At 56.2% G+C, this 58,405-nt stretch overlaps 8 protein-coding genes across 12 annotated transcripts; 4 read left to right on the top strand and 4 right to left on the bottom strand.

The window, feature by feature from the left end:
- Positions 1–2,454: 2,454 nt before the first annotated feature.
- On the top strand, positions 2,455–5,848 carry PLPP5 (phospholipid phosphatase 5). 3 transcript variants are annotated; one of them, XM_061349650.1, is made up of 7 exons: positions 2,455–2,534; positions 2,630–2,738; positions 3,181–3,271; positions 3,647–3,710; positions 4,047–4,171; positions 4,630–4,800; positions 5,626–5,848. In XM_061349650.1, the coding sequence occupies exons 1-7, from the start codon at positions 2,461–2,463 to the stop codon at positions 5,778–5,780; spliced, it is 789 nt and encodes a 262-aa protein (XP_061205634.1). In that variant the 5' UTR covers positions 2,455–2,460; the 3' UTR covers positions 5,781–5,848. The 3 variants fall into 3 exon arrangements, with proteins under 3 accessions (XP_061205634.1, XP_061205636.1, XP_061205635.1); XM_061349652.1 differs by having other exon boundaries at positions 2,463–2,505; XM_061349651.1 differs by having other exon boundaries at positions 2,469–2,538.
- Positions 5,281–16,945, bottom strand: DDHD2 (DDHD domain containing 2). Its single transcript, XM_061349649.1, has 18 exons — positions 16,721–16,945; positions 15,446–15,636; positions 13,701–13,790; positions 13,139–13,259; positions 12,313–12,402; positions 11,410–11,545; positions 10,706–10,914; positions 10,565–10,632; positions 10,353–10,472; positions 10,109–10,204; positions 9,701–9,814; positions 9,460–9,615; positions 9,285–9,387; positions 9,044–9,208; positions 8,123–8,285; positions 7,727–7,845; positions 7,580–7,641; positions 5,281–5,290 (listed from the first exon to the last, which is right to left on the bottom strand). The coding sequence occupies exons 1-16, from the start codon at positions 16,899–16,901 to the stop codon at positions 7,755–7,757; spliced, it is 2,094 nt and encodes a 697-aa protein (XP_061205633.1). The 5' UTR covers positions 16,902–16,945; the 3' UTR covers positions 5,281–5,290; positions 7,580–7,641; positions 7,727–7,754.
- Positions 16,946–21,228: 4,283 nt separating this feature from the next.
- Positions 21,229–24,625, bottom strand: BAG4 (BAG cochaperone 4). Its single transcript, XM_061349647.1, has 4 exons — positions 24,491–24,625; positions 22,987–23,229; positions 22,489–22,722; positions 21,229–21,695 (listed from the first exon to the last, which is right to left on the bottom strand). Exons 1-4 carry the CDS (start codon positions 24,566–24,568, stop codon positions 21,231–21,233), a joined length of 1,020 nt encoding a protein of 339 aa, XP_061205631.1. The 5' UTR covers positions 24,569–24,625; the 3' UTR covers positions 21,229–21,230.
- A 35-nt stretch (positions 24,626–24,660) lies between these two features.
- LSM1 (LSM1 homolog, mRNA degradation associated) lies at positions 24,661–26,665 on the top strand. Its single transcript, XM_061349648.1, has 4 exons — positions 24,661–24,816; positions 25,024–25,092; positions 25,760–25,875; positions 26,216–26,665. The coding sequence occupies exons 1-4, from the start codon at positions 24,771–24,773 to the stop codon at positions 26,384–26,386; spliced, it is 402 nt and encodes a 133-aa protein (XP_061205632.1). The 5' UTR covers positions 24,661–24,770; the 3' UTR covers positions 26,387–26,665.
- A 3,371-nt stretch (positions 26,666–30,036) lies between these two features.
- STAR (steroidogenic acute regulatory protein) lies at positions 30,037–33,253 on the top strand. 2 transcript variants are annotated; one of them, XM_061349645.1, is made up of 7 exons: positions 30,037–30,166; positions 30,437–30,550; positions 31,594–31,721; positions 31,801–31,956; positions 32,356–32,540; positions 32,958–33,051; positions 33,140–33,253. In XM_061349645.1, the coding sequence occupies exons 1-7, from the start codon at positions 30,103–30,105 to the stop codon at positions 33,245–33,247; spliced, it is 849 nt and encodes a 282-aa protein (XP_061205629.1). In that variant the 5' UTR covers positions 30,037–30,102; the 3' UTR covers positions 33,248–33,253. The 2 variants fall into 2 exon arrangements, with proteins under 2 accessions (XP_061205629.1, XP_061205628.1); XM_061349644.1 differs by having other exon boundaries at positions 30,040–30,166; positions 31,798–31,956.
- Positions 33,254–34,011: 758 nt separating this feature from the next.
- On the bottom strand, positions 34,012–42,716 carry ASH2L (ASH2 like, histone lysine methyltransferase complex subunit). Its single transcript, XM_061349643.1, has 17 exons — positions 42,700–42,716; positions 42,550–42,619; positions 41,202–41,347; positions 40,458–40,546; positions 40,199–40,293; positions 39,984–40,079; positions 39,712–39,807; positions 39,438–39,513; positions 38,858–38,875; positions 37,514–37,607; positions 36,813–37,030; positions 36,463–36,630; positions 35,971–36,164; positions 35,598–35,690; positions 35,185–35,283; positions 34,850–34,909; positions 34,012–34,427 (listed from the first exon to the last, which is right to left on the bottom strand). The coding sequence occupies exons 4-17, from the start codon at positions 40,528–40,530 to the stop codon at positions 34,320–34,322; spliced, it is 1,488 nt and encodes a 495-aa protein (XP_061205627.1). The 5' UTR covers positions 40,531–40,546; positions 41,202–41,347; positions 42,550–42,619; positions 42,700–42,716; the 3' UTR covers positions 34,012–34,319.
- Positions 42,717–43,894: 1,178 nt separating this feature from the next.
- Positions 43,895–46,265, top strand: NODAL (nodal growth differentiation factor). Its single transcript, XM_061349613.1, has 3 exons — positions 43,895–44,188; positions 44,919–45,676; positions 45,777–46,265. The coding sequence occupies exons 1-3, from the start codon at positions 43,984–43,986 to the stop codon at positions 45,927–45,929; spliced, it is 1,116 nt and encodes a 371-aa protein (XP_061205597.1). The 5' UTR covers positions 43,895–43,983; the 3' UTR covers positions 45,930–46,265.
- Positions 46,266–52,309: 6,044 nt separating this feature from the next.
- On the bottom strand, positions 52,310–57,070 carry EIF4EBP1 (eukaryotic translation initiation factor 4E binding protein 1). Of its 2 annotated transcripts, none has more exons than XM_061349641.1 (3): positions 56,901–57,070; positions 53,764–53,934; positions 52,310–52,709 (listed from the first exon to the last, which is right to left on the bottom strand). In XM_061349641.1, the coding sequence occupies exons 1-3, from the start codon at positions 57,046–57,048 to the stop codon at positions 52,675–52,677; spliced, it is 354 nt and encodes a 117-aa protein (XP_061205625.1). In that variant the 5' UTR covers positions 57,049–57,070; the 3' UTR covers positions 52,310–52,674. The 2 variants fall into 2 exon arrangements, with proteins under 2 accessions (XP_061205625.1, XP_061205626.1); XM_061349642.1 differs by having other exon boundaries at positions 52,310–52,706.
- Positions 57,071–58,405: the final 1,335 nt, after the last annotated feature.

The raw sequence follows: 58,405 nt of genomic DNA, 5'->3' as shown, positions 1-58,405 counted from the left end.
CATCCCATGTGTATATATTGAACCTCGACGGAACTGTGTGGGTTGGGTGGGGAGGGGGGTGTCCAGCGCTGGTACGAAGTAGTCACTTTAACATTGAAACCTCTGCCTCATTGAATTCAGGGTTTAATGTACTTGAAGCTCTGCGGTTCCTTCTCCAGCTTTTGGTTGGGTTTGGTTTATTTATGCATTCTTTATGTATCCTCCATTGAAAAACGTCTTTTGCCTTCCCTCAGCTCCCTCCCTGCTCCCACTGGGGCCGTAGCCCATGGAAAAGGGGGCGGTTTCCAGGCTGGAGAGGCGGCACCGTGGGGTGATGCCATTCAGCTTTTGGGTTTCCCTTGGCTTTCCCTTTGTGTAGCCAGAACCCCTTTGCACTCACAGCACCCTGCTCCGCTTTGGATGGGTTCACAGTGACCCGAGTGTAAAGGCAAAGGTAAAAATGCCCTAACAAAATAAGGTGTTTCCTGTTATGTTCTATTCCTGAGCATCGAGCTCAGGTTGTATTACCCCATGTGGGGCTGTGCTGTGGGGAGAGGGATGCGGAGCCTCTGTGCTCTGCACAGCAGCCTTCCTGTGCTTCATATGAACCCCAAAAAGGGAACTCATGGTTGACTTTGCCAAAGCCATTCACTCCATCACCGCTGTTACCAACAGGAACCATTCCCCATCCTGTCTCATTCCCGGTGTCCTCTATCCGCGGGGCTGCCGTTGGGATCCGACCCCCGTTTGCACAAGGCAGGTACGTGCAGATCCCATTTCCATCCCCATGTGCTCCGAGGATACCCTTTGTAGTCCTTCTCCATAGCCTTTATCTGTACCAAACCTTGTGGGTCCTGTGAAACGTTCTGTTAAGGCAATCCCTCATAGCAAAAAGCATCCATAGTCACCGAAGCCGGTATCCTAAAGAAGTCCTTGGGAGTCGCCTAGAAGCTCTTTGACACTAAAGGGAGTTAGTGTTCACTTTCCCTGGCCATGTTCCATTGGGGCATTAACTGTATTATGACTTGATGTTGCCGCATAGACTTTGAGATAGCCGATATTGGGGGGTTTTGTTGTCCGGCCTCTGTTCTGCATAGTGTGAAACCTGTAAAGCTTGGTTAACCCTGTACATAGGTAGCTGACCGTCACCTAGTTATAGCGTACCTAGACTTGCCTGTAATATTCTAGCTTCTTCCTTGAATGTGTGTGATGGTAGGAACCATATAATTTTTGTACATTCTATTTCTGGAAATGTTGCCTTTTTTTTTCTTTTATTTTTCCCCTTTTTTTTTTAATTTTCCAACTCCTTTGGAATTCGGATGTGGTTTTTTATTTTTTGCTTCCGTGAGGATTCATTTGGGGGAAGGTTTTTAAATGACATTCCACTGATCTGAACTTTTGCTTGAGGTTGACTTCAATAAATCGTTCTGAATGTTCCAACGACCAGCAAGGCTTTTCCCTCCCTCTTGGACTTGGGGTGGGCAGGGAGAACAGGGGTTCACCCTGCTCCCGAGGGAGCTCCCGGTGTGGGTCCTATGGGAGCTGGTCCCTTCGGGGCTCCCTCTTGGTTGCTATGGGAACCGGTCCCTTCGGGGCTCCCTCTTGGTTGCTATGGGAACCGGTCCCTTCGGGGCTCCCTCTTGGTTCCTATGGGAACCAGTCCCTTTGGGGCTCCCTCTTGGTTCCTGTGGGAGCTGGTCCCTTTGGGGCTCCCTCTTGGTTGCTATGGGAACTGGTCCCTTCGGGGCTCCCTCTTGGTTGCTATGGGAACCGGTCCCCTTCGGGGCTCCCTTTTGGTTCCTATGGGAACTGGTCCCTTCGGGGCTCCCTCTTGGTTGCTATGGGAACTGCTCCCCTTAGGGCTCCCTGCTCCCTTCCTATGGGAACTGCTCCCTTCGGGATTCCCCCTTGGTTGCTATGGGAAGCGGGTCCGCTCTGTTCCTATGGGATCTGCTCCCCACCGTGCTCCCTGCTCAGTTCCTATGGGATCTGGTCTCCCCTTGGGGCTCCCTCTTGGTCCCTATGGGAACTGCTCCCCTTGGGGCTCCCTCTTGGTTCTTATGGGAACTGGTCCCCTCGGGACTCCCTCTTGGTTCCTATGGGATCTGCACCTCCTCGGGCTCCCTCATGGTTCCTATGGGATCTGTTCCCCTCGGTGCTTCCTGCCCTGTTCCTATGGGATCCGATCCCCTTAGGGCTCCTCTTTGGCTCCTATGGGATCCGCTACCCCCGGTGCTCCCTGCTCGGTCCCTGTGGGATCCGCTCCCATCGGGGATCCCCCTTGGCTCCTATGGGATCCGCTCCCCTCGGGTCTCCCCCTTGGTCCCTATGGGATCCCCTCCCATCGGTTCTCCCCCTTGATCCCTATGGGACCCGATCTCCCCAATGGGCCAAGCGAGTTCCCCGCCCCTGAGCCAGGAGGGGCCGAGCCCGGGCTCCTCCCCGGGCGGGGCGGTGCGGGCCGGGGCGGGCGCTGGGGCCATGCGGCGGGGGGGCTGCGGTGCGGAGCTGGCGGCCGAGGCTGCGGTGCGGGCCCTGCTGCTGGCAGCGTTCGTGTGAGTGAGAGCGGGGGGGGCTCAGCCCCAGCCCCAGCCCCAGCCCCAGCCCCGCAGCCTGAGCCCCGCTCCCGTTCCCTCTCTCCCTCCCGCAGCACCATGGAGTTCCTGCCGCCCTTCCAGCGCCTGGTGCAGCCCGAGGAGATGTGGCTCTATCGGAACCCCTACACGGAGGCGGACCGAGTGCCCGCGCTGCCCATGGCCGTGAGTTCCGCCTCTTCCTGCGGGGTTGCTCTGGGCGTCCTCATCGAGGCACGGCCTGGTTGGGGCAGGGGAGGATGCTCCAGCCTGGCCTTGAGCGCTGCTAGGGATGGGGCAGCCGCATCCTCTCCGTTCAACCCATCCCAGTGCCCCAGCGTGCCTAAGAGCCCGTTTCAGTCTCCCCCATGCCTAAGACCTGTGCTGTCAATACCCGTAGTTCTTCGGGGCGCCATGGGTGTCCCTGGGGGGGGGATGCTGGGTGATAACCGCGTTTCCCTGCATCAGCATCTCCCGTTTGTTTCCCCGCTGACGAGCAGTGTGGGTGCTGCAGCCGCAGAGCTGGGTTTGTGTTCTGATGGATGCGGGAGGGCAGGATGCTGCCGTTGTGTCCTAACGGGAGGGCTTCATCCCGTGTCGCACTGACAGCCCTCTCCTCCCGTGCCAGCTCATCGCCTTCCTGTCCCCGCTGCTCCTCATCCTCCTCGCAAGGCTCTTCCTGGGCGCCGACCGGGAGGACACACGGGAAGCCTGCCTCGGTGAGCTGCTCCTGACCCTGCTGCTGTGCTGCTGGGGGGCTCAGATCTGAGCTGCGTGGCTCTGCCTGAAGCTCCAGGGCTGAGCGTGCTAAGAGCATCCCGGTCCAACCCGTTGCCATGGGGAGGGATGCCTTGAGCTAGACCCTATCACCCAAAGCTCTGTATTGCCAGGGATGGAGCATTCACCTCTATGGGCACCCTCACAGTAAAGAACTTCCTTATCTCCAACCTGAACTCCCCGTTTCACTCTGACCCCATCACCCCTTGTCCCATCCAGCCCCTGATGAAGAGCCCCTCTCCAGCATCCCTATAGCCCCCTTCAGACGCAGGAAGCCATGGGGATGGTGCTGATGGGACCTCTCTGCTCTCTCCCAGCTGCCAGCCTCGCTCTTGCCCTGAATGGGGTCCTTACGAATGCCCTGAAGCTCGTGGTGGGGAGGTGAGAAACTGGCTCCTTGCACCGTGCAGGGAGGGGATGCGGGTCCAGGCCATGGCAGAGCTGCAATAGGAGCAGCAAGGGCCAGAACCTGGAGCTGGCCACACTCAGCATGGACAGAATGGGTTCTGTCTGGCTGGAGAGACCATTAAACATCAGAGCAGACACTGGTGGGGATGTGAGCATCACACGGATGGGCTCCTTCACACAGGGAGCGGGTGGCCTGGCTTCATCCCCCCACCTCGCTTGCCTGAGTGGCTGTGTTCGGATGTGGGTGCTCGTTGGAGGGCTCGAGGGTCTCCTGAGCACCGGGCACCCATGAGCCCTGCTCTGCCCTAGGCCACGGCCGGACTTCTTCTATCGCTGCTTCCCGGATGGACGAGCCAACGCGGAGCTGCGGTGCACGGGAGACGCCAGCACAGTGAGCGAGGGGCGCAAGAGCTTCCCCAGCGGGCACGCTTCCTGTGGGTATCCATAGGATCATGGAATGGAACCATAGAATGGCTGGGGTTGGAAAGGACCTTGAGATCGCCCAGTTCCAACCCCTGCCATGGGCAGGGACACCTCACACTAAACCATCTCACCCAAGGCCTCGTCCAACCTGGCCTTGAACACTGCCAGGGATGGAGCATTCACAACCTCCCTGCACAACCCATTCCAGTGCCTCACCGCCCTAACAGGGACCCACAGCCTGTGGGAGGGGGCAGCTTGGCTTTGGGTGCATTGTGGGGGGGGCTCAGCTTTCCCTCTGCAAAGCAATGGGGTGAAAACCATCATGGGAAGCTGTGACCCCTGAGATGAGGGATGCGCATCAAGGACCAGCTTCCGCATCTCCATCCCTCACAAGCCAATGCTCCCCATGGGCAGCACAGCCCCTCCATGGCCGCAGGGCAGAGGGTGAAGCAATGCATTTCCCTTGCAGTTGCCTTCGCTGGTCTCGCCTTCTCTGCCTTCTACATCGGGGGGAAGCTGCGCTGCTTCAGGCCGGGCCGGGCAGGCAGAGCCCTGCGCCTCTGCGCCTTCCTCCTCCCGCTCTTCCTCGCCACCCTCATCGCCGTGTCCCGCACCTGCGACTACAAACACCACTGGCAAGGTGGGTCTGAGAGCACAGTGGGGTGGGGTGGAAAGGAGCTCAAACCTCATCCAGTTCCAACCCCCTGCCATGGGCAGGGATGCCTCACACTGAACTGTGGCACCCAAGGCCTCGTCCAACCTGGCCTTGAACACTGCCAGGGATGGAGCATTCACAACCTCCCTGGGCAACCCATTCCAGTGCCTCAGCACCCTAACATAGAGCTTCTCCCTTATCTCCGACCTGAACCTCCCCTGTTTCAGTCTGAACCCATCACCCCTTGTCCTATCCCTACAGTCCCTGATGAAGAGCCCCTCTCCAGCATCCTTGTAGCCCCCTTCATACACTGGAAGCTGCTCTGAGCCCCAGTGTTTTCACCCTGGCTCCATTCAGAACCTGCTCCAGCCCCTGAGCATCCTCATGGCCTCCTCTGCACTTGCTCCACCAGCTCCATGTCCTCATGGGGTTGAGGACACCATCACTGCACACAGTGCTGCCAGTGGGGTCTTCTCCAAGACGCTTCCAGGAGCTGAACCCCAGCTGGGTTTTAAACACTCTCCCAACCCAAAGCCCCGCAGCCCTCAGCACCTTTCCCACCGGGAATGGGATTCCTTTCCATTTAATTACCCATCCTGTGCTTCCTATAGCTCGCCAGGCCTCAGTGGGGTCTCACGATGTCTGCCCAGGGGCACAACTGGGTGCCCTCAGTGCAAGGGGAGTCCATGGTGGGCTCTGAACCTGAGGAGCCATCGAAACCCATTGGGTTTTGGGGTTTTCCTGCCGGAGAGCTCATCCATGAAGCTTGGGAGGGTGAAGGGAAGTTCTCTCCTCTGCTCTTGCCCACAGACGTGTTGGTTGGCTCAGCCATTGGCTTCGTGCTTGCCTACCTGTGCTACAGGCAGTATTACCCTCCCCTGACGGACTCCATGTGCCACAAACCCACCCAGCTGCCAGCACACCAAGAGAGGCCTCCAGCTTCCAGCTTCCACCTGGATATATAGGGCTGGGCTCTGTCCTGCTGCTCCCTCAGTGCCAGGCCAGGGGAAGGCTGATGGTGAGAAGCGGCCCCATCAGGTGCGGATGGACCTGATGCTAGTGCAACCACATCTCATAGGCAGCCCCTATGAGCCTGCAGCCACAAAGGGTCCTGAAGCAAGAAGCAGGATGGAGCCAGCTGGTGTGCCCCATCCCATGGGGGTTCCTGTCCCCATCAGTCCCATCCCTCCCCATGGGAAGGGAAGCGCAGGACCAGCTCTTGGTGTCTTTCCAACGCCAGCTGAGCTCATAGGCAGGGATGAGCATGAGGTTGTGGCTTCCCTACCCATGGGTTGAATGGGGGGAGAAGGAAGATGGATCTGGCTTGTGTTACATGCGTTATTGTGCTGGCCCTGTCCTTTCCCAATGTGCCAATAAAGGAGTTTAGTTTTTACATGGGCTGCAGTGCTAAAAGCATCCTTCCAATGGCTGGGCTCATTGCTGTGCCCTCGGTGCTGGTTTCCCACCTCTTCCCTCCCAGCTTTGCTATGGTTGTAAAGAGAGGCAGCAGAGGTGTCTGCAAGCAGCCCCTGCACCACTGCTCAGGCAGTGCAAGGGGTCAGGGTGCTGCAGAGCCCCAAGCAGTGACCTGGCACTGGGCTCCATAGCGGCTCGGGATGGGAGTGATGGAAACGCCACCCCTTTAGAACAAGGCTTATTGAAAACAGCTTGAATGCACCGATGTGGGTCCCCCAACCCCTTCCTTCCACCCCTGGCCATGCACACTGCAGTCAGCTCCCAGTTTAGTTTGGCTTTTACTGGAAAAGACATGAAATAACGTTTAAAACGCACGTAACTTCCCTGTTAACAAAGTGCATTAACTCCAAAAGCCCATCATTAAGTGGCTTAACTCTTCCTGCCCCTCTTCTCGTCAGGCACCCGACTGAGCTCGTCTGCAAAGCACGGCCCCTGTTCCTTTGGGAGGGGAGAAGGCTGCAAACAACCCCTTTCCAATAGTGCAAATAACGGGGTACAGGGGGCGATGGGCAACAAACAGGCGGCGGGTGAAGGCTCCGGCCCCCATGCAGGGCAAGCATCAGTGGGAGGGGAAGTGGTTTGGTTCTTCCAAAGGCCCTGACACATCGGTGCAAGCTGGGTCCAGGGCTGCTGTGATCATAGGGGGGATCACCTCGTCCCCCTTAGAGCAGAGCCAGCGCATCCCAACCTGTGCTGGTGCCATTGGGACCATGCGGTTCAAGGGGGTGCCAATGGCTGGGGTGGCCACGGTCCTGCTGGCTCCCTATGGCAGCTCAGGCCAGGGGGGGGGTCAGTGCTGCCCACTGTTAAGGCTTTGATTCCTCGAGGGCTCTGAGGGTCCTCACTCGGCCCTGAGCCCTGCTCTGCTTTGGTGCTGGGGTTAATGGGGTAACGCAGGCGGCGCAGGGGTCACGTCCCAGTTCAGGTGCTGGGGGAGAGCAGCAGTGGTTTCCTTGGATGCTTTTACCCCTCTGCCCTTACCCTAAACGGGGGAAACCCATCCTTAATGTCCAGGGAGCAGCAAGCCCTTGGGGAGCAGCATGCAGGACACAGCAGAGCAGCAGAATCCGGACTTCCCTGGTGGGTGAATTGCATCTATGAAGGCAAAAGGAGAACACAGGAATGGCTGCACCAGGGCAGGCCGATGCACCCAGTGCCTACCAGCAAGAGAACATGGGAGGTGAGGAGTATTCAATATCCACAGGTCGCTTCCTCATGGATTGCACCCATGGGGATGCGGGTGCTGCTGCCCTTATCCTCCGCAGCAGTGATTTATGGGGTCTCCTTCTGTCTGATAGTGCTTATGGGCAGGGGAAGAGGAGCCAAAGGTGCTGATACCCAATCTCCTGCCTGTAAATAAGGAACAGCATTCCCTCCACCACCAATGTCCCCCCTAGGAAATCCCTGATGCAGGGATGGAGAGGGGGTGACTTACATCAAGTGGCCACAACATCACGGGGTGCTCACTGGCTCCCTGGCAAAGGCTGATCCAATGTAATGCCTTGGGTCTGGTAGATCTCCTTCAGGACCAGCAGAACGGTGTCCTCTGATTCCCTGGATGAGGAGGAGGAGGTGGGAATTAGAAGGGGCATGGATGTGCACTGGGAATTGCCCTCTGGGACTGGACATGCTCTGCTGGCAGGATGCCTGTGCTGGTGATGGGGTAGGTATGCAAGGAGAACCGGTCTCCCTCTACCCCTCTGCACTCTCTGTCTGCATTAGAGGCAGGAGAGCATCTTAATGACTAAGTTAAGGCTTTCCTTACAACGTTGGCTTTAAAAGGGAGGGCACTCTGCTTCCATGAGCCGGGAATGTGACCCTTGAGCCTTACCAATAGCAGAGGTGCCCTTGCAGTGCAAACAGGTACTCATTGAAGCTCTCTATCGGCTTCTCCTGCAGCACGTAGTCGATGCGGTTCCCCCCGTTCAGCCTCCCCACGTTAATGGGGGAGGCCTCTTCCTTCACTGCTGGGGGGGGCTCCTCTGCCTTTGGGTCTGAAGGAAACAAAGAGCAACGTGGTTCAACCACGGGGCCCCAGCAGCCTGCTCCATGGGCAGGTCCCAGCCCCGCATCCCTCCACTGCACTGCATCCCCCTATGGGCAGGTCCCAGCCCTGCATCCCTCCATGGGCAGGTCCCAGCCCCGCATCCCTCCACTGCACTGCATCCCCCTATGGGCAGGTCCCAGCCCTGCATCCCTCCATGGGCAGGTCCCAGCCCTGCATCCCTCCATGGGCAGGTCCCAGCCCTACATCCCTCCATGGGCAGGTCCCAGCCCTGCATCCCTCCACTGCACTGCATCCCTCTATGGGCAGGTCCCAGCCCTGCATCCCTCCATGGGCAGGTCCCAGCCCTGCATCCCTCCATGGGCAGGTCCCAGCCCTGCATCCATCCATGGGCAGGTCCCAGCCCTACATCCCTCCATGGGCAGGTCCCAGCCCTGCATCCCTCCACTGCACTGCATCCCTCCATGGCCAGGTCCCAGCCCTGCATCCCTCCATGGGCAAGTCCCAGCTCCACATCCCTCCATGGCTGGGTCCCAGCCCTGCATCCCTCCATGGGCAGATCACAGCCCTGCATCCCTCCACTGCACTGCATCCCTCCATGGCCAGGTCCCAGCCCTGCATCCCTCCATGGGCAGATCACAGCCCTGCATCCCTCCACTGCACTGCATCCCTCCATGGGCAGGTCCCAGCCCTGCATCCCTCCATGGGCAGGTCCCAGCCCTGCACTCCCATCACCCCAGTACCCACCTGGCTGTTTCTCCGTGCTGGCCTCTGCCTCTGTTTCCCCTTCAGCACTGGCTGCCTCCAGTGCAGGCAGCGGGGCGCGGGTGAAGGACTGCCAGGCCACACGCAGGGACCCCAGGAGGTTGTTCTTCAGGTCCACGCTCATGCGAGTGAGCCCTTCCTTCAGCTCTGCAAGGCAGGAGGGGATGGGGTCAGGCTGGGGCCGTTACCAGGGGATGGGGAGCAGGGGTTCTCCTTCCCCTACCCAAGTGCATCCTCTTCCTGCCCTTGTGGTGGGGCAGCAGCATGGGCTCGAACTCCACATCGGGGACGATCATGGGCTCTATCCTGTACGCCACCGGGTCGAACTGCATGAGAAGGAGCACAGTGAGGGGTGCTGCATGCACCTCCCGCTGCCAAGCCCTGCTTCTGCTACCTACAGGGTGGAAGATGTTGAAGAAGCCTTTGCAGGTGGGCAGGCTGTAGTTGGGGTTGATCCGCTTCACCCCTCGCACCGTGAGGAACATCCCGATGGGCGAGCCGAAGGCAAAGAAGATGCTGGGTTTGTAGTTCAGCTGGGGATAGTTTGCTGACACCTAAGGAGAGATGGGGATCCGGGGGTGTTTAAGGAGACGAGCTCCATGCTGGGGTGACAAGCATCTCCTTGTGGCTGGTAGGTACCTGGCCTAAGCCGATATCCCGGTACTGGCAATCCCTGCCTTCATCTGTGTGATCTGGGCTGGGCCGAGCTGGGGACCTGCGCTCCTTGTGCTGGGGAGCTGCTGAGCTCTGGTCCTGCAGCAACACAAATGAGAGAGCCACAAGTGCAGCTCCTGCAGCGAGCCCATGGGCAGGAACACGAGGCAGCATCGCAGGGCAGCATCCTGCTCCGGCTCCATCCCTACCCCACCATTCCCAAGTCCTCCTGCTCTGTTATCACCCTTAGGATAAGGTGATCCCGCAGCAGTAACACACAGCAGCAGCAATGGCACCGCAGCCAAACACGAGCCCATGAGAGCAAGGATGGGCAGGGATGGGGCAGCTGGGATGCTTGGACCCGGATGAACGCAAGCCATGCAGAGCACAAACCTGCGTCTCCCTCTTGGAGCTGATGTAATGAAGTATCTTCATTCTTGGTCCTAAGGGGATTCCCATTTCTTTCAGGTTTGCCTCTGTGCACAAGGACTGGGAAACAAGGAACCCAGGTATGAGGACAGGAGCAGGGCCTGCTGCACTCCCTGTGTACTTGGTACCAGGAAGATGCGCAAGGGGTGAGAGTGGGAAGGAAAGCAAAGAGGAAACCCAAGAGGCATCAAAGGGGACTGCTCCTTACCAGTGCTTGCCCGTCCATCTTCTCCTTCTCAAAGACCTCACAGTATTCCCACAGCTCCAGCTCCTTCAGCATCTCTTTTACATCCTCCATCCCCCTGCTGCTTGCTGCTGTCCTGGCCCCCTGTGTACGGAGCCATCAGAGATCAGGCTTGACCAAGCAGAGATCAAGCAGCAGGAGCTTGGTTGGGTGATGCTGCACGGGGGCCTTCGTACCTCTTGGTGCTCATCCTCCTCAGGAGCAGCCTTCTGGTTCGTCAGGAGATCAAACAAAATGAGGGACCCTGGAAACCCAGGGCAGAGCATCAGCATCTGGGCAGGGAGAAGCCCCCATGCACATCCTTGGGTTCCCCTTACCCAAGCTGTGCCCCGCGATGGAGACCCCCCCTTTGAAGAGGGGGTTCCTCTGCAGGAAGAGCTGGTAGAGGCGGTTCATTTCGGACGCCACCGTGTCCACGATGGTCTGGCAATAGGTGGAGCTGTTGTAGAAGAAAACGTCCAGGATGGTGTCGTTGACGAAGTGACGCAGGCGGTTGATGCTGGGCAGCGTGATCCGCTCCAGGTCCCTGTGGGGAGGAAGAGGGAGGCCACCGCGGTCCTAAAGGGAAGTGTAAGCTCAGAAAGGGGCTGTCACCACCCCAAAGGGCAGGGCCTGGGGAACGGGGTTGATGGGGAACGGCTGAGGAGAAGAGAAGGCTTGGGGGGACCTCATTGCTCCCTGCTGGGAGGATGGAGGCAGGATGGGGTGGGCTCTGCTCCCAAGGGATGGGGCAAGAGGAACCGGCCTCAAGCTGCACCAGGGCAGGTTTAGATGGAGCTGAGGAACAATTCCTTGCCCAGAGGGTGCTCAGGCATTGGAACAGGCTGCAGCCACCATCCCTGCAGGTGTTCACACACCCTCAGTGCCACGGGTGACAACAGGACTCAATGCGCTCTTTCCCAACCTGCTCCATCCCATGCCTCTACCAAGCATCCTCACAGCTTCTCCCTTTAGGGGACCACAACGAGCCGAGGAGGAGGCTCCATGCCCGGGATGCAGGAGGCGGTGCTGGGACACTCACACATCCACGCCGGTGGAGTGCAGGGAGCTGTGCCAGTTGACGGGCAGGAACTCCACGCGCCCGATGTGCTGCTGCTCCTGGGCTCGCTTGAAGTGAGCCTGCAGCATGCTCAGGGAAACGCTCCTGAAGTCGTTCACTGCAAAAAGAGAAGCAATTCCTCACCTAGGGAAGGCTCCGGGATGAGCTGCATCCATAGGGCTTAATGCAACGGAAGGAAACATCATTCCCAAGGGAAATAACCCCCTTCAGGGTCTTTAATCTGCTGCCCTAAGACCTGCAGTCTTTAACAGAAGGAAGGCCCCATGTTCTTCCATGTGGGGTTACCGGATTGCACCGTCCCATCTGGAGCAAGGCTCCCTTCCCCATAGGCAAGGCTCTGGGGCAGCAGCAGGATAAGGAAGGTTGAACCCCAAGGAAGCTGTTGTGAGGATGCGTGTGTTGGAAAGGGGAGGGCGGGAATGAACTGGGAATGGCTCAGTTCTGAGAGAGAAACACTGATTTCCTTCCTTTCACATGGGCTTGAGAGCGGGTTTGGGGATGAACACATGGAACACATGGCGTTAGAGCAGGAATGTGTTTTACAGGAACCAGAGACTGAGCATCTCAGCTCCTTTGATCCTCACAAGTCAAACCCCATTCCTGCAGGACTGAAGCGCTCTGACACTGAACAGGTCAGACCAGAGTGCCCTGGTTTAGCACCCAGCTCCAGGACTGAGCAGCAGAGGATGCTCAGAGCCGGATGCGAGCCCAGGGACCCTTCTTGGTGCTCCCCGCTGCATCCAGCTGGTTCAGCCGAGCATCAGGGCGCTGTGAATGCGTTCTGCATTGTCCACACAGATGAGGGCTCAGCGCCTGCACCCAGAGCAGTGCATGGGACATGCACCCATCCCAACCTGCACCTACCGCACTGGACGATGCTCCTGAAGCGGATGTCGCAGGCGGGCCCGATCCCATGCACCACGAACACCAAGTGATCGATCTGCAGCGGCTCCCCTGCGGACAGAAGAGCAATGCCCCTTGTCCTGTCCCTGCATCCCTCATCCAAAGCCCCTATCCCCGTTTCCTATCCCGGCTCCCTGGAGCGCGTTTGCTCCCTATTCCTGCTCCATTCACCCTGGGACAAGAGGGGAGCAGAGGAAGGCGAGGCAGCTCATCCCATCTGTCACCATCCTCACTCCTCATTCCCACCCAGTGCAAGGAGAGGGCTGGGACCATCCTCCCTGTGCCACCCATCCCGGCCCAGCAGCGATGCAGGTGGAGTTCTGTGTGGTTGTATCTCCCACATGCTTTAGGTTGCAAACCTGCTTCCCCGATGGAAATGAAGGGGTTAGACTGGAAGAACTGCTTGTTCTCCCCTTGGGAACACACTGGGAGCTCAGGGAATCCCGATGGGACAGAGCTGACACAGCTCCCAAGACACGGAGAGCACAGAATGTAGGAGATAACCCCCGTGTCCCTCCATGGGAGCAACCTCCCCTCCTTTACAAACACACTCCAAGGCCTCAGGCAATTCCAGGCATTGCTCTGCTTCCCAAAGCCTGTTCTCCGTGCCAGAGCTGGGATCCCAACCCCTTCTCCCTGTGTGCCTGCTGCCTCTGCCCATCAGTTCCACTGCAGGCCCTGGTGCTAGGGAGGCTCCTGATCCATGGATCATGGGAGCTTGTGCCAGGCTTTTTGAGCATTGGGGTTGGGAAAGGCTTTGGATGGGAGGGAGGAGAAGGGAGCTCACCATTGGGGATCTCAGCAGCGATGTTTTCCACCCCTCTCTTCACAGTCCGAGGTCGACCTTGCTCTGTAGGAGTGGAGCCCCAGTCATCGGAGGGGGCAGCGGGGTGGTAGTGCACCATGAGCTGGGAAACAAGAGCCCATCATTGAGCAGAGGGGATGCTCTGGGAGGTGACACGGGCAGGGGAAGGGAATGATGGGGCAGAGATGGGGAAAAGAAGCAGCTTAAAAGCCACAGCACAAAGCCAGCATGGGCCAACAACAGGGATGGCCCTGCTGGTCCACACAGGGAGGTTGTGAATGCTCCATCCCTGGCAGTGCTCAAGGCCAGGATGGATGAAGCCTTGGGTGATATGGTTTAGTGTGAGGTGCCCCTGCCCATGGCAGGGGGTTGGAAGTGGATGATGTTAAGGTCCTTTCCATCCCATTCTGTTCTATGATTCTATGAAGACCACGAGCCAAGGGCAGCTTGGAGCAACCTGGCCCAGCGGAAGGTTTGGAATTGGAGGAGCTTTAAGGTACCCTTCCAACCCAAACCATGCAGTGCAAACCATGCCCATCCTCACCTTTGGGTTGTGCAGGATAATGATTTCCCTGCTAGGGGACTCCAGTTTCTTCTTCCACTCATCCTGGGTCACAGCAGTCATGTAAGCTTCCTATGGAAAACACACCTGTGAGTCAGCTGAGAGCATTCCCATCAATAGTCCAGCACTCGGGATACTCCCCACCCATTTTATGGCGTTTCTTATCAACACACATTGCGAAAGAGGCAGGGGAATCAGCAGCAGGGTCACCTGCAATCCCCTGCTAGGCAGCTTCCAAGAAGCCAACAGCAGCAGCAGCCTTCCAGAGCCATTTAGATTTGCATTGTTTGGTCCATCACAACAGACATTATTGCAAAGATGCATATTTTTATACCTATACATATGTAGAGAGGTATATATATATATGATGTGTGTGTATATATATGAGATGGGCATATATATATGAGATGTATATACATCATATATATCAGACTTCCAGATCCATTTAGATTTGCACTGCTTGGTCTATCACAATAGACATCATTGCAAAGATGTGTATTTTTATACCTACACATATATAGAGATGTCTCTATATATATGAGATGTATATACATATGATGCATATATATATGTGTATATATATATGAGATGTATATATACCATATATATCAGCCTTCCAGATCCATTTAGATTTGCATTGTTTGGCCCATCAGAATAGACATTATTGCAAAGATGTGTATTTTTATACCTATACATATGTAGAGATGTCTATGAGATGTATATACATCATATATATCAGACTTTCAGATCCATTTAGATTTGCATTGTTTGGCCCATCAGAACAGACATTATTGCAAAGATGTGTATTTTTATACCTATACATATGTAGAGATGTCTATATATATATGAGATGTGTATATATATATGAGATGTATATATATACATGTATATATATGTGTGTATATATGTGTGTATATATACGAGATGTATATACACATGATGTGTGTATATATATGAGATGTGTGTATATATATGAGATGTATATATGTATATATATGTGTATATATGAGATGTATATACATATGATGTATATATAAATGTGTATCTATATCTGAGATGTATATACATATATAGCTCTATCTTCCCAGCGCCTCCAAAGCCACACTGTGCTCGATGGGTTTCTCCTCCCCACATCCCCAACTCCTTTGGCTTGGCTGTGATTGCAGCGAGCACGATCCTCCCAACCAGGGTCAATGTGGAGCCGGGGCAGGAGAACCCGGAGCAAAGCTGGAAGCTTGGAACGTGCAGCAGGGTAGGGGAGCAGCAGCCTGGCAGGGAGCTGGTGGCAGTAATCGGCTGCGGGAAGGCTGTGCCAAAGCCTCTTTCAAGTTCATGTCCTCAGGCATGGCTGTGGTGCCAGTCACCCCGTGGGGAGTTTGGGACATCAGGGCCAGCACTGGGACAGCTTCCAGTGTCTGAAGGGGGGTATAAGGATGCTGGGGAGGGGGTCATCATCAGCGGCTGGATGGGACAAGGGGTGATGGGTTCAGACTGAAACAAGGGGAGTTCAGCTTGGAGATAAGGGAGTTCTTTATGTGAGGGTGCTGAGGCACTGGCACAGGGTGCCCAGAGAAGGGGTGAATGCTCCATCCCTCGGGTGACACGCTCTAGTGCGCAGCATCCCTACCCATGGCAGGGCATTGGAATCGGATGCTCATCAGCTCCTTTTCCCCCCCAAACCCATCCCGATTCAACACCAAGACGGATCCAGGAAGAGGCTTTGTTACCTCCAGTTCTTGGCTGAAGGCCTCCGAGTAGGGGATGTATTTGTTGTCCTTGTCTCCCTTGTAAAACCAGGTGCAGCGGCGCACCTCGGCCGCCTCCTCGTCCCAGTACACCGCGACGCGCTGCCGCGGCTTGAGGTGCACGTCGTACCTCCCGCCTGACGTCGCGACAACCACGTCTTCCTTGTCTTTCCCTGCGGGAACCGAGGCCTGGGGTTAGGTACAGGAGGACCAGAAAGGGAGCTATTGGACTGTGTGTCATCTATACACAGGTACATATATATATACACCTATGTGTGCCATAGTACAGCACAGGGACCAAACTGGGACACTGTGGGCAGCACACATGAGCATGCAGGAGCAATGGCTGTAGACACTAAGGTTCTCTGTACCCATCACAGAGAACAGCATCAGTGTCACACTTCTCCCCCAGAAGGTAAGGAGAAGGCATTAAGCTGCATCCATCTTCCTATGGGAACACATGGAACTGTGGCCCTGGGCAGGGTGATGCTTCACAATGGAGGTGCAGGGCTCCAGCCTCAAGCCTTTTTCCCCTCTAAAACTCCACACAGATCCCAGCACAGACTCCCAGTCCCTTGATTTCTGCTGCCTGCGGGCCCGTGCCAGGCTGTGCCCGGCTCAGCCTCTAACCCAGAGCATCCCCAGGGAGGGAGGACGGGAGCAGGGGATGCAGCGACGCTTTGAGGTGGGTGATGCTTGGTGGCATAGAAGGCCTCACAGCAAGTGATGCTGCTTGGAGCAGACCCCGGTGCTGGGGCAGACCCATCCAGGAGCAGGCAGAGCATCCATCACACGAGGAAAATCCCCCCCATGGACCCACCCCGCAGTGATCTCCCATCGCAGCTTTGCAGCGATTTGATGTATAATTCAGAGCATCACTCGAGTGAATGAGGTCAGCCCATTCAGTGCGGCCACAGCGTCGTTATTCACGCGTTTTCAGCAATACGAGTAGGCACGCTGCCAGAAAACAAGTCCCAGTTTAAAATCCCCCAAGGGAACAACGCAGCATCCCGCTTGGAAAGCATGGAATTGTGCTGGGAATCTCTGGACAGCACACACCACCCCCCCCCCCCGCATCACCACCGACCAGGCCAGCTCCATGCAATGGTTTTTAAGCGCAAGCACTGTGGCTGCAGACCCAACGGGCAGCGCAAACCCAGCAGCGATGGGAGCCGGTCGGGAGCCCCCGGCCGCCGATGGAGCCGTGCCCGCTGTGTCCGTCCCGTCCCATCCCGTCCCGTCCCGTCCCCCCCGTACCTGCTCCGTGCGCCTCCTCCAGGCGCGCCGAGTCCTGGGCGCTGAACGGGACCCAGCGCTCCCTCCCGTCCGTGACCTTGCAATAGAACCAGTGCGGAGCCACCGCCTCGTACCCGCCCGCCCCGTCCGGCTCCGCGCTGCCCGCCGGGGGCTGCGCCTCCTGCGGCTCCCTCCCGGCCATGGCTCGGGGATGGGCACCGGGCTCCGCTCGCAGCCCGCACCCGGCACCGCTGGGACCCGGCGCTGCTCGGTCCCCCCCTGCCCCTGCCCCGACGCGGCTCCGGGCGGCGCTGCCCGCACCGCGCCCGCCGGTACCGAGGCGCCGGCTCCGCACGGCCCCGCCGCCAGCGCAGGCCCCGCTCCGGGCACCGAGACCGCCCAGGCCGGGGCGGTGCTGCCGGTACTGCCCGCCCCGTACGGCGCCGTCAGCAGCGGGGCGGGCGGGGCAAGCGGAGGGACCCTGCCTGCAAACCTGCCTGCTGACTGCAACCACTGCCTGCTGCCTGCAACCCTGCCTGCAGCCCCTGCCTGCAGCCCCTGCCTGCAGCCCTGCATGCTAACTGCAACCCTGCCTGCAGCCCCTATCCACAACCCTGCCTGTTGCCTGCAGCCCCTGCCTGCAACCACTGCCTGTTGCCTGCAACCCTGCCTGCAACCCCTGCCTGCAGTCCCTGCCTGCAACCACTGCCTGTTGCCTGCAACCCCTGCCTGCAACCCTGCCTGCTGCCCCTGTCCACAACCCTGCCTGCTAACTGCAGCCCCTGCCTGCAACCCTGCCTGCTGACTGCAACCCGTCTGCAGCCCATCCACAACCCTGCCTGCAGCCCTGCCTGCAACCCCTGCTGTTCCCTGCAGCCCCTGCCTGCAATTCCCATCCAGAACTCCTGCCTACAACCCCTCCCTGCTGCCTGCAGACTCTGCCTGCAATTCCCACCCCCAACCCTGCCTGCAACCCTACTTGCAGCCCCTGCCTGCAATTCCCACCTGTAACCCCTGCCTGCTGCCTGCACCCCTGCCCACACCCGCAGCTCTGGCAGCAGCCCCAGCAGGTCCATGCCCGAACACGGTGCCAGGCAGGCGATGCTGGCTCTCATCAGGACTCCCTGGCCTGAGCCTTGACTTGGTGCTGATGGTTCCACCCCCAGGCCATTGCCTCCTGTGCACGCTGTGGGCAAGCCCTGCGGCTGCAACCACAAGGCTCTGAGCTCACATTCCCTTCCCGATCCATCCGTGCCCTTTTGGTCCTCATGGGGATTGAGAAACCCTCTCCCATGACGTGCGCTGCTCATAGGAGCAAGAGGCGGAAGAGCTCGGTTCCTGCAGAGAGGAGCTGGTGATGGGGGGGATGCTGCAAGGCCAACCAGGAATCGCCATCCCAGCGCTCACCTCTGCCACAGCCACCCCTGAAGTGCCCAAGCCCTCAGGTCTGCAGCTGATCCCTGCTCTTTGGCTCAGCTCTACCTGCCCAAGGACCAGAGCCAGGCCTGTCTCCTTGCAGAGCAATGCTGGTTGTAGGGATGGGAACTGCCATTTCAGGTTAGAGAGATGCTAACCACTATTTCAGGTTATAGAGATGGGAACTGCTATTTCAGGTTATAGAGATGCTAACCACTATTTCAGGTTATAGAGATGGGAACTGCTATTTCAGGTTATAGAGATGCTAACCACTATTTCAGGTTATAGAGATGGGAACTGCTATTTCAGGTTATAGAGATGCTAACCATTATTTCAGGTTATAGAGATGCTAACCACTATTTCAGGTTATTGGTAACTGCTATTTAAAGTTCTAGATATGGTAACTGCCATTTCAGCATCTAGAAATGGTAACTGCCATATCAGGTTATTGGTAACTGCTATTTCAGGTTCTAGAGATGGTAACTGCCCTTTCAGGTTCTAGAGATGGTAACTGCCATTTCAACATCTAGAGATGGTAACTGCCATTTCAGGTTATTGGTAACTGCTATCTCAGCTCATAGAGATGGTAACAGCTATTTCAGGTTCTAGAGATGCTAACTGCTATTTCAGGTTATTGGTAACTGCTATTTCAGGTTACAGAGATGGTAACTGCCATTTCAGCATCTAGAAATGGTAACTGCCATATCAGGTTATTGGTAACTGCCATTTCAGGTTAGAGAGATGGTAACTGCACTTTCAGGTTCTAGAGATGGTAACTGCCATTTCAGCATCTAGAGATGGTAATTTCCATTTCAGGTTATTGGTAACAGCTATTTCAGGTTCTAGAGATGGTAACTGCCCTTTCAGGTTATTGGTAACTGCTATTTCAGCATCTACAGATGGTAACTGCCATTTCAGGTTATTGGTAACTGCCATTTCAGCATCTGCAGATGGTAACTGCCATTTCAGGTTACTGGTAACTGCTATTTCAGGTTATTGGTAATGGCTATCTCAGGTTATAGAGATGGTAACTGCCATTTCAGGTTACTGGTAACTGCTATTCCAGCACCTAGAGATGGTGATCTCCATTTCAACCCACTCTTCAATGTGCTTTTAACTCGACGTTTACACAACCCTGTGCCAACCCCTTCCCACTCAGCTCCAGCAGAGGGAAGCTCCACAGGAACCTGTTACCTCCATAGGCTCAGCACTGGAAGAGCAGGAAGGAACCCTCCTCCTCCTCCTCCCATCCTCTGCCTTGCTGCAGTGCCACGCTCATCCTCCCAGCTCTCCTGGGGATAAAGGCATCATCGCTCCTGCCACGTCTCCACAGCAGGAAACCTTTGTCCCCGTCCACAGGGCATGGGTGATGCAGCAGCTGAGCACGGGGTTTGGAACCTCTCCTAACTGGCTGCATTGCAGGGACCATGCTCCCTATGGAGCTGAGCCTCCCTGCTCCTTTCCCTGGCAGCTGATAGGGGAGGGAAACGAATCCTGGAGCAAAGAGGATGCAATAATCAATGCAGGTTTGCTCCTGATGGGATTCCCCCTCCTGAAACATAGAAAGGGAAGGGGCAGCCGGCTCCTTGCACCCCAGGCTGCAGGCAGTGATTTGATGCTAACGCCACATCCTCAAGGAAGCTGCAGGGCTGTCCCGGAGGAGTCACCCTGCACTGATGGGTTTCGCTCTCCCTGTTGAAACAGGCCTTGCACCACCTCTTGCCACAGCACATCCCAGGCTTTCTTGGCTGATCCTGCCCAAAGGGAACCCAAAGCCTTGATTTCAGCAGCTCCACCAACCAAATATAACACTATATGTGGTAACAGGGGGGGAGAGAGCTCCCCAGAGCACGGGTGCTCCATCGCTACCACCCAAAACAAACCCAAAGCACAGATCCATTCCTGGCTGCTGCCTTTAGCAGCGCCATTCCCTGGATGGGGATGGACCATTGCCTTCCATGAGCTCTGTGGACCAGGGCAGTGATTTGCACCTCCAGTATAGCCACTCTGATGTCCTATTCTCAGCCTGACAAGAGGATGGCATCAAATCACATCCCAGGACACTGCTCTCCTCCTTGGCTCCGCTCATCCCTGCAGGCTGACAGCCACATGTGCTCACAGACACATCCAACGAGCTGCAAAGGTCAGCCCCGTGCCCTCAGGGAATGACGTGGGATCTAGCAGGGTGCCTTGAGGACACGGGCTGGCCATCAGAACCAAAGGGTGATGGCTCCTGGAGCATCCATGGACCCCAAAGCAGGCACTCTGAGAGGTAACGCGGCCACAGAGACAGCCTGGCTGGTGCTCGGTCTGAGTTACACAACCTCCCCATAGGGTCCTATTAAAGAGAAGAGACCTTGAGACATCCTCATTACAAAACAACATTCAAAAGGTGTCAGGGTTTATTATCTCGTCACACACAGCAATGATTCACTTCACGTGTGCTGTACCCAGAAGGTTAACAGGAGGATGGGCTGCTCCCTTCCCCGATGGCCTCTGCAATGGGATACCCACAGTAGGCAGGAGGATGCTACCATTCAAAAGTGGCTCTTCACCCAAGCGACCTGGAAAACACTTCCCAGCATCCCATAGCTTGAGGATGCCCTTCTCCAACGCCTTTCTTCTGCTCACATCTCTCCTTTCCAATGGCAGAACAACACAAGGGGCACCACGCACTGGCTCACCAGGACAGAGGAGGCACGGCAAGACACGGCATCAGCTCTCAGCCAAGAGCTGCCAACCTGGTCCCTTTCTGCACCACTTCAGTGCCAAAGGATACCCCAGGAGGACACAGGAGGGGAGGAAGCTGAAGATGCACCCAGCGAAGGACGGGCCTCGGGTACCTGTGTACAGTGATGGAGATGGAGAGGATGCAGAGCCCTGCGGCTCTCCCCACGGAGACCTTTCCATCGTGGGTACCTCGGTGGTTCAACTATACAGTCTATGGCTTCAAACCTCTTTTAGTTCATCTATTGCCAAGTTGGGGCTGAGCTCCTGGGGTTGGGTTTCGGTGGCTTTGTGAGGGTTTATTGCTATTCCATTGCCAGCAGTGCGCAGCAGAGGTTTACCAGAGCTGGGACTCTGTGGAGCCTCCGCACCAGGCTTCCATGTGCTTTCACAATCCCTTTCTTTCCAGTTTTTCCAGTATGGCCTGGATTCTGTGGACGGATTCCTTCCTGGCCTGCCGAACACTGTCCTGGCCCCCCGTCTCCACGGAATCCAGCTCCAGCAGCACCTTGGTGAGCATCTCCTCCAGCAGCCGGTAGGATTTATCCGTCTTTTTCCCTACAAACTCATCCACCTCCTCCTCCAGCTGCTCCGCCTCCCCCATCACATGGAGGATCCTCTGGATTCCCGGCTGGATGCCTGTGGGTTGGTGCTCACCGGGTGGGAGCTCCCTGTTGCCAACCCAAGGCTTCCGAGGAGCGCTGTCATAGAGCTGGGGCTGGGCGCTGTACTGCACCTTGGGGTGCAAGGGGGCTGCTGCGTGGTCATTCACTGGCCCATAGGGCTGGTGGTTGCCATCGGGGTAGTAGCTGGGGTGGTTTGTGCCGTGCTCGGGTTTATCATAAGCAGCGTCCTAAAGCAGGAGGAGAAAAAGCCTTTTTAAGCACATTTACCTAAAAACCAAGGGTTTCTCTGGTACCCGACACTTGCTCTGAGCTGTGCTCATGGGGGGACAGGGCAGTGATACAGGCAGCATCTACGCCGCCACACGCAGTGATGCTGTAACACAGCGGGACTCAAGCCCTGCCAAGACATCCCAAAGAGGCACCGGACCCACACACCAGTCCTGGACCACTAAAGAGAGATGCCAACGAGGGTCCTGTTTGGGCATCCCAAAGACACTTCTCTGCAGGTGGCTGTTCCCAAGGGATAGCAGCGCCCATCCCTAAATCCCTGCTGCACCGATCTCCCCATCAAACCCAGACGTGAACAGACCACTCCAAACGCATCGTTTCCATCTGGTTTTGGCTTAAACCATCCCTCAGTAAGGGATGGCTGTGCCCAAAACAAGCACTTGAAGAGGAATTCCAGAGGGTGCAGCCTGGCCCTCGGGGAGTCCCATGCTCTTCACTGCTTATGAGAGGTGTTGGACAAGGTCTGACCCATTTCCCTGCCCTGGGATGCCCGATATCTCCAGTGCCTTTCTATAGCTCCAGCCCTGCCTTTTGGCCTCGGGTATGCAAAGAGGTGGGTTTGCTGCAGTACCCGGATCCCTGCTGCTTTGTTTCTACCTAAACTAAATGTGCTCAGGGAAAGGGGCATTCCCAGGAGGCAGAGGCAGGGTTTGGGGAGGTCTGCCCACAACCAGGACCCCGCATCACCTTGCACTGCATCACTGCATCATCACTGCATCATCAGCACCATACCTTTGAGTCCCACGCGGTGGGGTGGGAAGTTGCTCCACTGCTGGTCCAGGATGGGTGCGAATCGGCCATGAAGGGGTTCCCATGCACTGAAGTGGATGCCCATGGGTACCGTGGCTGCACCCCATAGACAGGGTGAGGAGCCCAAGCGTCCTCCGGGGCTCTGGGCTGTGATGGGGGGGTGACCCCTGAGCTGTTGTCTCCATAGGGATACTGCGGGATGGGCATTCCCGGTGTCTGCAAGAGGAAGGGAGGAAGAGGAGGGGAGGAACAGGGGTTACCCCTGGAGTCACTGCTCCCTCCAGGCAGCCCCACCAACAGCCTTGCTGCCGGTTCCTGCTCTCCTTGCCCTCAACCTTGGAGATCCTAAGGAGATATCGGATGTTTCCCTATCTCCAACCTAAATCTCCCCTGTTTCATCCTGAACCCATCACCCCTTGTCCCACCCCTGATGAAGAGCATCCTTATAGCCCCCTTCAGACACTGCAATTGGGCTCTTACCTGCGGTGGGGAGTAGCTGGGACCCTGCTGCTGCCTCCGGAGCGAGGAGCCCTCGTTGGGACCATCCGGTGCCACGTAGCTCCAGGGGGGAGCCGGTGATGGGCACCGGTACCTGCCGGTGGGCTCGGAGGAGTAGGGGGGCCCGGAGCAGTGGTACCCCCGTGGCAGCCCCGTGTAGTGCGAGACAGCACCAGGAGGGTAGGAGGGGCTGTAAGCTCCATTGGCATAGGGAGAATCCATGGCCTGGGAAGGAGGGAAGAGCAGAGGAGAGGTCATGGGCTGTGGCTATGAGGCAATGGGAGCCTTCCTGCAGCCTTTATATCATCCCCAGGCTGCGTTGCATGCTCTGACGTTGGCCACCGTCAATGAACGCGTTTGATTCAGGCTTTGGTCAGAGCACAGGGGGTGTTGCAGCAGGTTGGTGTGGCCAGGGGGGGCTCAATGGCTCAGCAATAGCCCTCCCATTGCCCCCCCCCTCCGGCAAACAGCTCCGAGGAGCTTCAACCGCGTCACTGGTGGATGAAAACCGCCCCAGGAACGCTCGTTTCCCCTTTCAGGCTGCGAAGGGAAATGAGGCAAGAGGACGGGATCCACCAGTTCTGGGGCCTGAGGGCGCTGCGATCCCCCGAGCTGCGGGATCATGGAATGGGCTGGGTTGGAAGGGACCTTAAAGCTCATCCATAAAGCAAAGCCACCTTCCACTAGGGCAGGGTGCTCCCAACCTCTGTCCAACCTGGCCTTGAGCACTGCACAGCTTCTCCATTCAACCCATCCCAGCATCCCATCACCCTCATAGAGAAGAACTCAAGAGCTCATCCCCATCTCCCCTCTGGCAGGTTAAAGCCATTCCCCTTGTCCCGTCCCTGCAGGCCCTTGTCAACGGGTGGAGCCCATGGAGCCTCCCCATAGCTTTGGGCACAGCAGTCTTTCCCCATGAGCTGTTTGAGGGATCGGCATCAACCCTGCGCATCCCATGGGATTAGGACAAACCCCGGCTGTGCCCGCACAGCAGGAACAGGACGAGCAAAGCCTTTCTCACCGCGCAGCGTTTGTGCAACAGCCCCTAAAAACCGCTATTGCCGCAATAAACCCAAACGGGCCCCAAAGAGCAAGCGGCAGGAGCGGAAAACAACGGGAACGGGGATGCTTCCTCCCTGCGGGAAGCGGGGGTCCGGTTGGATGCGCGGCTCTCCCCGCTCATCCCGGCAGCATCCCCCCGGTGATCCCTGCGTTGGGACGCGGGTCCCAGCGATGTCACCTTGGACACAGCTCCTCCGCGCCCGTTTAAACGCGTTTGCACCCGCGCCAGCACCTGCCCGAGGTTCCCACCTCGGGGATGCTCTCAACGCAAACGGATCCGTTTGGAAACCGGGGGATGCGCGGCGGCCCCCGCCTGGCCAAGGCCCCGCGGCTGCCCCAGGGCACGGAGACCGCGGCTGCCCCGCCGGGAGGGGCGGGATCGCGGCGGCCGCTTCCCCCCCATCTCCGGCCCGGTCCCCGTTACCTGCGCCGCTGCCGGCGGGCGGGAGGACCCAGGGGCCCACAGCGGGCCCGGCTCGGCCGCGCGATCACAGCGCTCCATGGCCGCCGCGCCACCGCCCCGCCTCACCGCCAATCAGCGGCCCGGCCCCTACCGCTGCTGACCAATCAGCGGCCGCCCTGCGCGCACGGCTGGCGCGTCTTAAAGGGGCAGCGCCACACCGGGCTCCTCCCGGTTACGAGGTGGTTCCGGGGCGGCAGCGGCGGCACCGGCGCATGGCGGCGCTTCCGCCGGGGGCAGCACCATGAACTACATGCCCGGCACGGCCAGCCTCATCCAGGACATCGACAGTGAGTGCGCCGGGCTCCATGCAGCGGGTCCCTATGGATGCTGCATCCCATGGGGCTGCTGGACCCCCCCCCCCGGCACCGTGGGCAACGCTCCGGTGCGGGGCTCCTCGCTGGTTGCAGTCCCCCGCGCTGTGGGTTGGGGTCCGGGGTGTCCATCCCCACGCGTGGTCCCGTCTGAACCCCGCTTTTCTCCTCCTGTCCCCGCAGAGAAGCACCTGGTCCTGCTGCGGGACGGGCGGACGCTCATCGGGTACCTGCGCAGCATCGACCAGTTCGGTACGGGGGGCACCCTGAACTGGGGGGGGGGGGGTTGGATGTGCCCCGGTGCCAGGCGTGGGCTGGGGAGGGCAGCGAGGAGGAGGATGAGGAGGAAGAGGAGAGCCCCATAGGTACCCGTTTGTAGGAGCTGGGTGATGCTCCCGGGCTCACTGGAGGAGCTCCGTTCCCAAACAATAAAGAGAGAGCTTGGATTGAGTGGGAGCTCCCCATTTTGGGGTCCTTGTTTAATGCAGGGGCTGTATTGACCCCACTGCGTGCTGGTCCTGAGCAGGAATATGCGTTTCTTTAGTTAAAAACATGAGTTTTTAAAGAAATCAAGTTAATGGTGAGTGGAGTGATGAGATTGCAGGGTTAGGGTGTGTTTGTGCTGTGCCTTAAACACCCATCTGTGTTTAATTTCCCTAATCCCAATTACATCCAGTACTGATGCTCCAGCATCACAAATGGATGGAGACACCCATGGGCTTGGAACCTGATAGCGCTGCCATGGGTGCATGGTGCTGTGGCTTGTCCTGCCTGCCCAGGCTGTGGGTGCTGCATCCATCCATGGGAGATGGTTGGTGCCATCAGTGGTGGGACCGCTGCTGCTGCCCTGGTGGGTGGTGGGAGATGCTCTTTAATAGCTACAAAACACAGCATAATCTGGGTTCTTCTCTCTCTGCAGCAAACCTGGTGCTGCACCAGACTGTGGAGCGCATCCACGTGGGCAAGAAGTATGGGGACATCCCTCGAGGCATCTTTGTTGTGAGAGGAGAGAACGTTGTTCTGCTGGGGGAAATAGTAAGTGAGGGGCCCATCAGTTAAAGGGGGTCCCATTGTGAAGGGCTGATGGTTGAGCCCCATCCCTGGGGCTGGTTCAGGCTGAACCCCCATGGATTTGGTGCTGTTGGCTCCCCAAGAGCCCTCACCCATGTGCTGGGGGTCGCTGGTTGTGTCCTCCCCGTATCGCCTGCACCGTGTGCCCTGTGCATGCAAACCTATGGGGAGGGTGGACCCAAGCTGCCTGTGTGCCCCCCTCAGCATCCATCCTGCCCCGTTAACACTGGGAGGAGCGATGGCACCGCTCTTCCCTAGGATGCGCTTGGAGCCTGGAGCATCCCATGGGCTGTTTGTATGGCAGGACCTGGAGAAGGAGAGCGATACCCCGCTGCAGCAGGTCTCCATCGAGGAGATCCTGGAGGAGCAGCGCCTGGAGCAGCAGGCGAAGCAGGAGTCGGAGAAGCTGAAGGTGCAGGCGCTGAAGGAGCGGGGGCTCTGCGTGCCGCGGGCTGACACCCTGGATGAGTACTGAGCCCGCATCCCTAGGAGCCACGGCGCTCCCGTGGATCCCACGTTGGGTTTTCCATGGCGCAGAGGAGGAGGTGATGCCTTTGGGTCCTCTCCTTGCATGGAAGGAGGAGGAGGAGGAGAAGGGGAGGCAGGCGCCTGCCCCGTGCACTGGGGAGCACAAGGGGAGTGTGTTCAGGACGAAACCCACTTGGTCCTTTTGGGGTGGTTTTGCTTTCGTTCCTCTTCCCATGCCTCGGGGGGAGTTTTCCCTTCACCTGTAAATAAACCCTCAGTCTCCACAGCAACGGCTCTGCCTCTGGTCCCCTCCATCCGCATCCCAGTGCAGGACCCTCTGGAGCAGGGAAAGGGATGCTCCAGGTCAGCTGAGTGCACTGATGGCCTAATTAGTGCTAATGAAGAGCATCTCCTCCCCTCAGTGCAGCAGGTAGAGGGGTCCTTTGGGATGTGCTTGTCCCCATCCCATTGGGAGCCGGCTGGGATGGGATTGGATTTGGGGAGGAAAGAGCAAACCCAGGTGCTGAGTGGAGACTTCTCCCTCTGCAGCCTCTGCCTGCTCATTCCCTGTGCTGCAGGGTCCCCATTAAGGGGTTTCCCTCTTCCCAAGCACCTTGGTTTAGGTAGGATGAGCCCAGCTCACAGTGAGGGCACAGGGGTGAAGCCCCCATAGCCAAGATTGGGGTCTTCTCTGCCCCACAGCTCCCTTCTTCTGGTGCTGGTGGTGGGGAAGCAGCCTCCCCATGGGCTTTGTGCGGGTGGGATAGGGTGAGTTTGGTGGGGGGACAGGAAAAACAAGGGAATTCCCACTGTGCCTTAACAACAATGGGATAACCGGGGCGTTGGAGCTGATGGGGAACCCAAATCCCCTGGGAGGATGCAGCTGATTTGGGGCTGAAGGGGGTCCTGTACCCGGGATGAGGGTGGGATGGGGCTCCCATCCATTGGGATTGCAGGAGCAGGATGAGGATGTTGGAGGTGAAGGCTGCAGCACTGCCCCTTACATCAGCCTGTGATGCCTTGGGGGGTGGTCCTGCTCCCATCCTGATCCATCCCAACCCTATTCCCATGCTGCATCCTGGATTCCCTCCCCATAGGCATCGTGGTGGTGCTGGTGCCCTCCCCAGGAGGGAGAGGTTTAGCATTAGCACCGATGCTCGCATCCCATGGGATGCACAACCCATGTGGGCTGGAGCCTCGGGATGAGGTTGATGTCAGTGTGTGATGCTGGAAGAGGTGCTGGGGTATGGGAAGCGGAGCCACCTTTGCCAAGGGCTGCCCTGGGACACAGCAGGATCATGCATGTCCCTTTATCCCCCTTCCCTTTGAGGTCCCCATCGCAGGGCTCAGCCAGGGAGATGCGTTGGGATGCAGGAGACGAGCATCATTGGTGTCATCGCAACAAACAGGTTAAAACCCAAGAGGATCATTGGGTGCTGGTGCCTACAGAGTCCATTGGAGAGGCAGGGAGGGAACTGTGTAGGGAATGTGCCCCCGAGCCTGCCCACTGCGAGGTCAAGGATGCCCATAGATGATGGATGCAGGGTCCTTGCCTTCATCCTTGGTATTGCAGTGCCGGGTGGCGGTACCCAGCTGAGGATGCTGTTAACTGGGGCAGATGGGACAGGAAAGGTGTTTGGTTCCTTATCCCTATCCTTATCCCTATCCTTATCCCTATCCTTATCCCTATCCTTATCCCTATCCTTATCCCTATCCTTATCCCTATCCTTATCCCTATCCTTATCCCTATCCTTATCCCTATCCTTATCCCTATCCTTATCCCTAAACACAATGAGAACGTTCACAGACCTGCCCATAGGGAACTGTGATGCTTGTCCATCAGTTAAGGGGCATTTCAAACACCCAAACCAACCTGGAAGTGTTGGAATTGCTCTTTCCTCTGAGGAACCCAGTGCAGAGCCTATTGCAGGCTACAGGGACCTGGTTTAGCTGTGTTTCTGCATCTCTGCCCCCAGCACCTTTGGTTCCCATTCACCCCCATTCCTTGTCTGTGTGAGCATCATCAGTGCTGGGACATGGGGGTCTGATGGGGTTTTGAGGCTGAAAGCTGCAGATGGAGCCGTGTGGTGGCTTTGGGGGTGTTTTGTGGGGCTCTTTTGCCTCCCCCAGTGTTTCCCCACCCCACTCCTGCCCCACAGATGTGGGTTGGAGGGCTCTGCACCCATCCCGCAGTGGGGCTGTGCTGTATCCCCTTGCTGGTACACAGGATGCGGCTCCCCTCGTCACCAGCAGTGGGTCCAGGCAAGTCACTGGGGCCTCATCCTGCCCCATGCAGGGGGGTGATGCTGGATGCACAATGGGCTCCATTGGCCAGAGCATCCTGGACAGGAGCCTTCCCAGAGCCTGAGGTAGGTGCTGGGACCCGAATCCCATCCCTGATGCCTGTGGTACCCTGGATGCTGTTGCTCCTTAGCACCCCAATAGGTGCTGAGCTGTTGTCCCATTGGATGCACCCCTGAGGGGTGTCCAAGGAGCTGGTGAGGGTGCTGGGGAGGTCCCAGTTAAACCAGTCCCTGCTATGGGAGTTTTGGGTGGCTTTGTGCACAGCATCCTCCAGGCAGGGCTGGGGTCCATGGACCATGTTGGGGGGGTCCCCCCTGCTCTCCATAGACCCATTGGGGACCCTGGAATCACCCCTGTGTGGGGCTGCAGCACTGGGATTATAGGGAATGTCCCTATAAACACTTGGGATGGGGACGGTGCAGCTCAAGTGGCTTCCCCTTGATCCCACCATCACCTCCATCAATGGGAGCACAAGATCCTGATGGGAGAGCAGCAGCCGCACCGGAGAGGAGCCATCCATGGGAGCAACGGGCCCATTCCCATGTGCCAGGTGGGTCCCAAACCATTCCCTATGGGAGCAGAGGGGAGGCAATGGGGCTGCGTTGCTGCTTGGTGACCTCCCCGTTGTGCAATAGCAGGGGGAAGGTCAGATCCCGCAGGAGGGAGCCAGGGTTGACGTCAAGGGAAGCAGCTGGGGATGGGAGCGGGGCCATAACTCATCCCGGGAATGGCGTTTTCATCCTTGACTCTTATCATTGCTCTGCATTGCCCACTGCTCCCAGCCCCAGGGGCAGATAAACCGGGAGGTTCAGGGCTGCTCCCAGCCCCATAGCGTGCCCCATGTTCAGCTGTGTAGGGCTGACAGAGGGGCTGTGTTTGCGTGGGGTCCTCCAGCACACTCGTGTCTATGTGATGTGCATGAAGCATCCCGGTGTTCCTGCATCCCGGGTACCACCATCCCAGCGGTGCTGGGTGTCCTCTTCTGCTGCGTTTGGACCTATGGGTCGGGGTCTAATGTGATGCCACAGGAATGGGGTCTGGTCCCCTATGGAGGGAGTCGTGGTGTGTTGGGAGCTGAGGATGGGCTGAGCCTGGCTCTGGGTGTTGCATGGGTGCTATCCATCGTTATCCATGATCTCATTACCCACTGTGATCAGTTCTTACCCCCTATCCGGATCTTTATCCATGGCTGCTCCATTCACGAGCACGCATCCAGCCCTGTGCAAGGAGCCAGCTCCGGCCTTGGCCCCATGGGTCCTGCCGTAAGCGATGGCTCTTATCTCCCTGCTGACGAGCCAGCATCCTTCAGCCGCAGTACTTAAGGCCGAGCCCCATTGGGGCGGAGGCAGAGCAGCTCCCATCACCGAGAGAGAGAGAAGCAGGAACCGGGATCCCCAAGGGCTGCATCCACACTGGAAGATGCTGCCGGCCACGTTCAAGCTCTGCGCTGCCATCTCCTACCAACACCTGCGGAACATGAGGGGTTAGGGTTAGGGCTGCCTTGAGGCCACGGGGATGGGCTCCCCTATTGGGGTTGGGTTGTGTCTCTGGCATCTCGTTGTTACTGGGATGGGGGGGGAGGATGGGATGCAAGGATTTGGTGTTGTGTTAATCCATCTCCACCCTGTCCCTTGGGGTTGCCCCTCGGGTGTTTCCATGCTGGGATCTGCTCCCCATGGAACAAACCCAAGCAGAGGGTTTGTTCAGGGTGTTTGAAGCGGGGGCCATGGGGCTGACGCTGCTCTGCCCCCAGGTCTCAGGAGACAAGCGGCCCTCACCATCGGCCAGGAGCTGAGCAAGCTCGTGTGCCGCAGCCCCGGCCCCGGGCCCTGGATCAGCCACGTCCGCAGGAGGAGCTCCTTGCTCAGTGAGTGACCTGCACTGGGCTCTGACCCTGTCCACCCCCTTTCCATCCCCCTTTCTATCCCCTCTTTCCATCCCCTCTTTCCACCCCCTCTTTCCATCCCTGTTTCCACCCCCCTTTCCATCCCCTTTCCATCCCTTTTTACATCCCCATTTCCACCCCCTTTCCACATTGCCCTTTCCATCCCTTTTACGTCTCTTTGCGTCCCCCCTTTGCGTCCCCCCTTTGCGTCCCCCCTTTGCGTCCCCCCTTTGCGTCCCCCCTTTGCGTCCCCCCTTTGCGTCCCCCCTTTGCGTCCCCCCTTTGCGTCCCCCCTTTGCGCCCCCCCTTTGCGCCCCCCCTTTGCGCCCCCCCTTTGCAGCCCCCCTTTGCAGCCCCTTTTACATCCCCCTTTCCATCCCATTTTGCACCCCTCTTTCCACCCCCCTCTCCACCACTCTTTCCATCCCCTTTTTACAGCCCCCTTTCCATCCCCCTTTCCATCCCCCTTTCCATCCCCCTTTCCATCCCCCTTTCCATCCCCCCTTTCCATCCCCCCTTTCCATCCCCCCTTTCCATCCCCCTTTCCATTCCCCCTTTCCCCCTTTTCCATCCCCCTTTCCCATCCCCCTTTCCATCCCCCTTTCCATCCCCCTTTCCATCCCCCTTTCCATCCCCCTTTCCATCCCCCTTTCCATCCCCTTCATCCCATCCCCTCTTTTCCATCCCCCTTTCCATCCCCCTTTCCATCCCCCTTTCCATCCCCCCTTTCCATCCCCCTTTCCATCCCCCTTTCCATCCCCCTTTCCATCCCCCTTTCCATCCCCCTTTCCATCCCCCTTTCCACCCCCTTTCCATCCCGGTGGTGACAGTCACCATCAGGGCTGTATGAAGTGGTTGGGAAAAACCTGCTCGTGGGCACCCCATGCCCGTGCAGCGCAGGCAAAGCAGGGGCCGAGTTCCCTTCCCCATGTCTGGAGCAGTGGATCTGATGCAGATGAAGCTCATCCGAGGGTGTGCTTTGGTCCATGAGTGTTCTTACACCGCTGCTGTCTGACCTGGTGCAGGCTCAAGGCTGGAGGAGAAGCCCTTCAGTGAGGTGGAGATGTCCTACATCAAACAAGGGGAAGAAGCGCTCCAGAAATCCCTGAGCATCCTCGGGAACCAGGATGGATGGAAGATGGAGACGGAGGTGGTGGGTACCATTCCCTAACCCTAACCCGCTCCCCATGTCCATGAGTGCGATGGGCATCCCACATTCCCTTCTCCAGGAGAACGGAGACCAAGTGCTGAGCAAGGTGCTCCCGGATGTGGGGAAGGTTTTCCGGCTGGAGGTGGTGTTGGATCAGCCCCTGGATGCGGTGTACAGTGAGCTGGTGGACAACATGGAGCAGATGGGAGACTGGAACCCCAGCGTCAAGGAGGTCAAGGTGGGAATGGCCCCCCTGCCACAATGGGCTGCTCTCGGTGGTTATCCCTTTGCAAAGGGATTTCTCCAGCTTTTCTTTGGGAATGGGGAGGGCAGAATTCATCCTATTGCGGGCATGGGGCTTGTGCTGCTGTAAGCACAGCGCTGCAGCAGAAGTGAGCCTGTATCAGCTTGAGTGCTGCTTACTCTGCATGAAACACACTTGGGCTTCGCTGCAGGGTAGTGAATGGTGTTGGGTTAGAGGAGAAACAACATTACAGAGCCCCAGGGTGCAAGAGCATCACTTTGCTGCTCCAAATGGCTCTTTCCTATTGGAACAGCAGAAGCATTAAGAGAAACCCCTTCCCTTTGCAGTGCTTTGAGCACTGCAGAGTTAATGCTTGACTCCTGCACTTCCCAGGTCCTGCAGAGGATTGGCAAGGACACGCTCATCACCCATGAGAAGGCGGCTGCTCCCCCTGGGAACATCATTGGACCAAGGGACTTTGTGAGCGTCCGGTGCTCCAAGAGACGAGGCTCCACTTGTGTCCTGGCTGGGATGGCCACGCAGCACGGAGCCGTGCCGGAGCAGGAGGGCTTTGTAAGGTAACTCATTTATGGGCACTTACATGGAATACCAGAGCCATGCACGAGCTTGGGGCAGTTGGGTTTGTCTTAGATGGGAGATGGGGAGGAAATCCCGATTCATGGCATCAGTTGGGTTTAAAGGGACCGCAGATGATGCAGTCCAACCTGGAGCAAGCAGGGTTGGGATGTCTCTCTAGAGCCATAAACCACGCTGAGGTTTAGTTTATGGCCATTGCTCCTCATCCTGTTGCTGAGATCACTGGGAAGAGTCTGGCACCATCCTGGTACCTGCATCTCCCCAAGGATGCTTTCAGCCACTGCAAGGACAGCAGGAGGGCGCAGCAGCTCTTTGGGCTGCACCCAGTCCTGTTCCCACAGTGCTCTGGTACTGCTGGGCTCTTTGAGGTCCCTAACGTGCACCCCTGCCCCTCACAGAGCAGAGAACGGCCCCACATGCATGCTCCTGCGCCCACTGCCCGGCCACCCCTCGCAGACCAGGCTCACGTGGCTGCTCAGCATCGACCTCAAGGTGAGCTCTGCTTCGAAGGCCACAGGCAGCAGGAGCTGGGGTTCGGGGCAGGTTCCACTCACGGGCTCTTGTCTCTGCTCCTCTGCAGGGTTGGCTGCCCAAGAGCATCATCAACCAGGTCCTGGCCCAGACCCAGGTGGACTTTGCCAAGCACCTCCGGCATCGCCTGGCGCAGATGGAGGCCCTGCAGTGCTGACCATGCTTTGGGGCAGGGGGGGATGAAGGAGGGGAGCTTGTAGTGGGGCAGACAACGTAATCAGAGCCTGTGCTCATTAACCCAGGCCTTTAATAGTAGACACTGCTAATGAACCCCTGAATAAAGCCGTCTTTAGTGAACTAATGAGTTAATAGGGGCCTGAGCATAAACTCCAGCTAAGTCAAGTCCTGCATTTGCTCCCCTGGCCCCTGCAACCTCCTTAATGAATGGCTATTAATAAATAAAGCTCCAACGATGGGTATTTACTATTAAAGGCCTTGGGGACTTAGTTGTTAGGGAGGTGCCAGGCACCTGAGTGGGAAGGTAAAAGGATGAGCACAGGGACTTGCTTTAAACCCTCACCTTTCCCTCTCCTCCTTCCCCCAAACCCCAGCCCTAAGAGTTCTGTTCCCTCCTCCCCGAGTGAAGCAGCTCTAATTTATTGTTCCTGTAAGTGTCCTATTATTTATATCAGTTAAAGCTCTGTAATGACCATCGCTGGCTCGAGGCCTTGGAACCTGGCAATGGCAGTGAGGAGGAGGAGATCTTCCCATGGAAGCGTGGCTGCTTTGAGTGGAAATCTCATTTTTAACAAGAAAGAAGAAAAAAAAAGCCAAAAACCCTTTATTTTTAAACTAGTTTCCAGTTTGTGGGGAGGGGGGAAAAAAAATATACACTTGGAGCAGAAGCCCAGATTTCAGCCTGATGTGCAATGGTCTTGTCCCAACCCAGTCCTTGTGGCTGGGAGCTGGTGTTCACTGCACAAAGGCCCCAGTACAGGAGTTGCTACCTCGATGTGATGCTTGCTTCTTTAGCCACACTGTGACGTTACTGAAGCCTCCAAGAGATGCTCACAAACAGCGCGCTACCAACTAGAACTGCCCTCACTGAGCCTCCAGCCCAGGGGCAGAGCAGGAACCCCTTGCAGGTACCATATATACACAATACCCCCAACACCCCTCCCCAGAGCTGTGTTGGCTTCAGCTCGTTTGCTCTGAGTGATGCATGAATAAAACCCACTTGCTGGAGCCCCACGGTGTGGTTGCTGTTAGCACTGTGCTGCCTCCTTGCCTTAGGGCTCCCAGGGTGGGCTCCGTCTCCCATCCACTTCTGTCTCCACGTGGTAGAGCACATCCGCCAGTGTGTGCTCCACAACAGCACCCCAGCCCATGTCACTCATCTGCAAAGGGAAGGAAAGGCAGGGTCAGGGTAAGGAGGGGCTGATCCTGCCACACAGCAGCATTCCAGGGGTGTTTCCCCCCTAAAACACTCATGGGGGTGGTGGGGAAATGCTCAAGTGTTTCCTCAAGCAAGAGTCCTCTTAGTGATAGAAGCAGCTAACACAGGCATGAACAAGGGCTTTGGGACCTGTCAAGAGGAACGAAGCGAAACCTAACAAATCACTCAGCATCTCCTATGTGGCCTTACTCATTTATAAACACAGTCCTTTTGGCTCTCCTAGCTGAGGCCAAAGATGTAGAGAACAGATACAGGCTTGGTATAAATCACCTCCCACCACCATGATGCTTGCACCCACCTTGTGTTTAAACAGGGTGAAGTGGGGACAAAGTGTGAGGGTATAAAGCTTCAGTCAGTACTTACTGGCCTGTAAGTGATGTCTCGGGGTGGGTACTTGAAATATGGCCCAAAGTTTATAGAAACCTGAGGAAGACACATTTGGCATTAGATCAACAGGCAAAATGCTTGAGGCTTCAGTCTCCATCCCCTCCTACTCCTGCAAGACCATGGAACAAGCAGCCCTGGCATGGAAACTCAGCACTTGGATACAAGTCCCATCGGCAACCTTATCCCAGAGCTGCTCACTGAACTCAGTCCCAGAGTTCCTCTTTATGTGCTCGCCCTGCTCCCAGTGTGCCCACGCTCCAGGCATTACTAAAACCATGCTGGGAATCGCCTTGCAATGACCTGCTACTTACTGTGCATCCTTTGTACAAAGAAATAGCAGGAAAATAGACTCCTTCAAAGATGTCTTTAAAGGCAACTCCTTGGCTGACACCATTCTTGAAGAAGATGATCTGAAAAGGAAGATGAAGAGGGTGATTTCTCCATCCATGCCAACTTCAGGAGCTACAAAGCAAGGCTAAAGAGGCAGCTTTACCTACACCCTCCCCTTTACCTCAAGCCAATCCCTTCAGTGCCAGCAGCAGCATCACAAACAAAGGGTGCAGTTGGTTTGCTTTATGGTTGCTCTAATAAAAGCATTCTTGGTTCTGATGAAGACCCAATGCTCAGCCTCCCTTTGTGCTCATTAAATGCAAGCAATTAATGCACGCACTAAGCCCCTCTTAGCAAGTTCTCTGCTCTCCCTGAAGCTCTGCATTTAACTGACCTGGCTTCCAGGTGCCTGCTTCAGGCTCTTCTCTGCTTTGTCCACAAAGTCCTTCTCCTCAAAGTACAAGTAGCTTTTGAACTTGATGAGGGCCTGAGAGAGCAGAAAAGAACCCCTTCAGAAGGCAATCACAACAACTGTTACCTTTAGGGACACACCAAAGACCTACAGAAGCCCTGCTCTGGGCCAGGAGTGCCTATGGGGTCACAGGAGAGCGATTCACACATCCCAAGCATCTGAGAGCCAGGAGGGCAAGAGAAGATCAAACAAGAGGTGGGCAATCTCACTCAGCAGCCCATAGAAAGTCCCCCTTGACCCCTCTGCCATGAACCACGGGTTAATGTTTAATCCCATGGTGAATTCCACACCTCACCTTGTCTTTGTAAGTGTCAGGCAGGGATTTGGCAGTCTCGGTATCTTCTGGAAGACTGATGTAAAATCCCAGTATATCCCCCTGCCCGTAGCCGGATGAATAGTGTTTCCCTATGGACTGGTGAAACTTGGTTCCCTTCTTGCTGCGCCAGGAGTAACTGAACTTGTCATAGCCCAGAGGTGCCTGGAGGTTCCCTGTGGAAACCAACAGGGACATCACACCCTGGAGCGGGAGCACTGCTGTGGATCCCAATTCAAGTCTTGGGGGCAGTAATTACATCCAGTTAACAAATACAGCTCCCATTAGCACAAACACATCGACTACAGCATGCAAAGTGTACAGGAGCCACCTGTACTGCAGCTTTGCACTGTTTGGATCACCCAGTTTCCCCTTAACACAAGCAGTGAATAAGCAGCCAAGCTGATGCCTTACCCTCCTTAGGTCTAAGTTATGGGGAAAGACATACAGGAACCAGTTGGTAAAACTCTTTACCTAACGGCTGTGACCAGCCCAATCGGGCAGCAGTGTCTGGAGGCATCTCATCCATGGATATTTCAAAGTACCAGGCTCCTTTCCTCACTCCGTGTGAGGCTCGTACCATGGAATAGCCCTTCTCCCCAATAACAGTCAGCCTGTCATCCGAGATCTTTAACTGAGGAGCTGTGGGAGAGAAGAGCTGATGTGTGAGCTCTGATGTGCAGATGAAGGCAGATGAAGAGCAGAAGTGGGTTTAAGGTTTGCACCTCAAAGCAATGATGCCTCAAGCATCAAGAAGCACTCAAGTGAGGTTACCCCCCCACCACCACCAAGGCCCACTTCAAGACAACCTACAAGCCTTGTACCTCGGTCGTGCAGTGCTAGGAGCACCCGTTCATAGAGGCAGGCTCTGTAGAGGTCCCCAGGAATTGGCTTCCCTGCCCAACAGTCCAGCTCCAGCTTTTCCGGGTCAGGAGCATGGGGATCAGGCTCCGCCAGGATGTATCGATACCCATCCTTATTGAAGGGGTGTTCCAAGGGGTACCCGTGGGGTGGCAAGCGCTGGGCAGAAAACAGAGGATCACTGCGGAACACAAAGGCTCAGGTTGGCATCTCAGGGTGGCTCCAGTTCAGCCCCAGGACAAATCCAACCGTTCCCCCACCACTGCCAAGGGCACCACTAACCCATGGCACTGAGGGCCTGCTCCAGTGTCTGAGCATCCTTTCAGGGAATAAACTTCTCCTCATCTCCATCTAAACCTTCCCTGGTGCAGTTTGAGGCCGTTTCCTCTTGCCCTACCACTTGTTCCTTGGGAGAAGAGACCGACCCCACCTCACTCCATCCTCCTGTCAGGCAGTTGTAGAGAGCAATAAGGTCCCCCCTGAGCCTTCTCTTCTCCAGACTGAATCCCCTCAGTTCCCTCAGCCATTCCTCATAGGGCTTATTCTCCATCATCAGCTTTGTTGCCCTTCTCTGGACCCAAAGCAGCATGTTACGGTGCCAAAAGCCAAGCTGTGCCTCTGACCACCACTCAGTGCTGTGCCCCAGCATCATCTTCCCTCTTACCTCCTGGTTTTCTTGGCTGTTCCCGTGGTCCCTCCATCCTGCTGCTTGCGCTTCGCTCCCCGGCCCTTCCCGCTGCCTCCCGCTGCGATTCCCCCTGGGCACAACAAAGCAGAGCACAGTCAAGGGAGATGTGATGGGAGCGGCATCTCCACTAACACAAAGGGCCAGAAGCAGCCCCAATTCCAAGCAGGTCATGAGCTCAAGAGCCTTCTCCCACAGGGAGCCAAATCCAGCACTTCCATGGAGCTTCCAGTCCGCTCCTCAAATGGCCCAATGCAAAGTGGAAGCTGAGTGAGATTTAGCAAGACCCCAGGCTTTTAAGGTGAGAATCCAGAACCTTTTCTGCCTGGGATCCACTACCCAAGCGTTATTATTTGCTTGCACGGGGATTCCAGGCACAGTTCACATTCATTGCTGTAACAGCAGCAGAAACCCAACCTACAGCACACACTGAACAGAAACAAAGTCATCACCCCCCTGACACACTGTGCTGGAGAAACACTCTTGACATCAATAAGCACTTAACATCAAAATTCCCATCTATAAAACAGAAAACACTTCCATTGATTGAAAATGAAAAGCAGGAGGTGTTTCTCTTCAGTATGACCCAAGTCAGGGCTGTGATTGATGCGGCTTCTCTTCTACTCCACTTGTATTTATGAGTAATGATTGACTGCTGTAACTCACACTGATCCATGCTCACATTTCACCAAACCAGTGTCAGTTTAACATATCAATGGGCTATATTGTAAATGCATTTTATCCCCACGCTACAAAACAGATTGCTACTGATTCACACTGTACTGTAGAAAAACACCTTTACAAACCACACACTGTGCTGGAGCTAAAAGTACAGCCAGCTCTTAGCTGATCAGCATTCCCCTTGTGCTAGAAGGGATTCAGATCATTGAGGGAATACCATATTCTGCACGACTGTGACATGAGCTCAGCTGCACTGGCTGGTTTGACTGCAGATATTGAGGCTCTCCTGTTTGTGATCATGTCTTTGCCTCTCACGGTATCATCCCAGCTCCTGGATGCACATCACTTATTGGGGCATTAGGGTTTAAAACTACAATATCAGGTCAAATCATGCACAGGGAAAACAGAGAAGTGAAAATGAAGCTTTCAACCAGTCAAGTGGGGCAGAATATGAGCATTCAAAGCTTCTACCTGCTAAAAGACTACCAGGGGAAGCTATTGGGTTGTACTACAGGGTTACCGCAATCACATCAGGGCACGCTTGGGCTTTATGATTGACTATAGCTTCTAAAAGAAGGGAGCAAAAACAGCTTTGCAAACAATAATACTTAAGGTTTAGAAGCTGAAAAGCAAAATATTCACCTCCCAAAGAGGCTCCACCTGCAAGAACAGAAGCAGCACCACATATTTGTCAAGCTTCCAGGTATTAGAGCAAAAACCAACCCGAGAGAAGGCAGCCTTAGATATCTATAACCCTGTTCTAAAAAGCCCAGAATACCTCCTGTAAGGTAACAAATGAATATAGGTTGAATCCAGAACACTGTAGCTTTGTGCACAAGGAAGTCTCAGCAGCAGTTAGCATCACTGCAGTAAGATGACCCCAGGTAAGATGCAAGCAGTGCTTAAAAGGAGTAACGTGTACCTTCCCCAACTACTTTCAGATCTCAGAGGGAGGGCATCTGAATAACACAAATAGGTAAATTAATATCCTTATGGAATAAAACTGATTTAGCTGGCCACCAGGAAGGAAGAAGTTGAGCCTTCACAAGGCAGTAACATTAACCTATCCCTGTGGAAAGGCACAGTGAGACTGGCTGAAGGCTTTGAGTACAATAAGCACAACCTCAGCTCAGAGCAGAGGTTTAACTGCAGCATCTCAAGCGACCACCAGCTACAGGACTGGGCAAACACAACTTAGGCCCAGGGATTCAACAGAACTTGCCATTTAAGCTTCCACTTGTGGATACAGCGTTGTTCTGTTTCTGGTTATCATATGCAGGACCAATATTGGCAAGATCCTGAAAGAGAGAAAAGAAATCCAAGGCATGCACTGAATCTTACCACTCAAAACCCACTTGCAGGTGCTGGGATACCCCAACACAGGCTCACAGTGTGACTTGGGTAGGTTTTACTCATTAGATGGCCAGCAAAAAGAGTCCCCACACCTTCCTCCCACCTCCCCACTGCACACTTTCCTTCCATCACCAACCACATACTTGGTCGAGAAGGCCAAACTTGGGGTAATCTTCTTCTGGGTCTTTACTTCCTGGGTCTGGATGCTCCTTCACCAAGAAGACATCTCTTTCTTTACACTATAAAAGAGAAGGAGTTTGAATTACACAAAGAAGGATCATACCAAGTTCATTAAGAGGTGTTTAAATCATGGTATTTATTAGCATGGGTGTTAATTATTGATGAAGCATTAGAACCTTCACCCTTTAGCTTTGCTATCAGCGAACACAGGCACCCCTCACACAAATTTACTTACCATGGTCTTGACAATATTATTAGGCCAAGTCATTTTCCCAGGTCTCTGGCGTGTCGTCATGCACTCCCAATATTTATCAATAAATGGGATAATATCCTGCAAAACAACCAACCAAACAGACCCTTTAACAGTGGCTGTGAAAGTCTCCCAGTGCCTGAGCATCACTGAAATCACAGCTCAGGTCAAAGCTGTGCTGCTTTTCAGAGCAGCCTCACCTTATCTTTGGAGAACATGGTTTTTGGGTGCTCATCCTGGGTCCTTGACTGCCACGTCAAGTTGGCCAGAGCACTAAGGCACATTTCCTTGAGATCTAAACCAGAAAGCACAGCAGTGTCAGAATTGGGTTGGGAAAAGCAAACACCCCCCCATCGACCATGTGTTCCTGGTCATTTTAGGGCAGCTTCAGCAGAGCTTTCCCTGGTGTTCAGCTCAAACAAAGCCTCCAGGCTTATCTTGCACTGAATGCACGCTTACTTGCTTGTTTTCTTAAGAAATAGGTGTTCCCACTGTGATGGCAAACGTTGCAATGGAAGCTGTAGTTGGTCATGAAAGGCAAGCAGGAACTGGAAAAGAGCAGGCTATTGGTCAGCAATAAGATACTGGTAAGATATTCCTTATTCTTTACTATAGAGGGTTACAAACCCAATTATCCCAGCTTAATTCTCCTCTCACAGGTTGAAGGATGCTTTCATCAATGGAGGTTGCCCATGGGCATCAAAAAAAGCCACAAAGCTCTGGAGGACCACTCAAGCTCAGGGTCACCTTCTTGCTATAGAGAAGCCCTGACATTCAGCCAGCAGAACAAGAGGCAACAAAGGCAGCTCTGCACAAGGAGCATCATCTAAGCCCCTAAAACTGCAGCTGGAAGCCCAGAGAACGTTTTAGGGGCGAAATATGCTCAAAAAAGTGATGTTTTTATGAAGCTTCATATGGGTTAAGTGAAGAAAACTGAACTTACTGCTCATTTATAAGGAGATTTGGGGGGTTTTCTGGTCACACCCATTGAGAATGGCTATGAAACCCCCCTTGATTTTAGAGCATCATTCACAGCCCCCCCTAAGCCCTGAGCTCTGCACTGGTTTCTAAAGCCCAACTGCACAAACCCTCCCTGCAGCGCTGTTGGGAAGCTGCTATTCCCAACCCACAGCCGCTTCCCTGTGTCCTTGGAGCTGGGTCCTTGAGCCCTGAGAGCCCCAGCACCAAGGCGAGCTTACGCACGTGGTGTCAATGCCAAAGGTGTCTGCTGTGAACCACTTGGTGCAGATCCCGCACTGCAGCTCGATCTCCCCCAGCTGCCGCCCGTTCTCTTCATCCACGGAGCCTGCTTGAGCATCCAGGACTTCCGAGCTGTCCCCTGCAGCCTCCTGCAAGCAGAGAGCAGCAGAACAGGGTTTAAAGCCAGGTTTCCCTCTATTTTGTATTGCTTTGGGGGTTCAGTTAGAGGCAGTCGGGTGGGTGAGGGTTTCATCGCCAGCAGAGAACGGGAAGCGGGGCCGTCAGGGTGGAAAATCCCTTTGGAATACGTCTGGAGTTTGGTTTTCAGCCACTTCCTGCATCTTTAGCTTAACCCTGACTTCAATGATGGAACACTGGTGCTGATGAGGTGCAATAGGATCCCAGTCAGGATGCTGATGAGGCCCAACAGGATCCCAGTCAGGATACTGATAAGACCCAACAGGATCCCAATCAGGATGCTGGTGAGGTCTCATAGGATCCCAATGAGGATGCTGACGAAACTCAACAGGATCCCAAGGAGGATGCTGATGAGACCAAACAGGATCCCAATGAGGATGCCAATAAGTCCCAACAGGATCCCAGTCAGGATGCTGATAGACCCAATAGGATCCCAATCAGGATGCTGGTGAGGCCTCACAGGATCCCAATGAGGATGCTGATGAAACCCAATAGGACCCCAGTGAGGATGCCACTGAGGCCCAATAGGATCCCAATGAGGATACCGATGAGGCCCAATAGGATCCCAGTCAAGATGCTGATAAGATCCAGTAACATCCCAATCAAGATGCTGATGAGTTCCAACAGAATCCCAATAAGGATGCTGATGAAACCCAACAGGATCCCAACGAGGATGCTAATGAGTTCCAATAGGATCCCAATGATGATGCTGATGAGACCCAGTAGGATCCCAATTAGGATGCCGATGAATTCCAATAGGATCCCAATGAGGATGGTGATGAAACCCAATAGGATCCCAATCAGGATACTGATGAGACCCAATAGGATCCCAGTCAGGATGCTGATGAGTTCCAATAGGATCCCAATGAGGATGCTGATGAGATCAGACTTCGGCATAGAAACATATGTGCTCCTGATACCTTCTTGCCCTCTTTGCCCACCTGATGTCTTTGTCCCTTCCCCATGACCTCTACAGCACCGCACCGCTCCCAGACACCATCCTTTGGGATAACGCACTGGTGCTAAGCGGGGAGAGCAGAAGAGCCGGACCCCCACCCCTTCAATGCGCCGCTATCCCAAGCGCTGCATCCCCACGGGCTCCACGCACGCAGCATCCCCCTCCCCACGGCCACGGCCCCGGCCCCGCACCTACCAGCGGATCCTTCCCGTTGGCGGACTCGGTCTCCAGCGCCGCGCTCACATCGACCAGGGCGGCCTCCGCGCTGCGGGGGCACAAAGCGGGGTTGGGGAGGGACGGACATGGGCACAAGGGGAGCACCGGAGGGGGGGGGGGGTCACGTACCCGGGGTCGGGGCCGGCGCTGCCCGGCTCCGGGGGGGCCGAAGGCTCCGTGGAGGGAGGCGCCGGCTCCGGGCCCGGCTCCGGGCCCTCGGCAGCGGCGACCGCGGGCACGGCGGTGGCCGCCGGTGCTGCCGCCATGTTGGCTCGCCGCAACAGCTCTCGCGAGAAGACGGCTTTCTCGCGAGATCCCAGGCTTCAAAGGGCAATGCCACGGTGGGGCCCACAGAGGAGGGGGAAGAGCAGCGCCACCTGCCGGGAAGGAGACGGCGGGGCGTGACGTCATGCTGCCTGGGGTTGACGTCATCGAGACACAGAGGGGGTACCCAAATGGGATGGGGGTCCCAATGGGATGGGATGGGCAATGGGGGCCTCGGTACCCAAATGAGATGGGGGGGTCCCAATGGGATGGGATGGGCAATGGGAGCACCGGTACCCAAATGGGATGGGGGGGTCCCAATGGGATGGGATGGGCAATGGGAGCACCGGTACCCAAATGGGATGGGGGGGTCCCAATGGGATGGGATGGGCAATGGGGGCGCCGGTACCCAAATGAGATGGGGGTCTCAGTGGGATGGGATGGGCAATGGGGGCACCGGTACCCAAATGAGATGGGGGTCTCAGTGGGATGGGATGGGCAACGGGGGCCCCAGACCCTGTTCTTATCCCCCAGGTTCTGCCCCAAACGGCGTTGGCAGAGGGGGAGAGCAAGAGCGGGGCAGAACCCTTGCATGGACTGGGCTGGGGCCGGGCCTGGGATGGTGCCCACAGGTACACCCTTGTCCCAGTCCCCACAGAGCAACGGAGCGGGAGCATCCCCGGCAGGACAGGGCTGGGAATGCTGAGCTGGTGATGGGGACCAAGGTGGAATGGATGGGTGGATGGATGGGTGTGTGGGTGGATCATGGATGGATGGATGGATGGATGGATGCATGGATGGATGGATGGATGGGTGGATGGGTGGATGGATGGATGGATGGATGGATGGATGGGTGGGTGGGTGGATGGATGGATGGATGGATGGAGAAAGGGAAGGGGAGAATAAGTGATGGGGATATGGAGGGATGAGGCTGGAGGCAGGGAAGGAAGAATGGAGAGAAAGAGGAAGGGAGAAAGCGAGGAACAGGAGAGATGGAAATGGGGAGGGACAGCTTGGGGGGGGTGAAGGGGAGGGGGGATGGAGGTAGGGACAGAGGGACAGGGAGAGGAGGGGAGGGGGCCGGGGCCACCCGGGGCGGCGCTCGGGGCCGCGGTACAAATAGAGCGGCTGCGGGTGGCCCCTGCAGCCATGCGGGTCCCGCTACGCTCCGCACCCGCGCTGGTGCTCTGCGCCCTCGCCCTGCTCCGCTTGGGCTGCGCTCAAACCCGCGCAGCGCCCGGGGCACCCGCCCGCTCCCCGCCGCGCTGCCCCGCGCTGATGCTGCAGCTCCTCCGCGCACCTCCCGCCCCGCTCCGCGCCGCCGCCGCCGCTGCCTTCAGCCTCTCCCCGCACGGTGAGTGGGGCCCCGGCCCCGGACATCCCTATCCCGGCAACGGCTCCATCCCCGAGCATCCCCGTCCCGGCACCGGCATCGTTCCGGGCATCTCTGTCCTGGAACCGGGACTGTTGTTGGGCATCCCTGTCCCGACACCGGCACCGTCCCGAGCATCCCAATCGGGGGACTGGCACTGTCCCGAGCATCCCCATCCCGGGACCGGCACCGTCCCGAACATCCCTGTCCCGACACCGGCACCGTCCGGAGCATCCCCGTCCTGGGATCCGCTCTGTTCCGAACATCCCTGTCCCGGGACCAGCACCATTCCGAGCATCCCTGCTCCCGGGATCCGCACCGTCCCTGAGCATCCCAATTCCCAAGACCTGCACGGTCCCCGGGATCCGCACCATCCCTGTCCGTTCCCTGTCCTGGGACTGGTACCGTTCCTGCGCATCCCGGTCCCAGGATCCGCACTGTCCCGGGCACCCCTGTTCCCAGGACCTGCACGGTCCCCGGGATCCGCACCGTCCCTGAGCACCCCTCTTCCCAACACCAGCACCGTCCAGAGCATCCTTATCCCGGGACCGTGACCGTCGCCAGGACCGGCACTCACTGTCCCCGAGCATCCCTGCTGCGGGTATCCCGGTCCATGCACTCCCACGGTGCCGGAGCATCCCTGTCTCTCCCCGGCGCCGGTGCTTTCGGGTTGGATCCCGGGGTCCCCTCACCGTGCCTCTTGGCTTTGCAGGCTCGGTGCAGAGCGGCTCCCGCTGGGCTCTCTCCTTCGACATGTCCTCGCTGTCCAGCAGCCAGGAGGTGAACCTGGCCGAGCTCCGCATCCTCCTGCCGCGGCTCTCCCCATCCCACAACGTGTCCCTGGACATCTACCACAGCCGACGGTGCCGGAGCGCCGGCCCCTGCCCTCACCAGCTCCTCCTGGGCTCCGTGTCTGGCAGCCCCTCTTCCATCCAAGCCCCTTGGAAAGTGTTTGAGGTCACCACGCTGCTCCGCTCCTGGCTGCACCAAGACACAGCCCCTGGGTACCACACGGCAGCGGAGCAGTGGGATGCGGGTGGTCCGGATGCAGCCGTGATGCACTCACCTGCCTTGAGTGATGCCGGCCATGGGGATGCGATGGACAGAGCCCTGCTGCTCGTGTTCTCCAAGGATAAATCACCGGGAGACCACAGCCTCATCAGGACAGCGGAAACCTCCAAGCACGTCATGCGTGAGAGCAGCAACCAGAGCAGCATCCCAGGGATGCGCCGGCATCGCCGCACCAAGAAGGAGAAGCAAAGGATCAAAGGGAGCGATGCTGGCGCTGCTGTTGCAGGCGAGGAGGGCAGGCCCCTGTGCAGGAGGGTGGATATGATGGTGGACTTCGAGCAGACCGGCTGGGGCAGCTGGATCGTCTACCCCAAGAAGTACAACGCGTACCGGTGCGAAGGGCAGTGCCCATCGCCCGTGGATGAGACCTTCAAGCCCACCAACCATGCATACATACAGGTAAGAGGGGTTGCATCCTCCTCCAACCCCCTCACCCTGCACCTCAACCCCATCACAAGGGGTAGGGGTGATGCTTTGCCTTTGCTGTGTGTCCCCATAGAGTTTGCTGCAGCTCTACAAGCCCAACCATGTGCCCTGCCCCGTGTGCGCCCCGGTCAGGATGAGTCCCCTCTCCATGCTCTACTATGAGAAGGGGGAAATCGTCGTCCGCCACCATGAGGACATGATCATCGAGGAGTGCGGCTGCAACTGAGGCTCATCCCCTCTGCAAGGGGCACGGCTCTGCCCTGGAGGCATCCCCAAGGACCCACCACAGGGACCGGGGTGCCTATGGAGCGGGTTGGGGAAGCTCTGGCTGTGCCGGAGGAGGAGCGGGGTGTGCGGACGGCCTCGTGCATGGATGGAGCCAGGCTCTGCATGGGAAGGGCCCTCGGCACCCCCCTGCAGCACCAGGGTGCTGGGTGCCCGGTGCTGGGTTATCCACGTGCCAGGGCTGGTGCTGCTCCGCAGGCGCAGGGATGGACTCGTGGGGCATGGCTCCTGGGGACACAACAGGGATCACGGCGGGGGGACAGTGCATACACCATCATACACCCACCATAGACCATCATACACCCGTCATAGACCATCATACACCCGTCATAGACCATCATACACCAACATACACCATCATAGACCATCATACACCCACCATAAACCATCATACACCATCATACACCAACATACAGCTGTCATACACCATCATACACCATCATACACCAACATACAGCTGTCATACACCATCATACACCATCATAGACCATCATACACTGACATAAACCTGTCATACACCATCATACACCCGTCATAGATCATCATACACCAACATACAGCTGTCATACACCATCATAGACCATCATACACCATCATAGACCGTCATACACCATCATAGACCATCATACCCCGACATACACCATCATACACCAACATACACCATCATACACCGTCATAGACCACCATACACCGACATACACCCATCATACACTGACATAAACTCATCATACACCATGATACATCCATCATACACCACCATACACCGACATACACCCATCATACACTGACATACACTCATCATACACCATGATACATCCATCATACACCACCATACACCGGCATACACCCATCATACACTGACATACACTCATCATACACCATCATACACCACCATACATCCATCATACACCATCATACAACAACATACACCCATCATACACTGACATACACTCATCATATATCCATCATACACTGTCATACAACAACATACACCGACATACACTCATCATACACCACCACACACCATCATATACTATAATACACCATTGTACACCACCATACACCATCATACACCCATCATACACCATGATACCCCAGAATACACTCAACATACACCCCTCACACATCATCATACGCTATCACACACCATCATACACCCATTATACACCACCATACACCAACATACACCCCTCATATATCATCATACACCATCACACACCATCATACACCCATAATACCCATTATACCCCTGGACCATACCGGGAGTGATGCTAAAGATGGACCCGGGGCTCCCGCATCCCTCTCCAGAGCATCATCCACTCACTGGGAGCCAGAGGGGGTGAGGTGGGTCTAACCCCCCATGCTTTCCCCTCTCCATGCGTGCTCAACCCCGATCCACCCCGCACTGGAAGTACTGAGAGGGGTTGGATGGTCCATCAATAAACTACACCCATTGAAAATACCTGGTGGTGAATGATGCAAAGGGGCATGAAAGATGCTCAACAGGAAGGTTTGTGTGAGATAACAAAGATGCTCTCACCCTCATGGGGAGAGCAAGCAGGGAAGCATCTGCAGGCACCGAAGAGGGGGGACAAAGGGGTTTTTCCAGCTGTATTTATCCATTGGGGATAAGGGGAAGGGGAATGCTCTCTAACAGCCATGCAAGCGGCTCTCTTTTAGGTTATGGGGCTGGCAGCTGGGAGCAGGGGAGCTCCAGCCCCACAGGATGCTCACTGACCCCTGCATGCCAGCCCTAGGGGGGCAGAGAGGGTCGGGTCCCCAGGCTCATCCCATTGCAGCCCTGGCTGTGGGTCTGCGCTCCACCAGCATCCCCCAGCCATGGATGGGGACATGGCACACACATGGGGACACAGTGCCATAGGGACACAGTGCCATGGTGACACACTTACATAGGGACCCAGTGCCATAGGGTCACAGTGCCATAGGGACCCAGTGTCATAGGGACCCAGTGCCATAGGGTCACAGTGCCATAGAGACACGGTGTCATAGAGACACGGTGTCATAGGGCTACAGGGCCATGGGGTCCCAACGCCATAGGGATATATTGCCATAGGGACACAGTGCCATGGGGTCCCAGTGCCATAGGGATACATTGCCATAGGGACACTCTGCCATGGCATCCCAGTGCCATAGGGATCCAGTGCCATGGGGTCCCAGTGCCATAGGGATACCTTGCATAGGGACACAGTGCCATAGGGACACTCTGCCATGGGGTCCAAGTGCCATGGGGTCCCAGTGCCATAGGGACCCAGTGCCATGGGGTCCCAGTGCCATAGGGATACCTTGCCATAGGGACACGGTGCCATAGGGATACCTTGCCATAGGGACACGGTGCCATAGGGACCCGGTGCCACGGGGTCCCAGTGCCCTGTTTGCATCCAGCACAGCGGAGCGCACGGTTGGGAGCACAAGGGCTGGGGCAGACCGAGGCCATCCCCATCCCTCCCCTCCGTGCCCCAGCAGCTCCATTCCACATCCCAAGCCCAGGCTGATTATCCCGAATCCACATCCCAGCCGGCGGACAAACAAAGCGTGTCTGGTCCCTGACAGCCCCGGCTCACCCGCCCCGGCCTCCTTACACATCCCGACAGCGCTTCACACCGCGACCAGCCCATCATTAGAGGGTCATTTGCAGGGGCTGGCAAGCAACGTGTGGGGCTAACCCCTGGCAGGAGGCAGCTGCACCCCGAAACCTGGGAATCGGGGCTCCGGAGGGGATAAATCCAAGCGATTTCGCCTTTTCCCCTATGGATTTGCTGCTTCCCCCCCCCTCCCCTCCGCCCCAACCCTATTGCCCTCCTCCAGCTCTATCTCTGCAATCTCTGCCCCTCCATCAAGCCTGTTGGAAAGCCAGCAGCGGCTTCAGAGGTTGTTGTAGGGCAGGGAGAGGCCGTTCCCAGTGGGAAAATAAAGGCTGGGATTCCAGGGCTGGAAGGAAAACATCAAAGCGGGGATGCTGGTGATAATAAAGCTGGGCTTTAGGCAGGGTGAGCCTGGCTTGGTCTGGGAAGCATGGATCTAATCTCGGAGCAGAGCGATGCTGCCCCTGCCCCAATACACAAACAGGGGCATGGAGCTGGCTCCCCAGTGCCTAAAGGGGCTATGGGGAACCTGGAGATGGGCTTTGGACAAGGGATGCAGGGGCAGGCTTTAAGCGGATAAAAGGGAGACTGAGACTTAGACATGGATTGGAGCAAGCTGCTCTAATGGAAGGTGTCCCTGCCCATTGCAGGGGTTGAAGCTTTAAGCTCCCTTCCAACCCATTCCATTCCAAGCCTGGCTAAACCACACCACTCACACTAAGAGGCTGAGGAGCTCCCTTTGCCATGGGTTGAGCATGGGGATGCTCATTGAGCATAAGGAGGGGATGCAGCTGTGTGTGTGGCTGCTGTGCACAGCTGGGATGCTCCAGGGAGGTCCGAGGGGACAAGTGTTGGCTTGATCCTTACATTTCCCATCCCTGCCCCTTTTTGTCTCATGCAGGGCGCCCGCATCCTGCTCCGCATCCCGGGATGAACAATACCTAACCCTGTGCCCCATTTGTACACACATCACCACCCTTGGGTCTGTCTGTTCATGCTCATTCCTTGTGTGTCCAGAGCAAACTGCGCCTATGCTCCACCCTGGTTGTGTGCTGCTGCTCCTCCAAGGTACAGGATACAGGCAAGGCTCCATCCTTCCCATACCTGCACATAGGGATGCTGAAGCCAAGCCACATCCGGGAGGGGAATGAGATGCTCCCCTACTTGAGGGCTTTCAACAGCAAAACCCCATTGAGAAACCGGTGCAAAACCCCATTGAGAAACCGGTGCAAACCCTAGGAACAGACCCCTCATAGACAGATATGGGTCCAAACCCACCCAGGATGAAGGATAACGAACGGGAGCAGGGGATGCTGAGACCCCACACCAAGAGAACTTCAAGGCACCGGCTTGGGGACAAATTGCACCCAGGTTCACACGTTCACAGCTTCCCTTTGCCCCCAGCACTGCAGCCCCAGGGCCCTGCTGGGCCCCCCTTGGTGCTTCTCAGGGTGCTCATCCTCCTCTGGAATTATTGGCTCTGAATTGCTGTCGGAGGCACCTGGTGCTTTGATGCTGCCCCAGATCTACATAAGCCGCAGATACCGATGCAAAGGCACGGGTAAAATACTTGACACTTCCAGCACTCGTTATCCCGAGGGCTGGGTGGGAGGGAATGGGATTTGAAAGCATTACTGGCAATAGCTGACAAGCCAAATAAGCCAGGCAGATGCTTTGGCACCTGGTACAAGGTTCCCGATCATGCCCTGGCCATTGCGGGTCAGAAACTCACAGCAGGACTGAAACCAGCTTGTTTCCCCCCAGTGGGTACCAGCATCGTGTCCCCAGCCCAACTTCACCATTGGGTAACACAGGACTGAAACCAGCTTGTTTCACCCCAGTGGGTACCAGCATCGTGTCCCCAGCCCAACTTCACCATTGGGTAATACAGGACTGAAACCAGCTTGTTTCCCCCCAGTGGGTACCAGCATCGTGTCCCCAGCCCAACTTCACCATTGGGTAACACAGCAGGACTGAAACCAGCTTGTTTCCCCCCAGTGGGTACCAGCATCGTGTCCCCAGCCCAACTTCACCATTGGGTAATACAGCAGGACTGAAACCAGCTTGTTTCACCCCAGTGGGTACCAGCATCGTGTCCCCAGCCCAACTTCACCATTGGGTAATACAGGACTGAAACCAGCTTGTTTCACCCCAGGATGGGCAGCCCAGTGGGTACCAGCATCGTGTCTCCATCCCAGCTTCACCACTGGGTACCACAGCAGGATTTAGCCCAGTGGGTGCCAGGTCTCAGAGCATCCTATCATAAGGACAAGCAGCAAACTGCACCTTAACCCTTTTCAGTGCTCTAAAAGTGTAGGCATCACAGTTGTGGAAAGGTATTTCAGGAAGGGTAAAATCCCATCCTTTCCCAGTGAAACCCAGTCTCTAAGGATAACATCAGGACAACTCTTCCATGCTCAAGCAACCACTGCATTTTGGTTAGGATAGAGCAGGAAAACAAGCCCCAGCACTGAAAACAGACTCACCTTACTGCAAACATTATGTCTGTGATATTTGCCTTCCCAAAACTGCCTGGCTTGGGATGAACTCCTATTAATGCAGTTTAAACCCAAATCTGCTGCTTCCCAAGGAATGGGAGCCGGAGGTCGCTGCGATGGGCAGGACCCATGAGCCCCACAGCAATCTCTAGCACCATTTCCATCCCCAAGCATGAACGCAGCAGGGAGCAATCACAGCTCCTCTCTCCTCATACCAAACCCCAGCTGGAGTTGCAAGACTGATAACGCAGCACCCGAGGGCAACAGATCCCAATGGGTTCCCATTAAGGTTTCAGAGAAAGGGCTTCATCTTATCTGCAAGAAAGGCAAGTTTTATCTGCAGCAATTGCTTTGTCTCGGCTTCTTCTGTTCCTCATTAGGAAAGGCTTGCGTGTCATAATGCCACAATTGAGCTTAATTAGCAGGTATTTAAACGCTATCGGCACAGACACTCGTTGTCCTTTAGGAAGTCTGAAGTTCAAGCCCTGGCTTAATCTGCAATTCCCCTCTTGGGATGCCTCCATCACCAGCAGACACCATCACTGCAAGGCAGCACTGTTAGAGACTGTTAGAGCACAGTTATTAAACCACATGGAGATCAAAAGCCCTTGCTTGGGATGCCCAAACTGAACACTCCCACAGTAAAATCACTGTCTTGGATGAGCATTCCCCGCTCCAAACCAAGCAGGTTCATTCCCAGCTTCCCACTTAAACCCTCCCTTCGCCCCTAAGCCTTAATCCTGCTGCAAGAAGGAGAAACCAGTGCAAACCAGCAACGTGGATGAAGACCCCAGCAGAAGACCATAGCGAAGCACACAGCTGTGTGCTGGAAGAGCTCCATCCAGTGTTCCAGGAAGCAGGAACGGCAGCACAGGAGGTGAAGGCTCAGTTTGTGCCCTGGGAGAGCAGGGGAAGGCAGCTTGGAAGCAGAAAGCCCCAATTAAACCTATTTCAAGCGCTTCCCTCTGCACCCTGAGCCCTGGAGGGTGAGATCAGAACCATCCAGATGGGCTTTGTTGAGTGCAGAAGCAGACCCAGTGCACACAAACCCCCTGCACTGATTACACAGGGGACACACAGAGCTCCTTTGCCAAGAGACCTTGAGGCATCTCAGCCCTGCAGGAGAAAGCACAGTGCTCAGCTGAGGCTGTACTGATGGCTTTTCCCCCCACCAGGGTGGCAATTCCTTGCTGGAAGGGATAAAGGACAAGGAAAAGGGGTTTATTGCGTTCCCCTCCATAGCAGGAGGCTCCGAGTGATGTTTATTTCTCCCTTGTATTGCATTTCTGTATCTTTGACAGTATTAAAATGATTAACAAAAGCATGAAACTGGAAACAAAACCATTGAGAGCATCTCCTCTGGCACTCTAAGGCCCATCATCAGCAAGGGCTGCGCTTGTGTATTGGAACCCATAGGGAGGCTGAGGCTCCATCCTTGGGACACACATTCCAAAGGGAATAAACTGCCTTTCCCAGGAAGCAGGAAGGCACTCAAGGCATCGGCTACTGTTAAGCCTGGCTGGTGGCAATCCTCAAGACAAGGTCCTGGTGCTTCACTGGATAAAGCACTCTCAGGGCATGTGCTTTAGATGTCCATGTCGAACTGCTCTTCCTCACCTGCTGAGAGGAAGAAAAACCACCAATGAGTCCTCAAAGCTTCACTTTAGATACCAAAACCATGACTGAATATAAAAGCTATGATTGAAGGAACAGCTCTGCTTCAGGAACGGGGCAATTTGGACCCAAAATCACCACTCAGCCATCAAGGTTGATAGGAAAACCATCATGTACAAGCAAAATGGAAGCTCTGTCTGTAGAGGGGTTCTTGCACACAGAGGCAGCAAAGATGCCCTTTAAATAGTTCATTTCTACTCTGCATATCCTTGTGAAAAGCAATGTAAAGGATAACAATCACTGGTACAAGCATCTGTGACCAAGATGCAAAAGCACATTCCACACTTGCTGTGTATCCAGGCTGCTGGACAGGATGCCAGCGTGAGCAGCAATGATGCTCCATGGCAGCATGAGCTTAAGGTCCTTTCCAACCCAACCCATTCTATGATTGCTCAAGAGCAATACTCATTGGTGTTGGCTGCTACAGAGCCTTCATTTAAGTGCTGATGTGCACAAAGGGGCAGACAAACTCTGCTCTCCTGCAGACTAACCTCCACCTTGCCCTCATGCACCCCTGCAAGCTTCTGCTGAAGCCACAGTGATGGGTACATGGAACACACAGCGACACAGCAGGTATTGGAGGCTGGCTACATAAAGGGAGTTGTCTCATACAGCTTGGTGTCAAAACCAGGCAGAAGCGATTTCCAGTTCAGGTTGATCCTAAAAGCCCTGAGTAAATCCTATTGGGAACTGGAATCTGAACTTAAAACTGCAAAGGGGCTGCCAACCAGTCCTGGATGGAGATGGGCAGCAGCAGCAGCTGCCCCCATTGTCCCATCACTGATCCAGCAGCATCATTAAACAAATACCATCTGATAAGTCACAATCCTGGGCCCACAGCAGAACCTAAGCCATGAGAACCTCATCCCCTGGGAACACCAAGCACATGGATTCGACCAGAGGTTCTCAGGGATCACTCTCATAGGGATCCCTGGCTCCATTCCCTGCGTGAGCTCTGGAGCCAGCGCTGCACCCCACCGGTGTCTGTGCACGCACTGACCTGCGCTCGCTTTCTCATCACAGTTTTGGACGTGGTTGTTCTCAATCTTCACCTCCTCCACGTTTGGGCTGGTAACGCCTGGAATGTCGGGAAGGTCCGAGGGAGGCGTTTTGGCAACCGGGGAATTGCGACATTCCATCAGGAACTTACGGTCGTAAATCATCCTGGTACCTGGAGGGGGGCAGACAAGAACACTGTTGGCTGCTGGTGCTCTGCACAGGGTACAGCTGGGGGGTAAAACAACAGCAGGAGCCACGTTTAGGGTTATTTAGCCCTTATTTTGTATTCATTTTATGAATATCAAGCAAGCCACACACTGTTAACACTGGGTTTGCTATGAAAAGGTGTGAATCAGGCACTTGAGTAATAGCTAAGGCTTCAGACAGAACACAACTCCAAACCCCACACTGCACGCAACAGACCCATCCCCATCCATCTCAAGACCACAGCAGCGCCCAAAGGAAATGGGAACAAACTGAATTTAGCTTCTGCTCAGCAACATCACAGGCATTTGAGTTGTCAAAGGCCGGGCATTGCAGACACAAGCACACATGAGGCAGGATGCGGCACTGCCTCCCCATCACTACCCAGGGATCCGGGTTTGGGTACCAGGCATTCAAGGCTCCAACACAGGCAGTTGTTAGTGTCTGTTTTCATGGGTCTCCCTGCCCTGTGTAGAACAAGCCAGCTCCAGTGCATTACTCTGAGCCTCCACATGGATTTCTAGGAACACCGCTGGACTGAACAGCCTGTTCCCTATAAAGGAATTGCATTGGAAGGCGCTCAAAAGCCACACACAGAAAAGGGAGGCCTCCAAACCAACCTCAGCCATAACCCATGAAGCCCTGGAAAGCGATTTCTTCTTCACCAGGAAGAAGCCTGCAAATTCCCTGGATCAAGGCCAGACTGCTCTGCTCCTGTTCCAGCCAGAGGGAAAAGCAGCTCCTCCTTGGGCACTCCCTGACAAGCATTAACTACAAGTACACAAGCACAGGCAAACAACCTCCTTTAACATTAAACTCACTGGGGTTTGAGGCATGGCTATAACTGAGTCTCAGGAATGAGATCCCAAAACACTGAAACCCTTTTCACTCCATGGCTTTTGAGCTGCTTCCTTAGATCCAAAGGCAGGGCTGACCCAGCATGGACAGTGCTGCAGCATTGGAGAAGGCAGGCAGCCAGGCTGTGAGCTGTGGAAGAGAACAGGGCTTCCCAATGGACAGGGGATCAGGAACACGGCTCAAGAGCTTCCACATCCACCTTTTCAATAGCCTCCAGTCAGCCAGCACTGGCCCCAAGCCCTTTTTCCATCACTCACATCCCCAGTGCTGTCTGCAGGCAAAGGGATGACTGGGGGGATCACAATCCTCAGTTCCCCTCTGAAATCAGGCACAACAAACTCAAGTTGCTTCATTCTTCAGGTTTAACCTCCTGCTTTGCATGGGCTTTCAATGGGCTGCATACATGGAACGTTTGGAAAAGGACCCAAACCGAGTGCTTCTGAAGCAGGAGATGGTTCTTGCACAGGGCTAACATGCAAAGGAGCAATGCAAAGCATTCAGTGAGCAGAAAACAGATGAAGAGAGGAAGCAAGAGGCTCAGCACGCTTGCAAGTGACACGTTGGAGCCTGAACGTGGGGCCCTTGGTGTGAACTGCTTTGATAAGGTTTCCATGCAGGCTCCTCCAGACTACACAAGATAAGGAGGTTTGAAGCATCCCTCCTCTTGGCACCCAAGCAGGCACCTGCAGGCAAACAGGCAGCAGCAGCAGCACACTCTGTCCCCAAACAGCACCACAGCCATGGGAGCGCTGGGGATGTGCCAGCTACACACACCCCAGGCCAGCAAACAGGGCTTGTGCTTCTCCTCCTGCTCCAGGCATTCATTGACTCCCCAGAGACAGATGAGAACCCTTATGGTGCACGCTGTTCATTGCTCATTTCTGCTCTGTTCATGAGGAAGTCACTCTCCATCTCCCACTGTAATTCCTGCAAGTGCTATTGAAGTGCTCCAGCCACTTGCTGCTTCCAAAGAGAGAATGCATGGTGAAAGCAACACAAGAACATCAGTTGCTTCTCTTCATAAACCCCAAGCGAGTCAGAAGCATCACTTCCCCCTTCCCTCTGCACGTTAACCCCTGGAACCCTGCTTGTTGGCCACCAAAGAAAACATCCTCCATCCCCTCCCATCCACTCTGCTCTTTCGGCCAGGGGTCAGGCACATCATTCCCTGCTGCTCCCATTGAGGGGGAATTCTTGAAGGTATGGAAAGGATCTGCTCAAAGCAGTGATCAATGGGAGCATGGGCAGCTGGAAACGCACACAACCCACCCAGAGCCATCAGCTGGATGGGGCCTGGAAGCCAAACCCTTAAACACAGAAGCTTTTAGATGGAGGAGCCCTTTAGGGAGCTTTATGTTATATCCCTGCTGCAGCACATGGAGACACTCAAGGTGCAGTGAGATAAATGGGGATCACACACACTGCATCCCTCCTTTGCTGCCTCCACCCCAAAGAGGTTTGCTGTGCTGGGTTGAAGATGAAATCCATATGGGATCCCACTGGTGGCAGTGACACACGCAGCTGCTGGGCTGCACAGCACCGGTACCAAGGGTAGAGGGAAGGGACACGATGTACTCCTGTGGCAATGCGCTTCCAGAAGGGAGATAAAGGAATATAAAGGTTTGCTTATGCCAGAGGAAACAGGGAATATTAGGGGTTAGAATGAGCCTGGAGGGGAGCATGGGTTTGCTCCCAGGAGCAGCACCCATAGCCTCGTATCTCAGCACAGGCACCCAGGGGATGCTGCCCCACAACAGAAGGTGGGACCCCCCCCCCCCCAGCCCCATTGTTCCTATTCACAGCACACACCAAGCACCCAGGGACCAGCAAGGAGCCCCCAGCACCAAATGAGCCCTGCAGGGCCAGCACCCACTGCCTGGGTGCCCCCATAGAGCCCCAATCCCCACGCACCCCCCGGTCAAGCAGGACCCCCCCAAAGGGGACCCCAACCCCATACCTTAAGGAAGAGCCCCCCCAAACCCAGGAGCACCCCTCCCATGAAGGGCACTGTGAGCCGCCCATCCCCATCCCGAACAAGGACCCGTCTCGTTCCTCCCGCCCCATCCCTCCGCTCACCGCCCGGCGTGGTCCCGAACACGGTGCCCCCCGGCGTGGTGCTGTAGTCACCGGGCGGCAGCGGAGCCCCGTCGGGTAGGGCCAAGCACTTGCCGGGGGTCGGGATATCGCGATTCGGCGTCTGGCCCTGGCAGCAACGGCCCGACATGACGTCACACCGCGACCGGGACCGGGATGCGCCGCTGCCGCCCCGCCGCTACTTCCGGTCCACACCACGGCCCTTCCGCGATACGGGCGGGGTCTGTTGGGGGGCGTGGCTTATGCAACTAAGGGGGCGTGGCTATTGGGGCGGCGCACGCCGGGTCCTAGTGCCCCTCGGTTCCCCCCGCCCCATATGGTGCACCCAGCGCCCCACGGGGATGCTGACAGCGCTGCCCCGGTCACTGTTTCCCCCTTAGAGACCCCCCCCTCTTGCCCCATGCAGCTCGGGTGGGCGCTGCGGTGGGTCCCGGTGGTCCCCGTGTGAATCCTACGGGACAGATGTCAGCCCCCCCACCCGCCCGCCCGACCCAAATGGCTCTGCCACCTCCGGGTGTGGGGGTGCAGGCAGCAAACGGGGATGGGACACACACACGGAGCCTGCACACGTGTCCCGCACCCCCCACGTCGCCCCCCCTATGGGGCAGTGAGAAATGATGGTGTTTTCCTTCAAATGTATGAAATAAAGCGTTTAAAGAGGCAGGGGGAAAGCGGTGTGGAGGGGGGGGTCCCAGGTTGGGCAGGGGGAGAACTGGGGTGCACAGGGGTGATGAACCCAGGCACAAAGCCTCTGTGAGCATCCTTGCCCCCTCCCCAGCATCACCGCGCTGCTCACAAGTGTGATGAGTGCCGGCTGCTCAGCCCTGCCTGCGGATGGAGGCGGATGGGGTTACTATGGGATGGAAGGGATGCAGGGACCCAACAGAGTTTCGGACCCGTTTGGGCTGTGCTGGTGAATCCACTGTGAAAGGGGTCTGGAGCTGCCAGGAGGCGGTGGGATGCGGGGTCCTGCCCAATCCCCACCGTCATCCCGGCTCCAACAGATGGAGCTCGGCCGCCGCAAGCTGCACCGGAGCTGGACACGGTGCTCTCCATCCTTCCCTTCCTGCTTCCACTGCTCCATCCCTGGGGATGAAACCTCCTCCCTTTGGAGCCTGGCATGCTCCAGGACGGCATCTCTATGGAGAGGGACACTTGGAGGGCTCCGCTTCCCAAAGCCCCCATGGATCACGGGCAGGCTGCAGTGCCCACAGCATCCTCAGGGGCCCTGCGGTGCCAGCGGGGCTGCGCTCGCCCTGTGCCGGCTGCTGAATCGATCACCGGGAGCTGGGGCAGGAAAAGAACTCTTCCTGCCCTGGGGAATGACATCAGCCGTGACCCCCAACCCAGCGAGCCGGCCGCGGCCGTTTCCTCCTCCCAAAGAATGGACCATTACGGGGTCAAGGAGCCGCGGGGAGGTCAGGGATGCAGGGCACATCCTGGCTTCAGCAGGGAATCTGCCCTCGGTACCTTGGGGACCCCAGGGT

Source organism: Neopsephotus bourkii, unplaced genomic scaffold (assembly GCF_033783945.1).
Source record: "Neopsephotus bourkii isolate Nb327-2 ecotype Australia unplaced genomic scaffold, CSIRO-AGI_Nbou_v1 NB_457, whole genome shotgun sequence".
NCBI lineage: Eukaryota > Metazoa > Chordata > Aves > Psittaciformes > Psittacidae > Neopsephotus > Neopsephotus bourkii.
This window is presented reverse-complemented; position numbering and strand designations above follow the sequence as displayed.

Coding starts and splice junctions, on each gene's coding strand:
- LSM1 (XM_061349648.1), top strand. CDS start 24,771: ATGAACTACATGCCCGGCACGGCCAGCCTCATCCAGGACATCGACA. Junction 25,093..25,759: donor GCGCAGCATCGACCAGTTCG/GTACGGGGGGCA, acceptor CTCTCTCTGCAG/CAAACCTGGTGCTGCACCAG. Junction 25,876..26,215: donor TTGTTCTGCTGGGGGAAATA/GTAAGTGAGGGG, acceptor TTTGTATGGCAG/GACCTGGAGAAGGAGAGCGA.
- DDHD2 (XM_061349649.1), bottom strand. CDS start 16,901: ATGGCCGGGAGGGAGCCGCAGGAGGCGCAGCCCCCGGCGGGCAGCGCG. Junction 13,260..13,700: donor TTATCCTGCACAACCCAAAG/GTGAGGATGGGC, acceptor CTTGTTTCCCAG/CTCATGGTGCACTACCACCC. Junction 9,815..10,108: donor GCTCCAAGAGGGAGACGCAG/GTTTGTGCTCTG, acceptor GTGTTGCTGCAG/GACCAGAGCTCAGCAGCTCC.
- PLPP5 (XM_061349650.1), top strand. CDS start 2,461: ATGCGGCGGGGGGGCTGCGGTGCGGAGCTGGCGGCCGAGGCTGCGGTG. Junction 3,272..3,646: donor CACACGGGAAGCCTGCCTCG/GTGAGCTGCTCC, acceptor GCTCTCTCCCAG/CTGCCAGCCTCGCTCTTGCC. Junction 4,172..4,629: donor CCCCAGCGGGCACGCTTCCT/GTGGGTATCCAT, acceptor TTTCCCTTGCAG/TTGCCTTCGCTGGTCTCGCC.
- EIF4EBP1 (XM_061349641.1), bottom strand. CDS start 57,048: ATGTCGGGCCGTTGCTGCCAGGGCCAGACGCCGAATCGCGATATCCCG. Junction 53,935..56,900: donor GTTCGGGACCACGCCGGGCG/GTGAGCGGAGGG, acceptor GCCCCCCTCCAG/GTACCAGGATGATTTACGAC. Junction 52,710..53,763: donor TGATGAGAAAGCGAGCGCAG/GTCAGTGCGTGC, acceptor TCTTCCTCTCAG/CAGGTGAGGAAGAGCAGTTC.
- BAG4 (XM_061349647.1), bottom strand. CDS start 24,568: ATGGAGCGCTGTGATCGCGCGGCCGAGCCGGGCCCGCTGTGGGCCCCT. Junction 22,723..22,986: donor CCAGCTACTCCCCACCGCAG/GTAAGAGCCCAA, acceptor TTCCTCTTGCAG/ACACCGGGAATGCCCATCCC. Junction 21,696..22,488: donor CCACCGCGTGGGACTCAAAG/GTATGGTGCTGA, acceptor CTCCTGCTTTAG/GACGCTGCTTATGATAAACC.
- NODAL (XM_061349613.1), top strand. CDS start 43,984: ATGCGGGTCCCGCTACGCTCCGCACCCGCGCTGGTGCTCTGCGCCCTC. Junction 44,189..44,918: donor CTTCAGCCTCTCCCCGCACG/GTGAGTGGGGCC, acceptor TTGGCTTTGCAG/GCTCGGTGCAGAGCGGCTCC. Junction 45,677..45,776: donor CCAACCATGCATACATACAG/GTAAGAGGGGTT, acceptor GTGTCCCCATAG/AGTTTGCTGCAGCTCTACAA.
- STAR (XM_061349644.1), top strand. CDS start 30,103: ATGCTGCCGGCCACGTTCAAGCTCTGCGCTGCCATCTCCTACCAACAC. Junction 30,551..31,593: donor CAGGAGGAGCTCCTTGCTCA/GTGAGTGACCTG, acceptor GACCTGGTGCAG/GCTCAAGGCTGGAGGAGAAG. Junction 33,052..33,139: donor TGCTCAGCATCGACCTCAAG/GTGAGCTCTGCT, acceptor GCTCCTCTGCAG/GGTTGGCTGCCCAAGAGCAT.
- ASH2L (XM_061349643.1), bottom strand. CDS start 40,530: ATGACCAACTACAGCTTCCATTGCAACGTTTGCCATCACAGTGGGAAC. Junction 39,514..39,711: donor AGTTTGGCCTTCTCGACCAA/GTATGTGGTTGG, acceptor TCTCTCTTTCAG/GATCTTGCCAATATTGGTCC. Junction 37,031..37,513: donor ACAGCCAAGAAAACCAGGAG/GTAAGAGGGAAG, acceptor TGTGTTCCGCAG/TGATCCTCTGTTTTCTGCCC.